General features: G+C 42.4%; 4 protein-coding genes across 5 annotated transcripts in view; 3 read left to right on the forward strand and 1 right to left on the reverse strand.

The window, feature by feature from the left end:
* The first annotated feature begins 5,559 nt into the window (after positions 1-5,559).
* LOC311113087 (uncharacterized protein) lies at positions 5,560-9,501 on the forward strand. The gene is made up of 2 exons (XM_084156220.1): positions 5,560-5,837; positions 8,182-9,501. The coding sequence occupies exons 1-2, from the start codon at positions 5,672-5,674 to the stop codon at positions 9,084-9,086; spliced, it is 1,071 nt and encodes a 356-aa protein (XP_084012346.1). The 5' UTR covers positions 5,560-5,671; the 3' UTR covers positions 9,087-9,501.
* Positions 9,502-22,895: 13,394 nt separating this feature from the next.
* LOC311112931 (uncharacterized protein) lies at positions 22,896-33,615 on the forward strand. Of its 2 annotated transcripts, none has more exons than XM_084156069.1 (4): positions 22,896-23,159; positions 26,130-27,099; positions 30,932-31,063; positions 31,592-33,615. In XM_084156069.1, exons 2-4 carry the CDS (start codon positions 26,566-26,568, stop codon positions 33,416-33,418), a joined length of 2,493 nt encoding a protein of 830 aa, XP_084012195.1. In that variant the 5' UTR covers positions 22,896-23,159; positions 26,130-26,565; the 3' UTR covers positions 33,419-33,615. The 2 variants fall into 2 exon arrangements, with proteins under 2 accessions (XP_084012195.1, XP_084012196.1); XM_084156070.1 differs by lacking the exon at positions 22,896-23,159 and adding an exon at positions 25,368-25,417 and having other exon boundaries at positions 26,549-27,099.
* An 18,135-nt stretch (positions 33,616-51,750) lies between these two features.
* LOC311113088 (uncharacterized protein) lies at positions 51,751-57,300 on the forward strand. Its single transcript, XM_084156221.1, has 2 exons — positions 51,751-52,046; positions 56,415-57,300. The coding sequence occupies exons 1-2, from the start codon at positions 51,875-51,877 to the stop codon at positions 57,224-57,226; spliced, it is 984 nt and encodes a 327-aa protein (XP_084012347.1). The 5' UTR covers positions 51,751-51,874; the 3' UTR covers positions 57,227-57,300.
* Positions 57,301-67,524: 10,224 nt separating this feature from the next.
* LOC311113086 (uncharacterized protein) overlaps positions 67,525-69,210 on the reverse strand; it is a 7,120-nt gene continuing 5,434 nt past the window's right edge. The window contains exon 2 of the mRNA XM_084156219.1: positions 67,525-68,940. Coding sequence (XP_084012345.1) covers positions 67,613-68,940 — 1,328 coding nt within the window. The 3' untranslated portion in view covers positions 67,525-67,612. The remainder of the gene's footprint in view (positions 68,941-69,210) is intronic.

A 69,210-nucleotide genomic window follows, 5' to 3' on the forward strand; every position in this document is an offset into this window, starting at 1 on the left:
GTTCAAATAAACCTACCATTAAAATTATAGACTGATAATTTCTTTGTCAGTGGGCAAACGTACAAAATCAGCAGGGGATCAAATACTTTTTTCCCTCACTGTACATACATTTTACATACACATTTGACATACATGGTACTTTTATATAAAGCAGTCACATAACAAAAATACATTACCAAACATAAACTCTTTAATCCCACCCCTCAGACACTCTCATCCCATCCCACCTATCACCATAGACCACCCTCATTTGGTTTCCATGTGCCAAATATTTTTCAATTGTGCTGTGATGTTTTACATACATTTCGAACCTTTCTAATCGAATAGTATCCACAGATTGTGAGCTAAAGATGAAAACCTTTCCTACGAGTATTATTATATTATTTAGTGAAGACACTTGCCAGTTGGTCCGCGCATGCTCTGAGTACACGTCCTGGTAATCCGTCTGGCCCCGCGGCCTTGTGAATGTTGACCTGTTTAAAGGTCTTGCTCACATCGGCTACGGAGAGCGTGATCACACAGTCGTCCGGAACAGCTGGTGCTCTCATGCATGCTTCAATGTTGCTTTCCTCGAAGCGAGCATAAAAGGCATTTAGCTCGTCTGGTAGGCTCTGGGCCGCTCGCGGCTGGGTTTCCCTTTGTAGTCCGTAATAGTTTGCCAGTTTGCATCCGACAAGCATCAGAGCCGGTGTAGTAGGATTCTGGTCAGATTTGCCAAATGGAGGGCGAGGGAGAGCTTGTGAGTTAATGTTGTAAAACATTGTATATAAATAAAGTTTGATTTGAATGATGAGGTAATGATCAAGCAGTATAGAGGATTGTAGGAAATTCACAGGTCTGTTGTACGAAGTCTGCTGAATGTTTCCCTTCATTAGAAACAGGAATATCTGGTTGTTTGATTTTGGTTGGGCTGATGTAATTGGTCCATGAAATGAAATAAAATTCCAGAAAAGGTCTCCTTGCATTTGTCCAAGAGTATTTCTCATCAATTCTGACTTAATACTGCTCATTCATGATATTGATTTAATCTTGTAATGATATACAGTCGACTCCTGAGGAAGAATAGATTATCTCAGATCATCCTATACTTATAAGCTCCATGCAATCCTGGATCCTTGGGAGGGCCCTACCCCATTGAAGTTGAAATTTAAAATGGTTAAAGGTTCGGTAAGGTTTATGGTTTTGAGTAGGGACGTCCCAAGGATTCAGAATAGCATATGATAACCATTGTTTTTATTCATTGTTTTCCTTTACTATTGGCCTGTAGGCTGCCTTGCACAGTACTAAACTGCCGTCCAGCAGGCGGCGATGTCGTATGTTTCTGGGCTCCCCACCCACTAGAACGAAGGATTTAACATAGTTTTTAGGTAGACTAGAACGAGTAGGATTGGAAACGAGTTTGTTTTGATTTTGCATTCCTTGTGTGGAGTAAAGAAAGACATACTGACTGTACTAAATAGGCTACCAAACTCTCATTCGACTGAAAATGTCTAAACTACAGTCGTTGCGTGTGTTTTTCAAATGAGCGCTTAACGGCGGCTGCTGTGGAGATTTTCGGGGCAGTGGAGAAAACGGTAGTGGAGTACCAGGAGGAGAATGATCGGCTACGGAGACTGCTGCGGATCACACCGGAGATACGACTATGTAAAATAGGTTCCATCCTCTTGTGAATGAAAGGAAAATTATTCAACACAGCGAGACGAAAGATACATGATTTCATATGTTGTTTTCTTGGTACATTTTCTTGGTACACATGTTTTCTCTCCTGTGTGTGTCTATATATGTTCAGTTAGGGTCTTCTTTTGTCGGAAGCTTTTATCGCAAACATGACAAGTAAATGCTTTGTCCTTTGTGTGAGTCAGTTTATGCATGGTTAGGTTATTCTTGAGACTGAAGCTTTTCCCACAGTCACCACAGCTAAATGGTTTCTCTCCTTTTTGAATACTGATGTGTCTGGACAGATCTCCTTTGTATTTGATGGTCTTGCCACAAATAGGGCAGGTGCAGGGTTTCCCACCGTGACAGAGTTGGACATGGGCCTTCAGTTTACAGATGGGAGTTGTAGCGTTTTTTGCAGAAGCTGCATTTGCTGAGTTTCTTCTGTGCGAGAGTCACATGTCTCTGCAGGTCAGCTTTCAGAGGAAACGTTTCACCACAGACACTGCAGCGGTGAGATTTTCTAGATGTGATGCTGGGTTCAGAACAGTTTTCGCCCATTGATGGGTTGAGATCTGATGTTGGGTTGGGATCCAATGGTGGTCTGTTGTCAAGTCCAACTGGGTTGCTGCTTACAGCAGAGCTGTGGCTGTAGGCATCATCTGGAGGGTCACAGGGAATGTCAAAATCCTTTAGGTGGGTCACAGTGCCAAAAGGTTTGAGATCCACTGGTTTTAAGTCACTCTCTCTGTGTTCCACAATCTGGGTTTGGGGAAGAGTCAAGGGCCAAAGTGGGTCCCGCTGATCACATTCACTTTTCACACAGGAAGGAACTCTATGATGTCAGGCTCCAGCCCTTGAAGCTGCTCTTCCTCCTGACTGGTCCTGAGTTCCTCCTGTTCCTCTTTAATCTGTGTGGGCTCTGGGTCCTCCTGCCCCAGACTGGGGCTCCACTCCTGCTCACAGTGCTGCTGCTCAGGGGGAACCTCCTCTTCAGAGACAGAGAGAGAGAGCTGCAGGGAGTCTGGAGGGAAGGAGAGGAGGAGCAGAGGTTACCTATACAGCAGTGGAGGCTGGTGGGAGGAGCTATAGGAGGACGGGATCATTGTAATGGCTGGCTGCTTATTCATTCTATTCATGATTGTTGATACATTCTGCAATACGTTAATCTGACTTTGAATCTGCAACAGAACATGTCAACAAGTTACTTCTGAATTGCTTTAATATAGCAGTGCATCCTGACACCATGAATTGGAATAGATTTCACCTCGTTCTTATAATTGGCAGAAATTGTAAGGGCTTAAATATAAGACCTGCACTGGCTGAGGGAGAAGAGGATCTGGTAAAATAACGGTACGTTGCTAATATCATCTAGGTAGCTAGCGTCTTTGCAGAAAACGAGCCTATTCATGGCACATTGTAAATAACTGACTGCTACCTGGAAAACATTATGTACAAGACACAAGACCAAATGCACAAATAAGACAGAAAATATTAATAAAATAAAATATGAAAAAATTCAATATATATTTCGTTTTGGATCAAGGTAGCTAGTAGCTAGCTGACAGCAAGGTGTTTGCTAGAGATTACATGCAGGAGTTTATCGGTATTTGTAGTCTTGCATGATGTTTACTTTGATGCTAATTAGCATGTTCGAATCTGAGAGTAAATCGAGACTAATATATTGATAAATGTCACCTTCTCCGAGAGAGATTTACACGGTTATCAAAACGTCACACAAGGGTAAGCCTACACGAAACACAGACCTTCTTTGAGTTGTTTGAAAAATCCTCTAAAATAGAATAGAATAAAATAAGAAGAGTATTGTAAGAAAATAATGGGTATCAGAATAAAAATGTCAATAGCAACAATAACAAAAAGTTCATTTGAGTATGAGTATGATTTGACCGCTTATGACAACATCACTGTGGTACGCTATTGTAGGAAGCTCACAGGTCTGCTGTTCAAAGTCTGTTGATGTTTTCACGTCATTATAAAGGGAGGAGGTCAGAGACCTGGCCAGGATAACAACCTCTCCCTCAACGTGACCAAGACAAAGGAGATGATTGTGGACTACAAGAAAAAAAAAAAGAGGACTGAGCACGCCCCCATTCTCATCGACGGGGCTGTAGTGGAACAGGTTGAGAGCTTCAAGTTCCTTGGTGTCCACATCACCAACGAACTATCATGGTCCAAACACACCAAGACAGTCGTGAAGAGGGCACGACAAAGCCTATTCCCCCTCAGGAGACTGAAAAGATTTGGCATGGGTCCTCAGATCCTCAAAAAATTCTACAGCTGCACCATCGAGAGCAACCTGACTGGTTGCATCACCGCCTGGTATGGCAACTGCTTGGCCTCTGACCGCAAGGCACTACAGAGGGTAGTGCGTACAGCCCAGTACATCACTGGGGCCAAGCTTCCTGCCATCCAGGACCTCTATACCAGGCGGTGTCAGAGGAAGGCCCTCAAAATTGTCAAAGACTCCAGCCACCCTAGTCATAGACTGTTCTCTCTCGGTAAGCAGTACCAGAGTGCCAAGTCTAGGTCCAAAAGACTTCTCAACAGCTTCTACCCCCAAGCCATAAGACTCCTGAACAGCTAATCATGGCTACCCGGACTATGTGCACTGACCCCCCACCCCCACCCCATCTTTTTACGCTGCTGCTACTCTGTTAATTATTTATGCATAGTCACTTTAACTCTACCCACATGTACATATTACTTCAACTACATCAACCAGCCCCCGCACATTGACTCTGCACCGGTACCCCCCGTGTATATATAGCCTCCCTACTGTTATTTTATTTTACTTCTGCTCTTTTTTTTTTCTCAACACTTTTTTGTTGTTGTTTTATTTTACTTTTTTATTAAAAATAAATGCACTGTTGGTTAAGGGCTGTAAGTAAGCATTTCACTGTAATGTCTGCACCTGTTGTATTCGGCGCATGTGGCCAATAACATTTGATTTGATTTTGATTTGATTTGAATATCTGGTCGTTTGTTTTGGAATGTCTCCCAGGGTGATGACAGAATGTTCTAACTGATGATACATACCTTTTTTTCTTCATTAAAAAAAAATAAAGTCCATCTGTCTTCTCATCAATTTTCACCTAATGCTTCTCATTCATGATATTGTTTGAATACTTTGGGAAGTAATGATATACATTTGAATCCTGATGAGTGCATTTCTATAAGTGCAAACTCTGTTTTAAGTGCAGGACAGTGTTTTTCCAGTCCCAATTCAAAAACATTATTTATAATTGCTCTTGATAACTGCATTCTCTGGTTTAGTGCATGCTGTCACATCAGTCCCAAGCTGTTGCAGTTGTCAGGAGTATGTGTTGTCTTTCAATTCAGAGGAAGGCCCTAAAAATGGTCAAAGACTCCAGCCACCCTAGTCATAGACTGTTCTCTCTGCTACCGCACGGCAAGCGGTACCGGAGTGCCAAATCTAGGTCCAAAAGGCTTCTTAACAGCTTCTACCCCCAAGCCATAAGACTACTGAATAGCTAATCAAATGGCTACCCGGACTATTTGCATTGGTTTTGTACATAAAAAATATTGATACATTTCAAATACACTTTCAAGAAAACATCTCCTTGCAGTTGTCCAATATTATTTCTCATCAGTTCTGACCTAATGGTGCTCATTCATGATTATTTATGTACTGCTGTATAGAGTAATGATATCCAGTCGACTCCTGATGATAAATTGATTCTCCTAGATCATCCTATACTTATGAACACTACTGTCTGTCCACATGTAATGATCGTTTCCCTTTACTACTGGTCTGTGGGCTGCCTTGCACGGTAGTAAACCCCCATCCAGCTGGCGGCGCTGTTGTGCGTTTCCGTGTATGCCACCCACCAGAGCCAAGGTGTTTTCAAAAAGTCTTTGACTAAAACACGGAAGTAGGATTGGAAACGAATTTACATTTTGCATTCCTTGTGTGGAGTATAGAAAGACATACTGACTGAACTGAATTGGCTACACAAAGCTAATTTGACTGAGAATGTCTAAACTACAATTGTTGCGTGTGTTTTTGAATGAGCGTTTAACGGCTGCTGCTGTGGAGATTTTCGGCGCAGTTGAGAAAACGGTAGTGGAGTACCAGGAGGAGAATGATCGGCTACGGAGAATGCTGCGGATCACACCGGAGATACAACTATGTAAAATAGGTAAGAGTCAGTTACGGTCGGTGCCATTTAAGATGAGGGAGAACGATTATTTGATTTATGCGCATTGGCTTATTTCTATTTATGCATATTGGATGACTGTCATTCATATTCAATTTTCCCAGTTCAATGTAACATCGATAGGTTCAGGCTACTACATAATAATAAAATGTCACCTATACCCATCATGAGGTTGCTACAACCTAGCCTATGAATGAATGAAAGTTGACAAAATAGGTACACACAGGTCGAGAGGAAAAAAAATGGTGGTGACACATTAAATACTGCCTTGCACACTCTTGCCTGCATCTAGCTGATCTAGGGTGTAATCATTTAGTCCAACAGTTGCAATCATTAGTCCAACAGTTGCAAACAAGAGTCTCTATTGCACAAATTCAGGTATGTTTATCCTCGTTTCGTTCCGTTTGCTTCCATTTAAGAAACGTTTTTCAACAGTATCGGCAGAATGAATACACAACCCTGATCACACGTAAACACAGTTTACTTTCATAGCCACATACAAACAGCTCGTTGTATTCCTTCTCGCATCTACGTGCTCTCCTCCTCTCTCCTCCTCTCAACTTTTTCCTTTGCTTGTGGACTTCAATGCATGACACATCAGCTGTCTGTGACCAGGTGAATAAAACCTTTCCAAGCCAAACCTTCATATCATAACCACTAAACACAGCCTACATCGTTGTCACCATATTATCACGTCATAGTCAACTTAGCTAATTGAACTAACACGTTAGTAAACCTGCTACACTCATGAAATACAGTGTACAGTCAGTAAGCAGTTTAGCAGTTACACCGACGGGCTCCGGTGGCAATAAATTAGTGTTGGATAGTCATAGCCAGCTAGCTAACATAACATCCCTCTGTTTGAGCCGGGTGTTTGAGTAGGCTAAACTAGCTTGGAGCATTAGCAAGCTAAGTAACTAAAAGTGAAAGTGGGAAAAAAATGACGAAATATAGCTAGCTCTCTCTCTCTTCCTTAATTTTTGAAGAAATTAATTTGTTCAAAACTGTTCAACTACTGTCTTTCTCTCTCTTTGAGTCAACTACTCACCACATTTTATGCATTGCAGTCCTAGCCATCTGTAGCTTATGCTTTCAGTACTAGATTCATTCTCTGATCCTTTGATTGGGTGGACAAAATTTAAATTCATGCCGCAAGAGCTCTGATAGGTTGGAGGACGTCCTCCGGAAGTTGTCATAATTACTGTGTAAGTCTATGAAATGGGGTGAGAACCATGAGCCTCCTAGGTTTTGTATCGAAGTCAATGTACCCAGAGGAGGACAGAATCTAGCTGTCCTCCGGCTACACCATGGACCTACCCTACAGAGTGCTGTTGAGGCTACTGTAGACCTTCATTACAAAACAGTGTGGTTTAATCAATTATTCGGTGACGTGAATATATTTAGTATAGTTTTATCTAAAAATTATAACTTTTTAAATGTTTCACTATTTTTATTTTTATGAAATTCACTGAGGAGGATGGTCCTCCCCTTCCTCCTCTGAGGAGCGTCTACAGGTACGTATGTAGATCTACTGGTAGTTAGCTATAATTCTACTATTAGTAAACTGGTTAGGCAAATAGAGATCACCATTTCAACCATTTTTAAGACATTGTTTTTAATGTAGCTAGCCGACTAATTGCTCTCTCCATTTATTTATCTTTATATATATATATAAGCCTTAAGCTGTGTAGCCTACAAGATGAAATGAACCAATGAACCAATAAACAATTCATATGTATGATTAAATTGGGGTCTGTGTCATGTGTTTTGAAATGGCTAGCTGAGAGAACACAACTCCACCATATATACATCTCAATGGAGTTGAGTTGTGATTAGTGTCAGCGGAGTGTACCTCCGATTACATCCAGTCACTTACTGTATCAGTCGATGCTTGTAAAAATGTCCATTCTTCAATGCCTACCTTGTACCTATGCTTGACCTGAGTAACTGCGTTATTTTCTTTGGGTGCTGTAATCCGTAGTTCAAACGTGAATAAATGTCTATAACTATAATAATAAAACCTGTAAAAGGGCCATTATGCGGTTTAAAAAACCTTGCCATGTATAATTTCAAAGAAGAAACATTTTTATATATAGTCCCACCAAAATGTCTGGATTCCATAGATTTTCTCTCTCATTATACAATTGTTTACGTGCAATAAAACAGTCAATATTTGATGGATTTTAAACATTTAAAAAATGGTGTCTTACTCCATCATGCAGCTGTTACATTTATTAAAACTGTATTTTTGACCTTTTACTTCATCAATTTTGACGACCGTTGCTACTGTATAGGTAACCTCTGCTCCTCCTCTCCTTCCCTCCAGACTCCCTGCAGCGCTCTCTCTCTGTCTCTGAAGAGGAGGTTTCCCCTGAGCAGCAGCACTGTGACCAGGAGTGGAGCCCCAGTCTGGGGCAGGAGGACCCAGAGCCCACACAGATTAAAGAGGAGCAGGAGGAACTCAGGGCCAGTCAGGAGGAAGAGCAGCTTCAAGGGCTCTTTGATACGAAATACTCCATATTCACTCCTTCCTGTTTGAAAGGTGAATGTGATCAGGAGGACCCACTTCAGTCCTTGACTCTTCCCCAAACCCAGACTGTGGAGAACAGAGAGAGTGACTCTAAACCAGTGGATCTGAAACCTTTTGGCACTGGGACCCACCTAAAGGGTCTCTACATTCCCTGTGACCCTCCAGATGCTTCCAGCCACAGCTCAGCCGTAAGTAGCGACCCAGTAGGACTTGACAGTCCACCATTGGATCCCAGCCCACCATTCGGGGAACACTCTTCCAAACCCAGCACCACGTCTAGAAAAACTCACCACTGCCATGACTGTGGTGAAACGTTTGCTCTGAAAGCTGACCTGCAGAGGCATGTGACTCTCCCCAAGAAGAGACCCAGTGAATGCAGCTTCTGCAAAATACGCTACAACTCTACTTGTAAACTGAACGCCCATGTCCAAGTCTGTCACAATGGGAAACACTGCAGCTGCCCCTTTTGTGGCAAGACCTTCAAACAAAAAGGACATCTGTCCACTCACATGAGGATCCACACAGGAGAGAAACCATTTACCTGTGGTTACTGTGGGAAGAGCTTTATTCAGAAGGGGGACCTAAGGAGGCATATACTGACTCACACAGGAAAGAAACCATTTAGCTGTGGTTACTGTGGTAAAGGCTTCATTCGCAAGGAGCACTTAACTGCACATATACGGACTCACACAGGAGAGTAATCACATGGTTACTCAGTCTGGGGTAAAATATTCATTCAGAAGGTGAAAAACATCCACAAAGTAACAAAAAAGAATGAAAACGCAGAAGAGAAAGAAAATGAGGATCTGCCAGCAGATGAATAATAATAATATGCCATTTAGCAGATGCTTTTATCCAAAGCGACTTACAGTCATGCGTGCATACATTTTTACGTATGGGTGGTCCCGGGGATCGAACCCACTACCCTGGCGTTACAAGCGCCGTGCTCTACCAATTGAGCTACAGAGGACCACAAATAAAATGGCAGGATGTGGACAACCCTTCAGAAAACTCCGGATCATTCATACTGTGGTTGTCAGATAAATATGGGATGGATTTACTTTTGTAAAATGTTCTATGTAAATAAAGTTTGACGTTAATTCAAACATTTTTTATAATGAACAAACAGTAGTGCATTTATTATGGGAATCTCACAGATCTGCTGTTCAAAGTCTTGATATGTTCACGTCATTAGAAAAACAGGAATATCTGGTTATGTGCTTTGAAATTTGCGCAACATTTGAAAACAGGTTTTGAAACCTACTGAAGGGAGGAGGGTCTTAGCTTTCTGTAGGTATTACATTTATTTCCCAACTCTAATTATTGACGGTTTTAGCACTGTTTGAACCGGAGTAGTCGTAGTATGTAGTTTATTCATTTTTTACTAGTACTCTGAGATAGACCCATAGCCTTGTCCACGGAGCACGGGATGCACCAGTAGCTCTATATAGAGGCAACATCATTGGGTAGTATGCTGCAATGTTTTTAAAGACATTATATTTACTGTTAGATTAATTAATTGCACTGATAACTAGCAGTACATGGGTTTTGAGTTTCCACTTGGTGATTAGCCTCAAGTGGTTGAGCCTATGTAATATGTGTACACAAAAATATGTAAGCCAATGAATCTCTATTGAACTAAATAAATATGCAATTCTGGAGCCCTATTTTGACAATAGCCTAATTGAACCCAACATTCATTCCGAACACTGGTTTATGTTACAAAATAAAAATATCTTTACCTTCCATTCCTGCTTGGACATGTTAGATGAAACAACATATTTCTTGAATCCTACCATCTCAATAACTCTGTTAATAACTTTATAACATACTTTTTTCTATTGCCTACCATTCTACGACAGCTAGCTCGGAACTGCAGAAAATTGATTTTAAAGAACTGATTCTAGCACTGAAAGATTCCAAAAAGCGTCCAATTATTTCAGGTCCAGTACCGTCACTATGCCGTGGCTCTGAAAGATTCTGCAGGCTACTGGCATTACACACCTGGCTAAAAGACCACTGTAGCTCTGTTGGCATAACTTTTTTATAGACAATTTTGACACCTTTTGGAAACCGAAGATGCTCTACAGGAATGACGGAGTCCATACAAATATTGGCTCCTGGACTCTGTATGAGCTTTCAAGGCTGCGTTGAGACAACGACTTATCAGTGACCCAAGCCCTGCTCAGATAATCCCTACCATTGTGTCGCTGAGCTGTCGTAGTGCTGCTTCAAATGTACACTGTCCCAGGGGCGTTGTCAGTCATAAGGTAAGTAACCTAATTTATGCCCCTCTAACTCCCTTAAATGTCTCTGTCGATCCTACAGCTGTTGTATGCAGTAATCATTGCACCTATGAACCAGAGTTATACTGTTAGCGCTGATGTGGTTTGCCCGAATAGGAAGTCCACTGTGTCCAGCTCACCTGCACTATCAGCTCAAACATAAATAACATCAGCATGTCTACCTCTGATATGCTTCCCAGTAAAGCAATAAAAACAATAAAGAATCCCAGAAAAGTGTTAAAAATAGCCCACGTTAACATGTGTAGACTAGGAAACAAGGTTCATGAAATCGATAACTTGCTAGTGACAGATAACATTCATGTACTGACTATCTCTGAAACTCACTTCGATAATAACTTTGATGATACAGTGAGAGCAATGCATGGTTTCAACATCTTCAGAAGAGACAGGAATGCCAATTGTGGAGGTGTTGCTGTTTATGTTCAGAGTCATATTCCTGTAATGCTTAGCTGTTGAAGTAATATGGCTACAGGTTCACCTGCCCCACCTAAAGCCAATTTATGTGGGAAGCTGCTATAGACCACCAAGTGCTAACAGTCAGTATCTGGATAATAAGTGTGAAAGGGCTTGATAATGTATGTGATCTCAACAGACAGGTATATTTTCTGGGTGACCTAAATATTGACAGATTTATGAAATGTATTATTCCAGTTACAAATAAGCATGCACCCATTAAGAAAATGACTGTTAAAACTATTAAATCCCCATGGATTGATGATGAATTTTAAATGTTTATGGTTGAGAGGGATGAAGCAAAAGGAATGGCAAATAAGTCTGGCTGCACAGCCGATTGGCAAACGTACTGTAAATTGAGAAAGCATGTGCCTAAACTGAACAAAAAGAAGAAGAAACTTTACTATGAAACAAATATAAATTATATAAAGAATGATATTAAAAAGCTTTGGAGCACCTTAAATGATTTGTTTTGCAAAAATGCAAACTCAGCTTTTTCATTCATTGAATCAGATGGCTAATTCATCACAAAACCCACTGATATTGCCAACTACTTTAATGATTTTTTCATTGGCAAGATTAGCAAACTTAGGCATGACATGCCAACAACAACATTCTGAACCTACACATCCATGCATAACTGACCAAATTATGAAAGACAAGCATTGTAATTTAGAATTTTGTAAAGTGAGTGCGGAGGAGGTAAAACAATTATTGTTGTCTATCAACAATGACAAGCCACCTGGATTTGACAACTTGGATGGATGATAGCGTACGATATTGCCACTCCTATTTGCCATCTCTTCAATCTAAGCCCACTGGAAAGTGTGTTCCCTCAGGCCTGAAGGGAAGCAAAAATTATTCCACTACCCAAGAATAGCACGTACCCTTTACAGGCTCAAACAGCCTACCAATCGGCCTGTTACCAACCCTGAGTAAACTTTAGGAAGAAAATGTGTTCAACCAGATACAATGCTATTTAACAGTAAGCAAATTAACAACAGATTTTCAGCAGACTTACAGTGCCTTCGGAAAGTATTCAGACCCCATGACCTTTTTCACATTTTGTTAGGTTACAGCCTTATTCAAAAATTTATAACATAGTTTTTTCCCCTCATCAATCTACACACAATACCCATAATGACAAAGCAAAAACAGGTTTTTAGAAATGTTTCCTAATTTATTAAAAATAAAAATTACAGCCTCGAGTCTTCTTGGGTATGAAACTACAAGCTTGGCACACCTGTATTTGGGGAGTTTCTTCCATTCTTCTCTGCAGATCCTCTCAAGCTCTGTAAGGTTGGATAGGGAGCGTTGCTGCACAGCTATTTTCAGGTCTCTCCAGAGATGTTCGATCGGGTTCAAGTCCGGGCTCTGACTGGGCCACTCAAGGACATTCAGAGACCCGAAGCCACTCCTGCGTTGTCTTGGCTGTGTGCTTAGGGTCGTTGTCCTGTTGGAAGGTGAACCTTAGCCCCAGTCTGAGGTCCTGAACGCTCTGGAGCAGGTTTTCATCAAGGATCTCTCTGCACTTTGCTCCGTTCATCTTTGCCTCTATCCAGACTAGTCTCCCAGTCCCTGCCGCTGAAAAACATCCCCACAGCATGATGCTGCCACCACCATGCTTCACCGTATAGATGGTGCCAGGTTTCCTCCAGACGTGATGCTTGGCATTCAGGCCAAAGAGTTCAATCTTGGTTTCATCGGACCAGAGAATCTTGTTTCTCATGGTCTGAGAGTCCTTTAGGTGCCTTTTGGCAAACTCCAAGCGGGATGTCATGTGCCTTTTACTGAGTAGTGGCTTCCTTCTGGCCACTTTACCATAAAGGCCTGATTGGTGTAGTGCTGCAGAGATGGTTTTCCTTCTGGAAGTTTATCCCATCTCCACAGAAGAACTCTAGAGCTCTGTCAGTGACCACTGGGTTCTTGGTCACCTCCCTGATCAAGGCCCTTCTCCCCCGATTGCTCAGTTTGGCCGGGCGGCCAGCTCTAGGAAGAGTCTTGGTGGTTCCAAACTTCTTCCATTTAAGAATGATGGAGGCCACTGTGTTTTTGGGGACCTTCAATGCTGCAGACATTTTTTGGTACCCTTCCCCAGATCTGTACCTCGACACAATCCTGTCTCGGAGCTCTACGGACAATTCCTTCGAACTCATGGCTTGGTTTTTGCTCTGACATGCACTGTCAACTGTGGGACCTTATATAGACAGGTGTGTGCCTTTCCAAATCATGTCCAATCAATTGAATTTACCACAGGTGGACTCCAATCAAGTTGTAGAAACATCTCAAGGATGATCAATGGAAACAGAATGCACCTGAGCTCAATTTCAAATCTCATAGCAAATGGTCTGAATACTTATGTAAATAAGGTATTTTTAATGTAATGTTTTTCTTAGCAAAAATTTAGAAGAACCTGTTTTCGCTTTGTCATTATGAGGTATTGTGAGTAGATTGCTGAGGAAATGTTTTTATTTAATCCACTTTAGAATAAGGCTGTAACGTAGCAAACTGTGGAAGTAGTCAAGGAGTCTGAATAGTTTCCGAAGGCACTGTATAAGGAAGGGCATTCAACATGTACAGCACTTTCACAAATGACTGATGATTGGCTGAGAGAAATTCATAATAAATAGATTGTGTGAGCTGTTTTGTTAGACTTCAGTGTAGCTTTTGACATTATCGATTATAATCTGCTGCTGGAAAAACGTATGTGTTATGGTTTTACATCCCCTGCTATATTGTGGATCGAGAGTTACCTAACAGAACACAGAGGGTGTTCTTTAATGGAAGCCTCTCCAACATAATCCAGGTAGAGTCAAGAATTCCCCAGGGCAGCTGTCTAGGCCCCTTACTTTTTTCAATCTTTACTAATGACCTGCCACTGGTTCTGAGTAAAGCCTGTGTGTCTATGTATGCTGATGACTCAACACTATACATGTCAGCTACCACAGCAATTGAAATCACTGCAACATTTAATGAGTTAGTCCTAAATATTTCAAAAACTAAAAGCATTTTTGGGACAAATTATTGACTAAACCCTAAACCTCAACTAAATCTTGTAATGAATAATGTGGAAATTGAGCAAGTTGAGGAGACTAAACTGCATGGAGTAACCTTGGATTGTAAACTGTCATGGTCAAAACATATTGATGCAACAGTAGCCCATAGGAGAAGCCTTTTTGGTTCCAGGTAGACTCCTTTTTGGTTCCAGGTAGACTCCTTTTTGGTTCCATGTAGACTCCTTTTTGGTTCCAGGTAGAACCATTTTGGGCTCCATGTAGAACCCTCTGTAGAAAGGGTTCTACATACAACCAAAAAAGGGTTCTACCTGCAACCAAAAAGGGGTTCTTCAAAGGATTCTCCTATGGGGACAGCCGAAGAACCCTTTAAGGTTCTAGATAGCACCTTTTTGCTAAGAGTGTATCGGTGGCATCGGCGAGAGTAACAAGAAGGATATACACTACCGTTCAAAAGTTTGGGGTCACTTAGATGAAATTAGTTTGAATAGGAAAATAGCAAAATGCATAGGAAATGTAGTCATTGACAAGGTTAGAAATAATGAAATAATGCCTTTAGCATTCTAGTTGTCAATTTGTTGAGGTAATCTGAAGAGATTTCACCCCATGCTTCCTGAAGCACCTCCAGTTGGATTGGCTTGATGGGCACTTCTTACGTACCATACGGTCAAGCTGCTCCCACAACAGCTCAATAGGGTTGAGATACAGTGACTGTGCTGGCCACTCCATTATAGACAGAATACCAGCTGACTGCTTCTTCCCTAAATAGTTATTGCATAGTTTGGAGCTGTGCTTTCGGTCATTGTCCTGTTGTAGGAGGTAATTTGCTCCAATCAAGCGCCGTCTACAGGGAATGGCATGGCATTGCAATGAGTCACATATTTAGGGCAGCAGAGCATTTTGAACCCACAACCCTACCCCTCCCCACAGATAGACGTAGGAGCCAGATGTTTCACTAGATGTATACATCTGAAACATCCCTTTAGAACTTCCACTCAGTAGCGGACTGACCATTTACATTTTAGTCATTTAGCAGACGCTCGTATCCAGAGTGACTTACAGGAGCAATTAGGGTTAAGTGCCTTGCTCAAGGGCACATCGACAGATTTTTCACCTAGTCAGCTCGGGGATTAGAACCAGTGACCTTTCGGTTACTGGCACAACGCTCTTAACCACTAAGCTACCTGCCGCCCCAGAAGAGGCAATTGCCTCAGGCCTCATATTATGAACACCAGAATGGTGCCGGAGGAGATGGCTGCCGTTTTACGGGCGCCTAACCAATTGTGCCATTTTGTGTTTTTTCACGTTGTTTGTAACTTATTTTGTACATAATGTTTCTGCCACCGTCTGTTATGACCGAAAATAGCTTCTGGATATCAGAACAGCGATTACTCACCTCGAATTGGACGAATAATTTTTATTTAACGAGTCGCACGTGAAGGATTTACTCCAGATATCCGACCAGGCCCAAATCCCCATCATTCGCATGACGAGAAGAAGCCGATACAGGGGACGAAGGTCCGGGTGCCTTGTGAGAATTCGTTGGCGAGTGGGTAACCCGCCTCCACTACCAGGTTCAAGAATAGCTTTTATCTGACTGCTGTTTTTAGCACTTCAGCAGAGTGGGTAACCCGCCTCTACCATCCGTCCTATTGGCCAACGTGCAATCATTGGCCAACGGGACATTTAAAAACTGTAATATCTTATGTTTCACCGAGTCGTGGCTGAAAGACGACATGGATAATATACAGTTGGCTGGTTTTTCTGTGCATCGGCAAGACATATCAGCTGCCTCCGGTAAGACAAGGGGTGGCGGTCTGTGTCTATTTGTCAATAACAGCTGGTGCGCAAAGTCAAATATTAAGGAAGTCTCGAGGTTTTGCTCGCCTGAGGTAGAGTATCTCATGATAAGCTGTAGACCACGCTATTTACCAAGAGAGTTTTCATCTATATTTTCATAGCTGTCTATTTACCACCACAAACCGATGCTTGCACTAAGACCGCACTCAACAAGCTGTATAAAGCCATAAGCAAACAAGACAATTTTCATCCAGAAGCGGCACTCCTAGTGGCCGGGGACTTTAATACAAGGAAACTTAAATTGGTTTTACCTAATTTCTACCAGTATGTTACATGTGCAACAAGAGAGAAAAAAACCCTAGACCACCTTTACTCCACACACAGACGCATACAAAGCTCTCCCTCGCCCTCGATTTGACAAATCTGACCATAATTATATCCTCCTGATTCCTGCTTAGAACCAAAAACTAAAGCAGGAAGTACCAGTGACTCGCTCAATACAGAAGTGGTCAGATGACGCAGATGCTAAGCTACAAGACCGTTTTGCTAGCACAGACTGGAATATGTTCCGGGACTCATCCGATGGCATTGAGGAGTATACCACATCAGTCACCGGCTTCATCAATAAGTGCATCGATGACGTTGACCCCACAGTGACTGTACATACCCCAACCAGAAGCCATGGTTTACAGGCAACGTCCGCACTGAGCTAAAGGGTAGAGCTGCCGCTTTCTGGGCGCTTATAAAAAATCCTGTTATGCCCTCAGACGAACCATAAAACAGGCAAAGCATAAATACAGGACTAAGATTGATTCCTACTACACCGGCTCCGACACTCGTTGGATGTGGCAGGGCTTGCAAACTATTACGGACTACAGAGGGAAGCCCAGCCGCGAGCTGCCCAGTGACACAAGCCTACCAGATGAGCTATATGACTTCTATGCGCACTTCGAGGCAAGCAACACTGAAGCATGCATGAGAGCACCAGCTGTTCCGGATGACTGTGTGATCACGCTCGCCGTAGCCGGTGTGAGAAAGACCTTTTAAACAAGTCGACATTCACAAGACGGATTACTAGGATGTGTACACCGAGCATGCGCTGATCAACTGGCAAGTGTCTTCACTGACATTTTCAACCTGTCCATGGCTGAGTCTGTAATACCGACATGTTTCAAGCTGACCACCATAGTCCCTGTGCCCAAGAACACTAAGATAACCTGCCTAAATGACTACCGACCCGTAGCACTCACGTCTGTAGCCATGAAGTGCTTTGAAAGGCTGGTCATGGCTCACATCAATACCATCATCGCAGAAACCCTAGACCCACTCCAATTTGCATACCGCCCCAACAGATCCACAGATGACGCAATCTCTATTGCACTTAACACTGCCCTTTCCCACCTTGACAAAAGGAACACCTACGTAAGAATGCTGTTCATTGACTACAGCTCAGCGTTCAACACCATAGTGCCCTCAAAGCTCATCACTAAGCTAAGGACCCTGGGACTAAACATCTCCCTCTGCAACTGGATCCTGGACTTCCTGACGGGCCGCCCCCAGGTGGTAAGTGTAGGCAACAACACATCTGCCACGCTGTTCCTCTACACAGGGGCCCTTCAGGGGTGCGTGCTCAGTCCCCTCCTGTACTCCCTGTTCACCCATGACTGCGTGGCCAGGCACGACTCCAACACCATCATTAAGTTTGCTGACGACACAACGGTGGTAGGCCTGATCACTGACAACGATGAGACAGCCTATAGGGAGGAGGTCAGAGACCTGGAAGTGTGGTGCCAGGTCAACAACCTCTCCCTCAACGTGATCAAGACAAAGGAGATGATCGTGGACTACAGGAAAAGGAGGGCCGAGCCCCCATTCTCATCGACAGGGATGTAGTGGAGCAGGTTGAGAGCTTAAAGTTCCTTTGTGTCCACATCACCAACAAACTATCATGGTCCAAACAAACCAAGACAGTCGTGAAGAGGGCACGACAACGCCTATTCCCCCTCAGGACACTGAAAAGATTTGGCATGGGTCCTCAGTTCTGCAGCTGCACCATCGAGAGCATCCTGCATCACCAGTCAGAATGGCAACTGCTCGGCCTCCGACCGCAAGGCGCTACAGAGGGTAGTGCGTACGGCCCAGTACATCACTGGAGCCAAGCTTCCTGCCATCCAGGACCTCTATGCCAAGCGGTGTCAGAGGAAGGCCCTAAAAATGGTAAAATACTCCAGCCACCCTAGTCATAGACTGTTCTCTCTGCTACCGCACGGCAAGCGGTACCGGAGCGCCAAGTCTAGGTCCAAAAGGTTTCTTAACAGCTTCTACCCACCTTTTTTTACGCTGTTGCTACTCGCTGTTTATTATCTATTATTTATGCATAATCACTTTTCCACTACCTACATGTACATATTACCTCAATTACCTCGACTAACCTGTACCCCTGGACATTGACTCGATACCGGTAACTCGTTATTGTTATTTTATTGTTGCTCTTTTATTTGTTACTTTAGTTTATTTAGGAAATATCTATTTTTTTCTTAAAACTGCATTGTTGGTTAAGGGCTTGTAAGTAAGCATTTCACGGTAAGGTCTACACCTGCTGTATTCGGCGCATGTGACATAACATTTGATTCGATTTTTGATTTGATGAAGGGAGCCTCGTGAGCTGGGCAAAATTTAACAAAATAATAACAATAATTGTATTATTATTATTTCTCCGCTCGAGGCCCACCCAACCATGTCAGAGTTCCCGTGCATTGTTTCACGCTATATGATTGCTGCAGCAATAAGGCACTTTCAGAACGTGGCCAGAGAAATTGTTTAAAAAACGTTTTAATTTTAAACAGAAAAATTACCCAAGTTGATGCATTTCTTTAGTAAAAAGACAGGCGCTGCTGATAATACTGGCAACGTCGTCGAGGCAGAGGACATGTATGTGTCAAAGAACGTTCTAAGAATGTAATTTAAAAACATACATTCCGTTTTCAGCGTCAACAAAACTCTCTGTATCCTCTGTCTTGTTAAGTGTGTTCATGTGTTTTGGCCGCGCCTACTAATTGGCCACACCTGATCTTAACGAGTGCTTGTTTCCTTTGTAATTAGGTCTGTTTGAATAGACAAAAAAAAATGTTTTAATGTTGTGCATTGTTATTTATACGTCATGGGGAAGTGCGATGACGCGAAAGCGTAAGAATGGCGCTGTTAACATTTACATTATTTAGCAGACGCTCTTATCCAGAGCGACTTACAGTTAGTTGGTGCATACATTATTTTTTTTCATACCCCCTGTGGGAATCGAACCCACAACCCTGGCGTTGCAAACGCCATGCTCTACCAACTGAGCTACATCCCTGCCGGCCATTCCCTCCCCTACCCTGGACGACGCTGGGCCAATTGCGCGCCGCCCCATGGATGCGATGCAGTGCCTTAGACCACTGCGCCACTCGGGAGACAATTAAGATCAGAGATTCATCTCCTGAGTATACACCTTCGTTTGAGGTGTACATACCTACGTCTCCTGATTACAAACCAAGTAATCTTACTTATAGGACTTCATGAACTCTTGAGAACCTTGATAATCTCGAAAATGGAGGCAGTAGTGAGCGCTCTGAAGTTGAGCCAGTCCAGGATGTAGTAATGTGCCTACCTGTGGCGACAGGTGTGGTAGAGTCTTCCAACGTTTATGCTGAGAATACTACCAGAGATGATTTTGGACCGGTAGGAGTGAGATTTTTGGAAAGAGTGGATTCTTGATTTTTGGCCGACCCGTAATGTCCTGCTGGGCAAATGACAAACTGGGAATGGTTACATCTGTGAAAGTTGAATTGTTTAAAATGTAAACAAATTTGTGGACAAAATTTGAGAGAAATAAGCTTTTTGTGCATATGAAAAATGTCTTGGAATCTTTTATTTCAGCTCCTGAAACATGGGACCAACACTTTACATGTTGTGTTTATATTTTTGTACAGTATGTAAATTATTGTACGCTTACTTTGTACCTGTGATTGTCCTGATTGTTATAGAGCTGTCAGTGTTGGAATCATCAAAAAAAGACATATTGCAACACCCAAAGAAAAGAACACAGTTACACAGGACAAACATAGGGACAAGGTAGGCATTAAAGAACTGACATTTTTACAAGTATCGACTGATAGTGACTCAATGTAGTCGGAGGTACACTCCACCGGCACTCATCACAACTCAATTCCATTGAGATGTATATATGGTGGAGTTGAGTTTACTCAGCTGAGAACCCTATAGCTAGCTAAAGTATGTGCACTCAGGTATGCTGGCCCATGTCGACTCCGACGCTTCCCACAGTTGTGTCAAGTTGGCTGGATGTTGGACCATCCTTGATACACACAGGAAACTGTTGAGCATGAAAAACCTTGCAGCGTTGAAGTTCTTGACACAAACCGGTGCACCTGGCACCTACTACCATTCCCCATTCAAAGGCACTTAAATATTTTGTCTTGCCCATTTACCCTCTGAATGGCACACATACACAATCCATGTCTCAATTGTCTAAAGGCTTAAAAATCCTTCTTTAACCTGTCTCTTCCCCTTCATCTACACTGATTAAAAGTGGACTTAACAAGTGACATCAATAAGGGATCATAGCGCTCACCTGGATTATTTCACCTGGATTCACCTGGTCAGTCTATGTCATGGAAAAAGCAGGTGTTCATAATTTATTGTACACTCCATGTATAATTCACGTGTATGATTCCAGTGTTCTATTTAATTATGTGGTATATAGATAACCTCTGCTCCTCCTCTCCTTCCCTCCAGACTCCCTGCAGCTCTCTGTCTCTGAAGAGGAGGTTCCCCCTGAGCAGCAGCACTGTGAGCAGGAGTGGAGCCCCAGTCTGGGGCAGGAGGACCCAGAGCCCACACAGATTAAAGAGGAACAGGAGGAACTCAGGACCAGTCAGGAGGAAGAGCAGCTTCAAAGGCTGGAGACTGATATCATAGAGTTTAAATTCACTCCCTGTGTGAAAAGTGAATGTGATCAGGAGGACCCACTTCAGTCCTTGACTCTTCCCCAAACCCAGACTGTGGAGAACAGAGAGAGTGACTCTAAACCAGTGGATCTCAATCCTTTTGGCACTGTGACCCACCTAAAGGGTTTCTACATTCCCTGTGACCCTCCAGATAATCAGAACAATGCCTCCAGCCACAGCTCAGCCGTAAGCAGCGACACAGTAGGACTTGACAGCAGCCCACCATTGGATCCCAACCCACTGTTGGATTTGAACGCACAGATAGGGGAACCTGGACCTGCCCCTTCTGTAACAAAAAGGAAATCTGTCCATGCATATGAGGATTCACATCATTTAGCTGTGGTGACTGTGGGAAGAGCTTCAATCGCAAGGAGCACCTAACTAAACATATACTGACTCAGCAGCCCACTATTGGATCCCAGCCCACCATTGGACAAACACTGTTCCAAACCCAGCACCACGTCTCGAAAAACTCACCACTGCCGTGACTGTGGCAAAACGTTTCCTCTGAAAGCTGACCTGCAGAGGCAAGTGACTCTAGCCAGGAAGAGACCTAGCGAATGACGCTTCTGCAAAAGACGCTACAACTGTAAACTGAAGGCCCATGTCCAACTCTGTCACGGTGGATAAACCCTGTGCCTGCCTTCTTTGTGGCAAGACCTTCAAACACAATGTAAATCTGTCCAGGCACATGAGGATTCACACAGGAGAGAAACCATGCAGCTGTGGTGACTGTGAGAAAAGCTTCAGTCAGAAAGGGCACCTAATCAATCATGTACGGACTCACACAGGAGAGAAACCATTTAGCTGTGTTGAATGCGGGAAAAGCTTGAAAGCTTGAAAAGCCACAGTGGAGTGGATTTACAGTGGTTTAAATGGACACGTAAAATCTGTTTGTTTTTTCAATAGCCAGTGAATCTGACTTTTCGTCCATTATTTTAAGGATTAGCGTTACTCCCCCCGTCCCCACTTACTAGCTCTGACTTTGCTGATAGATACTTTATTGAGGAAAAATGTAGTTACTATGCCTGTGATATGTGGTTGTCCCACCTAGCTATCTTAAGATGAATGCACTAACTGTAAATCGCTCTGGATTAGAGCGTCAGCTAAATGACTAAAATGTGAATGTAAATGACCCTAAAAGGTTTTCAAGTTGATAGGCCATTGTGAAGTGGATTTACAAAGGATTTTAAAAAGGACACGATAAAACCTGATTTCCTGATTTACCAATAACTCCGCCAGCTCTTAACCGATCCCTTAGCTTTTCTCAAACTAAGTTAAAAGATGTAGGCTACAATGGGCCTGTGGTTCATGAGAATACATTTTTTCAAAGGTTTTCCCCAACATTTACAAGATGGAGGAAAATCTATTCTGACGGACCTTATGGGTCCTTGAGGCACATTTGTTCAGCATGAGGAAAGACACCTACATACAAAGTTTAAAAAGTCTCTAGGTCAAACGAGGATATGAGGGTTTAAGTGAGACTGCTTTATAACAGCGCCCCCTATAGGCCAATCGGTGGCATTATTTTTGACCAAGTTACTCATGGCCTATATTTTCAATGTGCCAAATTATAAAAAAGTTAACAGTCTAAGCTTGAGTTAATTGACCATGTCAAGAAAAAAACATCTAAGAATAACAATAGCTTCGCTGTGAACCCATAATTAGGACAAATAGATCTTCTGTCAGCAGATGTGATTAAAAAGGCAGGATGTGGACAACACTCTTAGGAAAGGAGAGCAACTCTGGATCATTCATGTTCTGGGTTTCAGATAAATAGATGTGTGATTAATTTTTTTAATCTCCTTTTCCCATTTTCTATCACAAAGTATAATGGATTTATACTATAGTCCAGCTGGGGGCGGTATTGCAACATAATAGATGCCAACCGTCGTTAAACCCCACAAAAGAAGAAGAAGAAGAAGGAAAAATAAGAAGAATGCGGAAGTGAAACTGCGAGCGGGTTTCTTTTGTTTGTGACCACCATTCTGTCTTCGTGGACGAAGGCAGTACTAGCTGAATACCCTAAGCTCAGTCGACTGAAACATGTCTAAACTACAGTCACTGCGTGATATTTTTAACTAGCATTTAACAGCGGCTGCTGTTGAGGAAATGGTAGTGGAGTACAAGGTCTGAGGAAAATGGTCGGCTACGAAGACTGCTGCGGATTACACCGGATATAAAACTTTGTAGAATAGGTTCGTATGTAGCTAGGTAGATCTACTAATATCTAGCGATTAGCAACAGTTCTAACCAAATAATAAACTGGTTAGGCAAATAGGGATCACATTATAAACAATTTATCAAAAATGTTCCCGTCTTACACGCCTATTCATGAATTGCGCCTCCATCACGTCGTTGTCAACGTTACAGATGCAGCAGCATATTTGTGTCCGACTGATGTTTAAAGTGGAACTGACAGCGTTTTAACTACTTTGCAGATATGAAACAAACATACACTCATATCAGTCAAATATCAAATTCCCAGTTTATGCTACAAAACCAACTTTATGAGGATTAAAAAATAGGTTATATTTGACTCAACATTCCATGATGTACACTAAGGCATTGTTGGCAGAATAGATGGATGCAGTTCAATGCATGATTCATATAATTAACCAATACATTTCTTGGCAGTCCAAAAAATATTGCTTTCAGGTTGTAAATCACAGCTGGCCTGCCTGGTACATAGTTTGCTGCCTCGTTATACACTTAAAGTTTCAATGACTCAATATTTTGGACAAAAACAGACGAATGTCAATACAATCAAACTAGCAAGGTTCAATGATCACAAGTCACACCATGACTAATAGGCTAGCGTATCTATTTATGTAACACGCTTAAACACGGAGCCTAACGTTAGCTAGCTAGCTCTTCGGAGGATGTCATGTCATTGGAGGAGTGGGTGAGTGGCTGACTGTTTCCCCTCATATATTTTTTCGGTGGTAACACAGCAGGTGTCATTTGGTTAGCTAGCAAGAAATGTTAATAATTTTTCTAGCTAGCAATGCTGAACTTGAACAACTGTTATCCAGTTAGCATATCGCTTGCGTTCGCAAATTCACTCTGGCTATCTACTCCGACTTCAGAGCACTCTCGTCTGTAGTGTGCCAGAGCACACAATAACTGATGAATTTACGAATGCCCAACACCTCCTGATAACATGTAAACAGCCTAACCGGCTCTGCTACGGCGAGTAAAATGGTCAGAGTGAGGTGTTCTCTCATTTGTGTCTGCAAGTAGCTAGCAAGCTAGCCAACTTTAGCCAGTTGGCTTGGGTGCTTGGTTGGGACAAGCATGCATTGGCAGGCAAGCTGCAGAAGGACGAGCAGGCTACTTACTATTCCCCATCGTTTGTCAGTGCAATTCTGACGGCCAACTAGCTGAAAAAGTGTGGCAAATGGCTTGTTTGCACGAAGGCCTACTGTAGCTCTGATTGGCTATGGCGCACCGGTCTGTGTAGATTTTAGTCCTGGACGAATTCTTGGAGTATCCCCAACCGGGACTCTTACCCTTGTCCAGCAACTGTCAAACCTACCAACACCTTAACAGTTAAGCCAAGAGGTCCAAACTAGGGCTGTGAATGTTTAAACGTTAAAACGTTTAAAGCTGCAAAATTGAACTTTTTGGGTGACCTGACCAAATTAACATTGAAAGCAAGTCTAAGAAGCGGTAGATCTGTTCTATGTCTGCTATTTCTACGCTTCCCGCACTTAATTTTCGTCTTCACATCTTTTACTTTAGGATTTGTACTCCAGCTTCAAACAGCTAAAAATACAATATTTTTGGTCATGGAAAATATATTTCACAGCGGTTTAGATAGGTACAATGATTCTCTACACTATACTTTTTTATTTTGTCACATAAACTGAAATTAGGCGAACTATTAGAATTTTAGCAACCAGGAAATGGCGGAGCGATTTCTGCATAGTGCATCTTTAAATGAAATTGGGATCTTTAACGTTAGATGCAATATGCAGAAATCACTCCGCCATTTCCTAGTTGCTAAATTTCTAATAGTTTGCCTAATTCCAGTTTGTGACAAAACAAGCAATTCATAGTGTAGAGGGTCATTGTACCATGTAACCAAAAATGTATTTTCAGCTGTTTTGAAGCTGGTGTGCAAAAACTTAAACGTAAGAACAGGAAGCATAGAAATGGCACTCATAGAACTGATCTACAGCTTCTTAGACTTGCTTTCAATGAGAATTACAGATCTATAACTCACATTTCTATGTGAATTTGGTTGGGTTGCCCAAAAAAGTTACATATTGCATCTTTTAAGAAACAATCCCTAACCAAAAAACAATGTCTATTATTTAGCTGTTGGTCTCCGTCTGTCCCATGTGCCATCCCTGTGCTGCGTGTCAGCTCCACGACTCTCTGGGTGTGATTATCCATAGCAACTGCTCAGTGCTCACGAGACGTGAGAAAGAAAGAAACAGAGAGAAGTTAAGTAGGTACTTTTTTGTCACTGAACTCCAACAAAATTCATAGAATATTTTGTATTTTCTGTCAAATAATCTCTCCAGTCGACTCGGACAGTGTTCTAGTGTTGTATTTTATTATTTGACAACCATTGAAACACTTCTGACACCACGTTATGATCGTAAGATATGACTGTACAGACTGTACACAGCGCAGGAAGGAGCAAATGGCACTATATTCTGCATTGTGAATTCACACTGAATTTTTATGACATTTTCTTAACAGAAAAAAAGTCAGTTTTAAGCGGTTATTTATTTATTTGTCACATCCCCGGTCCAAACCTCTTGACTAGGTTGCTAGGTGTTGGATTAAGGTTGCTACGTTACCCCCTTCCATCGAGAGAGAGAGAGTGTCCCCACGCTTCTCTATAACAAGTCCCTCTTGTGTACACGTCTCTCTGATGGCCTCACGGGCATCGTTGCACTTCTGACGCAATGTAGCGAAGTCAGAGCATAGCCCCGACCTGGTCTCGAACAAAGGTCCAGCGACTGTCAAGCCAACACCTTAACCGTTACACCAAGAGGTCCGAACCTCTCGACAAGGTCGCTAGGTGTTGGGTTAAGGTCAAGGTCGCTACTATATGATTAAATGGTTGTCTGTGTCACTGAAAGCTTTTTGAAATGGGATTGTGCACTCTGGCATGTCTAAAGGCTGTATATGTAACCTATCCTCCCCTGCAGCTCTCTCTCTCTGAAGAGGAGGTTCCCCCTGAGCAGCAGCACTGTGAGCAGGAGTGGAGCCCCAGTCTGGGGCAGGAGGACCCAGAGCCCACACAGATTAAAGAGGAACAGGAGGAACTCAGGGCCAGTCAGGAGGAAGAGCAGCTCCAAGTGCTTGTGGACAGATGCATGTAACGTAAATGGTAGTAGCATCTGTCGACCGACTGGGATGTGATCGATAAACAAGGAGCTTTGTTCTGCTCTGCAGGTTTTTCCATCACTGATCGTTTGGACAAATCAGGATTTGACAGAGTTTCTGTTTTATAGGGTTGGAGACTTCACTAGTCTCGTTAGTACATTTTCTAACACGTCTCCCCCAGAACATAATCAAGCATCTGATGCAGTTACGCTAGATTTTATTTCTGTGTGTCTGAGATTAGGGTGCAGGAGGATAAACATGGAGCAGCCACAGTCTCCTGGAGAAAAAACGTATTTGCCAACGACCCCGGCATCCAAAGGGCTGGAAGAACAAGTGTGTCGAATGTGTGGATGTACTTTTGATGCAATAAGGAAGAAAAACAATTTACTTTTAGGAAAATATTATTCAATGAAACCTGACTACACCTTTACCTTAGAGGAGCTGATGGGACCTGTAACCATTGGCGATAACCTGATGTCTGTCTGTAGCAACTGCAAAGGTCTGCTCTCCCAATATCGCCGCTGCAATGCAGATGCTCAGAGAATCGCTGGTCTGGTGAAAAACATGACAAGGGAAAATACAGTTGGATGTAAAAGGTGCACCACATCAACTGAGAAATCACCGGAGAGAAAAAAGCCCCACTCTGTCACTTCTGTCGTTCCAAGACAAATTGGCTCCGCGGGAAGAAATCTGTTTCAATCGGATTCTGTATCCGTCCCATCATCAACACCAACCACTGTGACTGCACCGACAACACCAACTCCTTTAATGTGGTCTCCAGAAACCGTAAAGGTTAGTATCAACGTTCTGTCAATCAAATTAGTCTGTAGCATAAAGCCCTTTCCCAAAATAACTAACCAGAGCCTGTATCCAAAAAGCATGTCAGAGTAGGAGTGCTGATCTCTAGGATCAGTTTGGCCTTTTTTAGATTATAATGAATAAGATTATATGGACAGGTTGGGACCTGATCCCAGATCAGCACACCTACTCTGAGGCTCTTTGTGGAAATGGGTCCAGACCTGAAGATCACCTGACGTCATGATTTGACCTCGTATTTTTCAGAGTTCCCAGTTGTCTTGAAAGCACCACGACGCTGCAGCAGATTTGACTCTCAACGCCTCTATCTTTACGCTGTACATGTGATAAATAAAATGGCCTACGTAAAGAATACACTGTACAGACGCGCAAATGTAATGCCACTAAATTATTCAAATTAACCTATAGACCGATAAGCATTACCAAAGGCATTACTTTCCCGACCTGTAAAACGGAACGTTCGGTAAACGTTCTGAGAACAGAAGTGAACATTTTGCCTCTTCTGGGAAGGTAAATGTTTAGGTTGCAGGGAGGTTCTGAGAACCTTTTGACTCTGGTTTTATTAACGCTCTGAGAATGGAAATAATAGGTTATTTGAAAGTAATTAAATAACATTTGATCTCAATTCCATTGAGCACGTCTGGGACCTGTTGGATTGGAGGGTGAGGGCTAGGGCCATTCCCCACAGAAATGTCCGGGAACTTGCAGGTGGAAGAGTGGGGTAACGTCTCACAGCAAGAACTGGCAAATCTGGTGCAGTCCATGAGGAGGAGATGCACTGCAGTACTTAATGCAGCTGGTGGCCACACCAGATACTGACTGTTACTTTTGATTTTGACCCACCCTTTGTTCAGGGACACATTATTCCATTTCTGTTAGTCACATGTCTTTTGGAACTTGTTCAGTTTATGTCTGTTGTTGAATCTTATGTTCATACAAATATTTACACATGTTAAGTTTGCTGAAAATAAACGCAGTTGACAGTGAGAGGACGTATCTTTTTTTGCTGAGTTTAGTAGGACACATATAAATTAATTTGCTTAGACATTAATCATGCAAACAGTTTGTTTTATTGTGACACGGCATCAGCGAGATTTGAACCTATGATCTTCTGTTCTCTATCCCTGGAATTAGTCCACTGCGCCACCAGGATGGAGCATGCCATGGGTTTTTTTACGCATACAAAGCTGTTCATTTTTAGTCTATTCAAACAGACCCCATTTGAAAGGAAACAAGCACTTATTAAGATAGAGGTTAGAGTTTTGTTGACGCTGAGAACGGAATGTACACTGAGTGTACAAAACATTAAGAACACCTGCTTTTTACATTTAGCAGACACTCTTATCCAGAGCGACTTGCAGTTAGTGGCATAGACTGACCAGGTGAATCCAGGTGAAAGCTGTGATCCCTAATTGATGTCACATGTTAAATCCACATCAATCGGTGTAGATTTAAGCCTTAAGACAATTGACTTGGATTGTGTATGTGTGCCATTCAGAGGGTGAATGGGCAAGACAAAATATTTAAGTGCCTTTGAACGGGGTTATGGTAGTAGGTGCCAGGCGCACCGGTTTTGTGTTAAGAACTGCAACGCTGCTGGTTTATTCACGCTCAACAGTTTTCCCTTGTGTATCAAGAATGGTCCACCACCCAAAGGACATCCAGCCAACTTGACACAACTGTAGGAAGCATCGGTGTCAACATGGGCCAGCATCCCTGTGGAACACATTCAACGCCTTGTAGAGTCCATGACCTGACAAACTGAGGCTGTTCTGAGGGCAAAAGGAGGGGGGTGCAACGCAAAATTAGGAAGGTGTTCTTAATGTTCTTTAAACTGTGTATATTCTTGGAACATTTCTGAACATGACTAAAGTTTTCATGTGTTTTTTTGTGGAAAGTTTTCTTCATGTTCTGAGAATGGAATTTAGAACTAATTGGTGTTAATATGTAGAAGAAAAATGGTATATAAAATGTATGTTCCCAGAAAATTGCCAAGAACTGACATAAAGGAGAACCATACATTCATTATCTGAATGTTCTGAGAACATCGCTTGAGAACAATTGCAGAATGTAGTAAAAATATGACATTGAATAGAACCACATGGGAACTTGTGTGGAATGTTCTGTGGAAGTACTGAAATTCCTACAGAAGAACGTTGTTTCTTAACGTTCTCAGAACAATTTGAAAACATGACTTTAAAGGGATACTTTGGGAATTTGAGGCCCTTTATGGCTTGCGAAATTATTCCCCCCCCCCCCCCCCAGGCATTTTTGCTATTTTGTTGCCTTTCAACCTGGAATTAAAATTGATTTTTGGGGGGTTTGTATCATTTGATTTACACAACATGTCTACCACTTTGAAGATGCAAAATATTTTTTGTGTGTGAAACAAACAAGAAATAAGAAAAAAAAACAGAACTTAAGCGTGCATAACTCTTCACCCCCCCCCCCCCTTGATGGCCAAAAAGCTCAGTTTTAGTCTCATCTGACCAGAGTACCTTCTTCCATATGTTTGGGGAGTCTCCCACATGCCTTTTGGCGAACACCAAACATGTTTGCTTATTTTTTTCTTTAAGCGATGGCTTTTTTTCTGGCCACTCTTCCGTAAAGCCCAGCTCTGTGGAGTGTACAGCTTAAAGTGGTCCTATGGACAGAAACTCCAATCTCCGCTGTGGAGCTTTGCAGCTCCTTCAGGGTTATCTTTTGTCTCTTTGTTGCCTCTCTGATGAATGCCCTCCTTGCCTGGTCCGTGAGTTATGGTGAGCGGCCCTCTCTTGGCAAGTTTGTGGTGCCATATTCTTTCCATTTTTTAATAATGGATTTAATGGTGCTCCGTGGGATGTTCAAAGTTTCTGATATTTTTTTATAAAGCCACCCTGATCTGTTTGGAGAGCTCCTTGGTTTTCATGGTGCCGCTTGCTTGGTGGTGCCCCTTGCTTAGTGGTGTTGCAGACTCTGGGGGTTTTCATAACTGGTGTATATATACTGAGATCATGTGACAGGTCATGTGACACTTAGATTGCACACAGGTGGACTTTATTTCACTAATTGTGACTTCTGAAGGTAATTGGTTGCACCAGATCTTATTTAGGGGCTTCATAGCAAAGGGGGTGAATACATATGCACGCACCACTTTTGCGTTATTTATTTTTTAGAATTTTTTGAAACAAGGACTTTTTTTCATTTCACTTCACCAATTTGCACTATTTTGTGTATGTCCATTACATGAAATCCAAATAAAAATCAATTTAAATTACAGGTTGTAATGCAACAAAATAGGAAAAAAACGCCAAGGGGGATGAATACTTTTGCAAGGCACTGTACTTCCCTAGAGACAGATGAACTTGTGGATACCATTTCTATCTCTCTGTGTCCAGTATGACAGAATTCAGAGGTAGTTTTGCGAGCCAGTGCTAACAAGTGTTACCCGTAGACTTCCAGTCATCTGTTAGCACGATCTCAGAACGTTATGTGCTAGCTGGGAAAGCACAGATTTTGTTTTGTGATTAATCAATATAACCCTAGTTAATCCTGTCCAATCCTGTCCATGTGTCCTGTTGGCTGAAATTAACCCCATAACTTGTATACATATTGGTTAAATTCTCCTGTCCAATATAACCCTGGTTATAGACCATAACCCTAGTTAATCCTGTCCAATCCTGTCCATGTGTCCTGTTGGCTGAAATTAACCCCATAACTTGTATACATATTGGTTAAATTCTCCTGTCCGATATAACCCTGGTTATAGACCATAACCCTAGTTAATCCATGTCTACTGATGACAAAGCCTTTTACACCATCTGTCCAGGGAGAAGTGGGCAGACTGACACTGTCCAACCCCGAGTCACAGACACAACCATCAACCAACCTTGCAGCGACAAGGTCAACGTGTCCAGCTACTCGACGATATGGAATAAACACGTTTAAAAAAGAAACAAAGGTTTGTTTAGAATGACACCTGACCCCACACACACACACAACCCAGTTAATACTATCAGTATATCAGTATGTCCAGTTACTAATATAAATGTTACTTAATGGTATTATGGGTGTTAACCCCGATGACATGGCCGAATTCACAACCTGGCCCCATTCCATCATGGCCACCTAATCATCCCCCCCAATTCCCAATTGGCATATCACTCCTCACCTCTCCACCATGATAGCTGATATGTGGTGAGTGTTCTGGCACAAATTGGTCTCTGTGCTTCACTCTAGGGTGCTAGATCACTCTAGGGTGCTAGATCACTCTAGGGTGCTAGATCACTCTAGGGTGCTAGATCACTCTAGGGTGCTAGATCACTCTAGGGTGCTAGATCACTCTAGGGTGCTAGATCACTCTAGGGTGCTAGATCACTCTAGGGTGCTAGACATTGATGAAGTGAGTTTCCCCCATACGACGTAAAGAGCTTTGAGATCTTGCTCTATGAATCCAATCAATTAATCAATTCATTCATTTTTTTTTCAGGTCGTTGTGAGGACGGCCAAATCAATGAAGAGTAGGATCCTTAAAGGCCCCTTTGAGAAAATCGGAACTAACCTGGCCCAGGGACGTTACCGCGCGCTACCAAGGTGTGTCATGTCCGTACCTGGCCTACGTGACGTAACGGTCGACGAGGTGCTCAGCGTTGTGGAGAAGGAATGTAGAAATCTAACCAGCCTGAGGTTCAATTCCATCCTTCAACGGATCGACCCGGATGACCTGAAGAGCTTCAGGTGGGAGAAGGTTCTGGCTGAGTGGAGGGAGAACGCTCCCACCTTCCTCAAGTTCCTGGAATGTGTCAGTACATTTTCTGAATTAAACACATCTCAGATGGCGACACAACGAGGTAAAGGACAGATGTGTGCGGTGGCAATGGCAGGTGTCACACTACTCAGAGCACGTTCAAATAAAATGTCTGCACCCATGGACTTCCCTCCAGACTCCCTGCAGCTCTCTCTCGCTGTCCCTGAAGTGGAGGTTCCCCCTGAGCAGCAGCACTGTGAGCAGGAGTGGAGCCCCAGTCTGGGGCAGGAGGACCCAGAGCCCACACAGATTAAAGAGGAGCAGGAGGAACTCAGGACCAGTCAGGAGGAAGAGCAGCTTCAAGGGCTGGATGCTGATATCATAGAGTTCATATTCACTCCTTCCTGTGTGAAAAGTGAATGTGATCAGGAGGACCCACTTCAGTCCTTGACTCTTCCCCAAACCCAGACTGTTGAGAACAGAGAGAGTGACTCTAAACCAGTGGATCTGAAACCTTTTGGCACTGTGACCTTCTCCAAGAAGAGACTCAGCGAATGCCGCTTCTGCAAAAAATGCTACAACTCCACCTATAAACTGAAGACCCATGTTCGACTCTGTCACGGTGGGAAACCCTGCACCTGCCCTGTTTGTGGCAAGACCTTCAAACTCAAAAAAGATCTGTCCAGGCACATGAGTATTCACACAGGAGAGAAACGATTTAGCTGTGGTGACTGTGGGAAATGTTTCAGTCAGAAGGGAGTCCTAGAGAAGCATATACTGACTCACACAGGAGAGAAACCATTTAGCTGTGGTGACTGTGGGAAAAGCTTCAATCGCAAGGAGCACCTAACCAGGCATGTATTGACTCACACAAGAGAGAAACCTTTTAGATGTGACTGTGGGAAAAGCTTCAGTCTCAAGAATAACCTAACCATGCATAAACTGACTCACACAGGGGAGAAACCATTTAGCTGTGGGGACTGTGGGAAATGTTTCACTCGCAAGCACACTCTAACATATCATAAACAGACTCATACAGGAGAGAAACCATTTAGCTGTGGTGACTGCGGGAAAGGCTTCAGTCTCAAGAACAACCTAACCAATCATATACGGACTCACACAGGAGAGAAACCATTTAGCTGTGGTGACTGTGGGAAGAGCTTCAATCACAAGGCGCACCTAACCAGGCATACACTGACTCACACAGGAGAGAAACCATTTAGCTGTGGTGACTGTGGGAAATGTTTCAGTCGCAAGCAGAGACTAACTGAACATATACGGACTCACACAGGAGAGAAACCATTTCGCTGTGGTGACTGTTGCAAGAGCTTCAGTCTCAAGCAGAGCCTAACTGAACATATACGGACTCACACAGGAGAGAAACCTTTTAGCTGTTGTGACTGTGGGAAGAGCTTCCGTCTCAAGAAGAGCCTAACTGAACATATACGGACTCACACAGGAGAGAACCCGTTTAGCTGTGGTGACTGTGGGAAGAGCTTCACTCAGAAAACTAACCTGCTGACCCATGTGAAAAACGTCCACAAAGGAAGAAAACAGGATGAAAACTGAAAGAAAGTAGGATTAAGATGTTCTGTCAGGAGATGGGAATAACAAGGCAGGATGTGAACAACACTCTTAGGAAAGTCTTTAGTGCATGCTGTCACATCTGTCCCAAGCTGTTGCAGTTGTCAGGAGTCGCCTGTGTGACAATGTGTTCTTAACTGACCTGCTTGGTAATATATAAAATAAAATCTGTGTTCTTTCAATTCAGTTCCTTCAAGAAATCCTACATCACTCTATTACTTATATTAACTGTTTCCCGACGTTGTTTATTTTTTCCATTACCACTGGTCTGTAGTGTGTAGTGGAACTCCATCCACCAGGGGGCGCTGTGTTGTGTTATGCAAATAACACCCGCCAATACAAAGAAGAAAATTAGGACGTGAAACTAAGCGGGTTCGATTTGTTTGTGGCCACCCATAGAGATAGTGTTGTGTCGAGAAAACGTTGCTAATTATGCTGTGAGAACAAGGAGATCCGCTGACGCTGTACTTCGATCATAAAGGTTTATTTATATCAGAGTATTCCAGCTTCAATTTATGGATGTCTGCAGACACCCAAATTCAAATATGCTATTCTCACCGTCCTTTGTCCCAAACCATAGTATATATCCTATGTAATCTGATATGGGTGTTTTCCCCTACAGACCAATCCCAGGAGGTCACCTAACAGACTTCCTCTGCTTTAGGGTGCCCCTCTAAAACTGCTCTCCAGATGTCTCCCTGGGCCAAATCAACATTCTCTAAGCTACCATTTGCAAACATTCACAAAGTCATAATTCCTCAGGTACTACAATAGCTAGAGGACAAATCTTTGTATCTGTGCCATTATAGCGTCTGTATAATAATAATAATAATTTTGGGGATGTTTATATTTGTCCTGTTACACAAAAGTGTGTAATGGAATTATTATTATTTTTTTATTTTTTTTATTTTGCATATCCCAACCCCCTGAGACACCCCCAGGGAGTGGGGTCACGGCCAGAGCAGCCATTACAGATATACAATTGAGAGCATCCTGTTGGCCTGTATCACCGCCTGGTACGGCAACTGCACCCCCCGCAACCGCAGGGCTCTCCAGAGGGTGGTGCGGTCTGTACAACGCATCACCGGGGGGCAAACTACCCGCCCTCCAGGACACCTACAGCACCCGATGTCACAGGAAGGCCAAAATGGATCATCAAGGACAACAACCACCCGAGCCACTGCCTGTTCACCCGCTATCATCCAGAAGGCGAGGTCAGTACAGGTGCATCAAAAACTGGACCGAGAGACTGAAAAACAGCTTCTATCTCGAGGCCATCAGAATGTTAAATAGCCTTCACAAGCACATTAGAGGCTGCTGCTGCCTATTGAAATCACTGGCCACTTTAATAAATGGAACACTAGTCACTTTAATAATGTTTACATATCTTGCATTACTCATCTCATATGTACAGTTGAAGTCGGAAGTTTACATACACTTAGGTTGGAGTCATTAAAACTTGTTTTTCAACCACTCCACAAATTTCTTGTTAACAAACTATAGTTTTATCAAGTCGGTTAGGACATCTACTTTGTGCATGACACAAGTAATTTTTCCAACAATTGTTTACAGATAGATTATTTCACTGTATCACAATTCCAGTGGGTCAGAAGTTTACATACACTAAGTTGACTGTGCCTTTAAACAGCTTGGAAAATTCCAGAAAATGATGTCATGGCTTTAGAAGCTTCTGATAGGCTAATTGATATAATTTGAGTCAACTGGAGGTGTACCCGTGGATGTATTTCAAGGCCTACCTTCAAACTCAGTGCCTCTTTGCTTGACATCATGGGAAAATCAAAAGAAATCAGCCAAGTCTGGTTCATCCTTGGGAGCAATTTCCAAACGCCTGACGGTACCACATTCATCTGTACAAACAATAGTATGCAAGTATAAACACCATGGGACCACGCAGCCGTCATACCGCTCAGGAAGGAGAGGCGTTCTGTCTCCTAGAGATGAACGTACTTTGGTGCGAAAGTGCAATCCCAGAACAACAGCAAAGGACCTTGTGAAGATGCTGGAGGAAACGGGTACAAAATTATCTATATCCACAGTAAAAGGAGTCCTATATTGACATAACCTGAAAGGCCGCTCAGCAAGGAAGAAGCCACTGCTCCAAAACCGCCATACAAAAGCCAGACTACGGTTTGCAACTGCACATCGGGACAAAGATCGTACTTTTTGGAGAAATTAGTTTAAATGTATTTGGCTAAGGTGTATGTAAACTTCCGACTTCAACTGTATATACTGTATTCTATACTATTCTACTGTATCTTAGTCCATGCCGCTCTGACATTGCTCGTCCATATATTTATTTATATATTCTTAATTCGATTGCTTTACTTAGATTTGTGTGTATTGGATATATGTTGTGAAATTGTTAGATGTTACCTGTTAGTTATTACTACACTGTCGGAGCTAGAAACACAAGCATTTCGCTACACCCGCAATAACATCAGCTAAATACGTGTATGTGACCAATAACATTTGATTTGATTTGTACAGAGCCCCTGGATCAATTAGAGGTCAAGGGAAATTTCACCGCTGCTCTATTTCACTATATATGTCCATTAATATGTTATAAACATGTGTTATAAACATTTAGAATTTCCTCATTACACGCAAATACGAGCGTTTCTGCATATCACAGGTAGAAATACCACAATATCCAGAATTCATAGTGATTTCAGGACGTGGAGGACTGGCTAATGGAGGTGTAGCCAATTGATGTGAGAAATATCAAAATGTCTTATGTTTGTAGCCAGCACTTTCAGCCAGAGGATTTCGAAACGTAACTTAAGTCTCAACTGATGGGGTTGCCATGTCGTCGAACGTTGAAAAGTGATGCTATTCCATCGATTTTCCCCTTCACTTCAAAGAAGAAAGCATCCGATCAGCCAACATCAGCGCAGCAGAAAATAGGACAAGCTGAGGTAAGGTACAGTGGGGGAAAAAAGTATTTAGTCAGCCACCAATTGTGCAAGTTCTCCCACTTAAAAAGATGAGAGAGGCCTGTAATTTTCATCATAGGTACACGTCAACTATGACAGACAAAATGAGAAAAAAAAATCCTGAAAATCACATTGTAGGATTTTTAATGAATTTATTTGCAAATTATGGTGGAAAATAAGTATTTGGTCAATAACAAAAGTTTCTCAATACTTTGTTATATACCCTTTGTTGGCAATGACACAGGCCAAACGTTTTCTGTAAGTCTTCACAAGGTTTTCACACACTGTTGCTGGTATTTTGGCCCATTCCTCCATGCAGATCTCCTCTAGAGCAGTGATGTTTTGGGGCTGTCGCTGGGCAACACAGACTTTCAACTCCCTCCAAAGATTTTCTATGGGGTTGAGATCCGGAGACTGGCTAGGCCACTCCAGGACCTCGAAATGCTTCTTACGAAGCCACTCCTTCATTACCCGGGCGGTGTGTTTGGGATCATTGTCATGCTGAAAGACCCAGCCACGTTTCATCTTCAATGCCCTTGCTGATGGAAGGAGGTTGTCACTCAAAATCTCACGATACATGGCCCCATTCATTCTTTCCTTTACACGGATCAGTCATCCTGGTCCCTTTGCAGAAAAACAGCCCCAAAGCATGATGTTTCCACCCCCATGCTTCACAGTAGGTATGGTGTTCTTTGGATGCAACTCGGCATTCTTTGCCCTCCAAACACGACGAGTTGAGTTTTTACCAAAAAGTTATATTTTGGTTTCATCTGACCATATGACATTCTCCCAATCCTCTTCTGGATCATCCAAATGCACTCTAGCAAACTTCAGACGGGCCTGGACATGTACTGGTTTAAGCAGGGGGACACGTCTGCCACTGCAGGATTTGAGTCCCTGGCGGCGTAGTGTGTTACTGATGGTAGGCTTTGTTACTTTGGTCCCAGCTCTCAGCAGGTCATTCACTAGGTCCCCCCGTGTGGTTCTGGGATTTTTGCTCACCGTTCTTGTGATCATTTTGACCCCACGGGGTGAGATCTTGCGTGGAGCCCCAGATCGAGGGAGATTATCAGTGGTCTTGTATGTCTTCCATTTCCTAATAATTGCTCCCACAGTTGATTTATTCAAACCAACCTTACCTATTGCAGATTCAGTCTTCCCAGCCTGGTGCAGGTCTACAATTTTGTTTCTGGTGTCCTTTGACAGCTCTTTGGTCTTGGCCATAGTGGAGTTTGGAGTGTGACTGTTTGAGGTTGTGGACAGGTGTCTTTTATACTGATAACAAGTTCAAACAGGTGCCATTAATACAGGTAACGAGTGGAGGACAGAGGAGCCTCTTAAAGAAGAAGTTACAGGTCTGTGAGAGCCAGAAAGCTTGTTTGTAGGTGACCAAATACTTATTTTCCACCATAATTTGCAAATACATTCATTAAAAATCCTACAATGTGATTTTCTGGATTTTTTTTCCTCAATTTGTCTGTCATAGTTGACGTGTACCTATGATGAAAATTACAGGCCTCTCTCATCTTTTTAAGTGGGAGAACTTGCACAATTGGTGGCTGACTAAATACTTTTTTCCCCCACTGTAGCTGACGTTACCTAGCTAACTAGCAAACACATTTGTTTATCTAAACCAAAATCTAGTTTGCTAGCTTTCATAATACGCTGGCTAAACCTTCCAAAACAATGTAATTAGCCTACTGCTATTTGGCGATGGAATTTGTAACTTTGCAAGCTAACATTTAGCTTCGTTAGGGTACTTAAGTTAACCGTTAGCCAGCTAACTACCGCAGAGGCTAATCTGATTTATATTTATAGAGTCCGATCTCATCATCATCTGCAGCAGAGGCGTTAACATCAAGCTCCGCACCAGGAACTAGTTTAAATCACCTTCTAAAATCTACTAAATCTTTCCATATACTGGAGCGAGGCATAAACATGGTCCGTGTCTTTTCATAGTTTGTGTGTTTACAAGTAGGCTACAACTTCTACTGTAGTTTTCTCTGTATTATGGAGGCTTAGTTGATTGTTCAGGCAAGGCTTGAAGTGTACATTTGAGAAAAGGGGGTATTATTAAGGAGGGGATGGTGTGGGTGACTGACTGGTGCCTGTTGGGTGGGTATTCTGTGTGAAGGTTAGTATGCATAATCTATTGGCATGAAATAAATAACAAATCACCAATACACTAAACTGTCTACAAAACAAGTGCTCCTCAAACTTTTCACACCCTTGCAGTCAGTTCTTTGGCATGTTAGTATACGCTTCTAGCCTATGCACTCAATTGTTGGCAGTGCTCGTCTACTCAACAGCACATCTGTAGGTGCTCGTACACAACAATACACGACTAGACTGTTTACATGTCAAGCCCTCCTCAAACTTTTCACATCTTTGCTTTAAGCCCCATTTTTGACTCAGAGTGTAACAAAACACATACCAGTTTACTGAACCCTTTTTTTTATTTAGATTAACATGGTTTATTGTATGGTTACACATCTTCATGATCAGTATTCATGTCTTTCCAGGAGACTTGCAGTACAAACACATCTTCTGCAAGAGGTCGAAGCGGTGGGTGGTGAAGAAAGTGTATGAGAGGCTTGTCCAACTGGCTGCGGAGTGCAGAAGAACCAGATGGTTGTTTACAAGGAGCTAGACTCACAGCCCCACAAACCCCAAATCCCTGCCGACGTTTCCACAGCGCCAAAGCCTGCTAAACCAGCTGCCAATACCCAACACAAGAAGAGGTTCACCAACTGATGAACATTCTGGAATCCTGCCTGGAACATTCAACCGACACAACATCCATAATCAGTTAGACTGTAGTATAATATAGAATACCTAGTATGCTCACAACTGGATTGTGGTCTAGAGATTGCTAGCTGTTGTGCATATAATGGTGTTTTATATAATATTTTTTACAAGTGTACTGACAAGTGACTAAATGTAACTGCTAAAACAAAGGATGGAGGGAGTTCGTTTCTCATATCAACTTTAATTTGTTGGCAAGTAAACATGTTTCAATAAAACAGTAGATTAGTCTGTCAATATAGCAAAAAAAGTAGACATGGCTTGTATTCAAGACAGTTTATTTGCTCTGGAGACCGAAGTGAGTATACGCAGCAGTATGCAGGAACAGTTATGGCAATGTATGACATTTACTGAACAAAAATATATACGCAACATGTAAAGTTTAGGTCCCATGTTTCATGAGCCTAAATAAAACATCTCAAACTTTTTCCATATGCACAAAAAGCTTATTTCTCTCAAATGTTGTGGACAAATTTGTTTACATCCCAGTTAGTGAGCGTTTCTCCTTTGCCAAGATAATCCATCCATCTGACAGGTGTGGCATATCAAGAAGCTGATTAAACAGTATGATCATTACACAGGTGCACCTTGTGCTGGGAACAATAAAAGACCACTCTAAAATGTGCAGTTCTGTCACACAACACAATGCTACAGATGTCTCAAGTTTTGAGGGAGCGTGCAAATGGCATGCTAACTGCAGGAATGTCCACCAGAGCTGTTGCCAGATAATTGAATGTTAATTTCTCTACCATAAGCCGCCTCCAATGTCGTTTTAGAGAATTTGGCAGTACGTCCAACCGGCCTCACAACCGCAGACCACGTGTATGGCGTTGTGTGGGTTTGCTGATGTCAACGTTGTGAACAGAGTGCCACATGGTGGCGGTAGGGTTATGGTATGGGCAGGCATAAACTACGGACAACGAACACAATTGCATTTTATCAATGGCAATTTGAATGCACAGAGATACCATGATGAGATCCTGAGGCCCATTGTCGTGCCATTCATCCGCCACCATCACCTCATGTTTCAGCATGATAATGCACAGCCCCATGTCGCAAGGATCTGTACACAATTCCTGGAAGCTGAACATGTCCTAGTTCTTCCATGGCCTGCATACTCACCAGACATGTCACCCATTGAGCATGTTTGGGATGCTCTGGATCGACGTGTGCAAGAGCGTGTTCCAGTTCCCGACAATATCCAGCAACTAAGCACAGCGATTGTAGAGGAGTGGGACAACATTCCACAGGCCACAATCAACAGCCTTATCAACTCTATGCGAAGGTGACCACCATCTGCGAAGGAGGCAAATGGTGGTCACCACATACTGACTAGTTTTCTGATCCACACCCCTACTTTTTTTTAAAAAGGTATCTGTGACCAACAGATGCATATCTGTATTCCCAGTCATGTGAAATCCATAGATTAGGGCCTAATGACTGTATTTCAATTGACTGATTTACTAATATGAACTGTAACGAGTCGGACGCGAAGGATATCCTACAGACACCCGACAAGGCCCAAATCCCCGTCATTCGCAGGAGAAAGAGACAGAGATATCGTGGACGTAGGTCGGGGTGCCTTGTAAGGATCAGATGGCGAGCGAGTAAACTGCCTCTTCCATCAATCCTATTAGCCAATGTTCAATCATTTGAAAATAAATTAGATGACCTAAGATTACGGTTATCCTACCAACGGGACATTAAAAAAACTGTAATATCTTATGTTTCACCGAGTCGTGGCTGAACGACGACATGGACAACATACAGCTGACGGGATATAAACTACATCGGCAGGATAGAACGGCTGACTCCGGTAAGACAAGGGGTGGCGGTCTGTGTATATTTGTAAACAACAGCTGGTGCACAAAATCAAATACTAAGGAAGTCTTGAGGTTTTGCTCGCCTGAGGTAGAGTATCTTATGAAAAGCTGTAGACCACACTATTTACCAAGAGAGTTTTCATCTATATTTTTCATAGCTGTCTATTTACCACCACAAACCAATGCTGGCATTAAGATTGCACTCAAGGAGCTGTATAAGGCCATAAGTAAACAGGAAAACGCTCATCCAGAGGCAGCGCACCTAGTGGCCGGGGACTTGAATGCAGGGAAACTTAAATCCGTTCTACCTAAATTTCTACCAGCATGTTAAATGTGCAACCAGAGGAAAATAAACTCTAGACCACCTTTACTCCACACACAGAGACGCGTACAAAGCTCTCCCTCGCCCTCCATTTGGCAAATCTGACCATAACTCTATCCTCCTGATTCCTGCTTATAAGCAAAAACTAAAGCAGGAAGCACCAGTGACTCGGTTAATAAAAAAGTGGTCAGATGACGCAGATGCTAAGCTACAGGACTGTTATGCTAGCACAGACTGGAACATGTTCCGGGATTCTTCAGATAGAATTGAGGAGTACACCACATCAGTCACTGGCTTCATCAATAAGTGCATCGATGACGTCGTCCCCACAGTGACCGTACGTACATACCCCAACCAGAAGCCATGGATTACAGGCAACATCCGCACTGAGCTAAAGGGTAGAGCTGCCGCTTTCAAGGAGTGGGACTCTAACCCGGACGCTTATAAGAAATCCCGCTATGCCCTCCGACTAACCATCAAACAGGCAAAGAGTCAATACCAAGTCTGTAATACCAACATGTTTCAAGCAGACCACCATAGTCCCCGTGCCCAAGGACACTAAGATAACCTTCCTAAATGACTACCGACCCGTAGCACTGACATCTGTAGCCATGAAGTGCTTTGAAAGGCTGGTCATGGCTCACATCAACACCATTATCCCAGAAACCCTAGACCCACTCCAATTTGCATACCGCCCCAACAGATCCACAGATGATGCAATCTCTATTGCACTCCACACTGCCCTTTCCCACCTGGACAAGAGGAACACCTACGTGAGAATGCTATTCATTGACTACAGCTCAGCGTTCAACACCATAGTGCCCTCAAAGCTCATCACTAAGCTAAGGATCCTGGGACTAAACACCTCCTTCTGCAACTGGATCCTGGACTTCCTGAAGGGCCGCCCCCAGGTGGTAAGGGTAGGTAACAACACATCTGCCACGCTGATCCTCAACACGGGGGCCCCTCAGGGGTGCGTGCTCAGTCCCCTCCTGTACTCCCTGTTCACCCATGACTGCATGGCCAGGCACGACTCCAACACCATCATTAAGTTTGCCGACGACACAACAGTTGTAGGCCTGATCACTGACAACGATGAGACAGCCTATAGGGAGGAGGTCAGAGACCTGGCCGTGTGGTGCCAGGATAACAACCTCTCCCTCAGCGTGGCCAAGACAAAGGAGATGATTGTGGACTACAGGAAAAAAAAGAGGACTGAGCACGCCCCCATTCTCATCGACGGGGCTGTAGTGGAACAGGTTGAGAGCTTCAAGTTCCTTGGTGTCCACATCACCAACAAACTATCATGGTCCAAACACACCAAGACAGTCGTGAAGAGGGCACGACAAAGCCTATTCCCCTTCAGGAGACTGAAAAGATTTGGCATGGGTCCTCAGATCCTCAAAAAGTTATACAGCTGCACCATCGAGATTATCCTGACTGGTTGCATCACCGCCTGGTGTGGCAACTGCTTGGCCTCCGACCGCAAGGCACTACAGAGGGTAGTGCATACAGCCCAGTACATCACTGGGGCCAAGCTTCCTGCCATCCAGGACCTCTATACCAGGCGGTGTCAGAGGAAGGCCCTCAAAATTGTCAAAGACTCCAGCCACCCTAGTCATAGACTGTTCTCTCTGCTACCACACGGCAAGTGGTACCGGAGTGCCAAGTCTAGGTCCAAAAGGCTTCTCAACAGCTTCTACCCCCAAGCCATAAGACTCCTGAACAGCTAATCATAGCTACCCAGACTATTTGCACTGGCCCCCCACCCCCACCCCATATTTTTACGCTGCTGTTACTCTGTTTATTATTTATGCATAGTCACTTTAACTCTACCCACATATACATATTACCTCAACTACCTCAACTAGCCGGTGCCCCCGCACATTGACTCTGCACCGGTATCCCCCTGTATATAGGCTCCCTACTGTTATTTTATTTTACTTCTGCTCTTTTTTTCTCAACACTTTTTTGTTGTTGTTTTATTTTACTTGTTTATAAAAAAATTAATGCATTGTTGGTTAAGGGCTTGTAAGTAAGCATTTCACGGTAATGTCTACACCTGATTTATTCGGCGCATTGTGGCAAATTTATTTATTTTATTTGAACTCAGTAAAATCTTTCAAATTGTTGCGTGTTGCGTTTATATTTTTGTTCAGTGTAGAATTTAGTCGACAGACTCACTAGAATACATGGAGAGCACAGGTTCAGAAAACAGTGGGGAGAACAAGTATTTGATACACTGCCGATTTTGCAGGTTTTCCTACTTACAAAGCATGTAGAGGTCTGTAATTTTTATCATAGGTACACTTCAACTGTGAGAGACGGAATCTAAAACAAAAATCCAGAAAATCACATTGTACACTGCTCAAAAAAATAAAGGGAACACTTAAACAACACAATGTAACTCCAAGTCAATCACACTTCTGTGAAATCAAACTGTCCACTTGGGAAGCAACACTGATTGACAATAAATGTCAAATGCTGTTGTGCAAATGGAATAGACAACAGGTGGAAATTATAGGCAATTAGCAAGACACCCCCAATAACGGACTGGTTTTGCAGGTGGTGACCACAGACCACTTCTCAGTTCCTATGCTTCCTGGCTGATGTTTTGGTCACTTTTGAATGCTGACGGTGCTTTCACTCTAGTGGTAGCATGAGACGGAGTCTACAACCCACACAAGTGGCTCAGGTAGTGCAGCTCATCCAGGATGGCACATCAATGCGAGCTGTGGCAAGAAGGTTTGCTGTGTCTGTCAGCGTAGTGTCCAGAGCATGGAGGTGCTACCAGAAGACAGGCCAGTACATCAGGAGACGTGGAGGAGGCCGTAGGAGGGCAACAACCCAGCAGCAGGACTGCTACCTCCACCTTTGTGCAAGGAGGAGCAGGATGAGCACTGCCAGAGCCCTGCAAAATGACCTCCAGCAGGCCACAAATGTGCATGTGTCTGCTCAAATGGTCAGAAACAGACTCCATGAGGGTGGTATGAGGGCCCGACGTCCACAGGTGGGGGTTGTGCTTACAGCCCAACACCGTGCAGGACGTTTGGCATTTGCCAGAGAACACCAAGATTGGCAAATTCGCCACTGGCGCCCTGTGCTCTTCACAGATGAAAGCAGGTTCACACTGAGCACGTGACAGATGTGACAGAGTCTGGAGACGCCGTGGAGAACGTTCTGCTGCCTGCAACATCCTCCAGCATGACTGGTTTGGCGGTGGGTCAGTCATGGTGTGGGGTGGCATTTCTTTGGGGGGCCGCACAGCCCTCCATGTGCTCGCCAGAGGTAGCCTGACTGCCATTAGGTACCGAGATGAGATCCTCAGACCCCTTGTGAGACCATATGCTGGTGCGGTTGGCCCTGAGTTCCTCCTAATGCAAGACAATGCTAGACCTCATGTGGCTGGAGTGTGTCAGCAGTTCCTGCAAGAGGAAGGCATTGATGCTATGGACTGGCCCGCCCGTTCCCCAGACATGAATCCAATTGAGCACAATTTTGAGGGTGACTCCAATTCCAGACCTCCATGGGTTGATCAATTTGATTTCCATTTATAATTTTTGTGTGATTTTGTTGTCCGCACATTCAACTATGTAAAGAAAAAAGTATTTAATAAGATTATTTCATTCATTCAGATCTAGGATGTGTTGTTTTAGTGTTCCCTTTATTTTTTTGAGCAGTGCATTTTATTTCATGACATAAGTATTTGATACATCAGAAAAGCAGAACTTAATATTTGGTACAGAAACCTTTGTTTGCAATTACAGAGATCATACATTTCCTGTAGGTCTTGACCAGGTTTGCACACACTGCAGCAGGGATTTTGGCCCACTCCTCCATACAGACCTTCTCCAGATCCTTCAGGTTTCGGGGCTGTCGCTGGGCAATACGGACTTTCAGCTCCCTCCAAAGATTTTCTATTGGGTTCAGGTCTGGAGACTGGCTAGGCCACTCCAGGACCTTGAGATGCTTCTTACGGAGCCACTCCTTAGTTGCCCTGGCTGTGTGTTTCGGGTCGTTGTCATGCTGGAAGACCCAGCCACGACCCATCTTCAATGCTCTTACTGAGGGAAGGAGGTTGTTGGCCAAGATCTTGCGATACATGGCCCCATCCATCCTCCCTTCAATACGGTGCAGTCGTCCTGTCCCCTTTGCAGAAAAGCATCCCCAAAGAATGATGTTTCCACCTCCATGCTTCACGGTTGGGATGGTGTTCTTGGCGTTGTACTCATCCTTCTTCTTCCTCCAAACACGGCGAGTGGAGTTTAGACCAAAAAGCTATATTTTTGTCTCATCAGACCACATGACCTTCTCCCATTCCTCCTCTGGGTCATCCAGATGGTCATTGGCAAACTTCAGACGGGCCTGGACATGCGCTGGCTTGAGCAGGGGGACCTTGCGTGCGCTGCAGGATTTGAATCCATGACGGCGTAGTGTGTTACTAATGGTTTTCTTTGAGACTGTGGTCCCAGCTCTCTTCAGGTCATTGACCAGTTCCTGCCGTGTAGTTCTAGGCTGATCCCTCACCTTCCTCATGATCATTGATGCCCCACGAGGTTAGATCTTGCATGGAGCCCCAGACCGAGGGTGATTGACCGTCATCTTGAACATCTTCCATTTTCTAATAATTGCGCCAACAGTTGTTGCCTTCTCACCAAGCTGCTTGCCTATTGTCCTGTAGCCCATCCCAGCCTTGTGCAGGTCTACAATTTTATCCCTGATGTCCTTACACAGCTCTCTGGTCTTGGCCATTGTGGAGAGGTTGGAGTCTGTTTGATTGAGTGTGTGGACAGGTGTCTTTTACACAGGTAACAACAGGTTCAAACAGGTGCAGTTACTACAGGTAATGAGTGGAGAACAGGAGGGCTACTTAAAGAAAAACTAACAGGTCTGTGAGAGCCGGAATTCTTACTGGTTGGTAGGTGATCAAATACTTATGTCATGTAATAAAATGCAAATTAATTACTTAAAAATCATACAATGTGATTTTCTGGATTTTCAGATTCCGTCTCTCACAGTTGAAGTGTAGATTACAGACCTCTACATGCTTTGTAAGTAGGAAAACCTGCAAAATCGGCAGTGTATCAAATATTTGTTCTCCCCACTGTATATGGATCAATGAAGAAAGCCATCTATGCATCCTCATCTCCGTTTCAGCGCCAACCGGTAGATTTAAAAATACTCTGATCTTGTAGATTATTTAGGCACATTTTAGGGTTAGGAAAGTATGTGTAAATGATTATAAAATAAAAAAAATCAGGTTTAGGAGAGCCTTTACGCACAAAATATATTGATTAATAAAAAATACAGTGGTGTGAACAGTTTTCAATTTCAAGTTCAATCCATGAAATATTGGAAGGTGAGAGAAGTGCTATAAATCTACCCGTCTTCTCACTAATCATGGAACTGTATGACAACGGTCCAATTGTCGTGAACCTTGCACCAGGCTCCAGGTTTAACCTGCTACACGTGGGCTGAGTTCTATACACACACACACACACACACACTCACTCCATCATTTCTCACACACACATAAAAATACACATACATTTATACTGACTCTACACACACACACCCACTCATATACAATGATCATATTGATCATTATATACGCTGCTGCTACTCTGTTAATCATATATCCTGATGCCTAGTCACCTTAGCCCTATACATATCTACCTCTATCACTCCAGTATCCCTGCACATTGTAAATATGGTACTGGAACTGACTGACCCTGTATATAGTATGCTTACTTACTTTATCGTGTTCTTCTTATTTTTATTTATTGTGTGTTTTTGTTCTACCTTGTGTTATTTTTAGTATTACATTGTCATTGATTACTGCATTGTTGGGTTTAGAGCTCGCAAGAAAGGCATTTCACTGTACTTGTGCATGTGACATTAAAACTTGAAACTACAGAAGCCTATAAGCTTGGGTGTTCAAATTTCATCCGTGCAAATTGAGGAAGCACAATTCTGAATAATGGCATAGCCATAGCCGTGGGAAGTAGTGGTGCTGAGGGTGCTTTAAAAAAAAGGATATTACTCCTGTGTGAACTAGTGCTTTATTACTCCTGTATGAGCGGACAAAAATAGTCCTCAGTATCCTAGGAATCGGGGTCTTTGAGAAGTGCGCTCCTCCCTCACCGCTTTTGCCTGTTCACGTCACGGGCCATAGACCGGTGCACCGCGGTTCAGCTTAATCGAAACACTGGCAGTTTCCAACTCGTGTAAAAACAAAAAAATGTAAGTACGGTTGTTGCGTGTGTTTTTTAAATGATCGCTTAACTGTGGCAGCATATACGGAATCACACGGGAGAGAAACAAAATGGCTGCTCAGTCTGTGGTAAAAGATTCACTCAGAAAACTATTCTGCTGAAGCATATGGATAATATCCACAAAGAGAGGAAAGAAGAAAGAACATCTTCAGTCAGGAAATGGGAATAACAAGGCAGGATGTGGACAACACTCTTAGGAAAGGAGAGCAACTCCAGACCATTCATACTGTGGGTCTCAGATAAATAGATCTCTGATGGATTTAATGTTGTAAAACATTCTATGTAAATAAAGTTTGATTTGATTTGAATGAGGTAATGATCAAACAGTATTGTAGGAAGCTCACAGTTCTGCTGTAAAAAAACAAACATATTATTTAGATAATTAGAAACATAAATATCTAGTTGGTTTGATTCGGAATTCCTGTCAGGGCGATGAGAGAATGGTCGGACTGATGTTATCGATACATAAAGTTTTTTTTTAATCCAGAAAAAATTCCACACCAACCCAAGTACTCTGTTCTGCCACCTCTGGTCTCTTGGCCCTCCCACCCCTTTGGGAGGGCAGCTCCTGCTCAGCCCAGTCAAAGCTCTTTTCTGTCCTGGCACCCCAATGGTGGAACCAACTTCTCCCTGGCCTGAAGCTAGGACAGCAGAGTCCCTGCCCATCTTCCGAAAACGTCTGAAACCCTACCTCTTCAAAGAGTATCTTAAATAATCCCACAGCACCTTGTGTTTAACTTTGTGAACTAACACTCGCACTTCAAAATGTACTATGACTGAGAAATGTGGTTGCCCCACCTAGCTATCCTAAGATGAATGCACTAACTGTAAGTCACTCTGGATAGGAGTGTCTGCTAAATTAATAAAATGTCAAACGTAATGGTAAGAAAAAGTCACATAAATTCTGACCTAATGGTGCTCATTCATGACATTGATTTGATCTTGTATAGAGTAATGATGTACAGTCGACCCCTGATGAAGAATTTATTATTATTATTATTATTGTGGTCCTCTGTAGCTCAGCTGGTAGAGCATGGCGCTTGTAACGCCAAGGTAGTGGGTTCGATCCCCGGGACCACCCATACACCAAAAAAATGTATGCACGCATGACTGTAAGTCGCTTTGGATAAAAGCGTCTGCTAAATGGCATATTATTATTATCCCAGATCATCCTATACTTATGATAACCACTGTTTGTCTACTTGTAGTAACAGTTGCATGCATTCATGGATGCCAAGGGAAGCCAGGCTTCCCCAAAAAATGTATCAAGAAAAAACTACAAAATAATTTTATTATTTCGTCTCTCTGTGTCTAATACATTTCCTTCAATTCGCAAGAGGCTGAATGTGTCTCAGCGGAGAAAGCATCCGAGCTAACGAAACAGCGCCCCCTCTGTCTCTGTATATGTAGCCCATCTATCTGATGCTGTCTGGTCAAAAAGAGTATGACACTGTTGCTGCCCGTAGCAATTAATGCAAGGGAAGCAAGGGAGCATTTGGCCTCCCTTCATAAAAAGAAAATAATAATAATAGCCAATCAGCGTTGAGCTAAACTGAGTGAGCTCAACTGTGAATGGTCCTGGCGCACCAAAAAAAAGTGTCAAGGGAGGCCAGTTTGGATTTTGGCTTCAGACCAATCACATCACATCAGAAGCCAAACGTCATTATTGACAGAAAAAAACTTGAATTGTTGCATCTCCTTGTGTTGTTGTCCTCCTGTGTCTAGCTAGCTAGCTAAAATTGGCCCTTTCCTAAATTAGCCATGGATGGAGATAGGGATTTGGACTTGTTGTTTTACTTAATTATTTGTACTGGCCAATGATTCTGATCCAACCATAAATTCATACAGTGCCTTGCAAAAGTATTCATCCCCCTTGGCGTTTTTCCTATTTTGTTGCATTACAACCTGTAATTTAAATGGATTTTTATTTGGATTTCATGTAAAGGAAATACACAAAATAGTCCAAATTGGTGAAGTGAAATGAAAAAAAAAATGTGTTTCAAAAAATTCTACAAAATAAATAACGGAAAAGTGGTGCATGCATATGTATTCACCCCCTTTGCTATGAAGCCCCTAAATAAGATCTGGTGCAACCAATTACCTTCAGAAGTCACATAATTAGTTAAATAAAGTCCACCTGTGTGCAATCTAAGTGTCACATGATCTCAGTATATATACACCTGTTCTGAAAGGCCCCAGAGTCTGCAACACCACTAAGCAAGGGGCACCACCAAGCAAGCGGCACTATGAAGACCAAGGAGCTCTCCAAACAGGTCAGGGACAAAGTTGTGGAGAAGTACAGATCAGGGTTGGGTTATAAAAAAATATCAGAAACTTTGAACATCCCACGGAGCACCATTAAATCCATTATTAAAAAATGGAAAGACTATGGCACTACAACAAACCTGCCAAGAGAGGGCCGCCCACCAAAACTCACGGACCAGGCAAGGAGGGCATTAATCAGAGAGGCAACAAAGAGACCAAAGATAACCCTGAAGGAGCTGCAAAGCTCCACAGTGGAGATTGGAGTATCTGTCCATAGGACCACTTTTAGCCGTACACTCCACAGAGCTGGGCTTTACAGAAGAGTGGCCAGAAAAAAGCCATTGCTTAAAGAAAAAAATAAGCAAACACGTTTGGTGGAATGATGGATGGCGCTAAATACAGGGAAATTCTTGAGGGAAACCTGTTTCAGTCTTCCAGAGATTTGAGACTGGGACGGAGGTTCACCTTCCAGCAGGACAATGACCCTAAGCATACTGCTAAAGCAACACTCGAGTGGTTTAAGGGGAAACATTGAAATGTCTTGGAATGGCCTAGTTAAAGCCCAGACCTCAATCCAATTGAGAATCTGTGGTATGATTTTAAGATTGCTGTACACCAGCGGAACCCATCCAACTTGAAGGAGCTGGAGCAGTTTTGCCATGAAGAATGGGCAAAAGTCCCAGTGGCTAGATGTGCCAAGCTTATAGAGACATACCCCAAGAGAATTGCAGCTGTAATTGCTGGAAAAGGTGGCTCTACAAAGTATTGACTTCCGTTTTTTTGTCTTATTTCTTGTTTGTTTCACAACAAAAAATATTTTGCATCTTCAAAGTGGTAGGCATGTTGTGTAAATCAAATGATACAAACCCCCCAAAAATCCATTTTAATTCCAGGTTGTAAGGCAACAAAATAGAAAAAATGCCAAGGGGGGTGAATACTTTCGCAAGCGACCAAAGATTGTGCCCCTGGCCTGAAAGGATGGAAGTTCAACATGTATCTAGATGTAGTATGCTAATGTTAACTAGCTGGCTAATCATTGCCCATGAAAGGAAGTCAGGCTAGCGAGCGAGTATTTTAGTCAGGTATCCTAGGACAACAAAACCTAAAAGTGTGTACTGTATGTCAGAGTGGTAGACCATTAGGCAACATGAAAGAGGAGGATGACATTGGCGTTTTTCAGCACGTAGGGTGAGTTTACATGTTTTTTCTACTTGCACACACACAGAAATCGATATCATGGACAGCCACATCATATTTAGCCTACGTTGGTTGGACTAAATCGTTTTTGGTATCTTTTAGTTGTCTCTGTATTAGTATAAGCATAAGTGATTAGATGATGTTGAAATGGTGCTGGAATAGTGGAGGCAGCTCCTGTTTTCTTTGCGACTTGCAGTAACGCTCCGTGGTTCTAAATAAATAGTTGTTTAGTGGTCCGAAAATGTCGGAAACATTAACTTGCTTGACAATGCTGAAGGTCAGGTAACTGTTTGTTACATTCTTTGTGGACTTCGCCAGACAGAGGTTGCTCTTCGGTTTTGTGATTAAACAAAGATGTGGTTGAATTTATTCTGCCACTGTGTCTTCTTACTGTCTGGGCCTTTAGGCCTATATATGACGGTCGCAAGGCATATGAATTAACAGGTTATAGAGCAAACAACTCAATTATCACAACACATAGGCTGTATTATGGCTTTTTTTCCCTGGATTGGCTTCCCCGGTGATTTTACCCACGCACCGCTACTGTGTAGTTATCGTTTTCATTTACTACTGACCTGTAAACTTCCTTGCATAGTAGTAAACTCCCATCCAGTTGGCGGCGCTGTTGTGTGTTTCTGGGATCGCCAGCCATTAGAAAAAATGATTTTATAAAATTCCTTGACTAGAACACGGAAGTAGGATTAGAAACGAGTTTGTTTTGTTTTGGCAATCATTTAGTGGAGTAAAGAAAGAAATACTGACTGAACTAAATAGGCTACCCAAGTCTCATTCGACTGAAAATGTCTAAACTACAGTTGTTGCGTGTGTTTTTAAATGATCGTTTAATGGCGGCTGCTGTGGAGATTTTCGGGGCAGTTGAGAAAACGATAGTGGAGTACCAGGAGGAGAATGATCGGCTACGGAGACTGCTGCGGAATCGAATCACACCGGAGATAAAACTATGTAGAATAGGTTAGTATGTAGATCTACTGATAGCTAGCTGTAGCTGTAGGCCCGGTTTCTCAATAGCGATGGAACTTAACCTTGCGATTGTTTTTACGATGCATCGTTCCTGTAAGGTTTCCACTAGTTAACACAGACACAAAGTCAAAATTGGCTATATTATATAAATTCATAAAAACAAAAATGTGCTTTTTGGTCTTCATTTAAGGTTAGGCTTAAGGTTAACACTGGTTATGGTTAGATTTTAAATAACATTTTAAGAAGAGGAATTGAAGAAATGTGCGGGGTTTATGACTTTTTGACTGTGGTAACTTGTGACGACCTTCCTATAACGGCCGAAGATGTCACATACGTTTCCCAAAACACCACGCAGAGAGAACAGCCAGTAGTGCGTCGATAGGCCTACATATAGGATCGAAAGAAAGGCAGCCCTGCTCCCGGATCAGTTTTCTCTATTCAAATATTATCTTAACATTTACATTGTTTCACAATACTGACGACGGATCAGCTTCTAGAGAGATATTACCACCTAGGGCAGAGTGGGGTAAATTGACCCGCCCTTGTTTAGAGGTTTCATGACGCTTGTATCTAAACCGAAGTTGATCATTGTAAGATTGTTCATTACATCAGTTGGCGTGTTTATGAGCTTCAATATGAGGTCCTAAACCTAGCATGAAAGTGCGTCCTTGTAGCTGTGTGGGCTAATATAGAGGGGGTTCGATTAATCTGGCCTGGGGTACACCGGGCTATGGCCTGTCACTTCATCGGGCGAAAGCGGGGAGGGAGGAGCGCCCTTCTCAAATCGAACAGTAACCTGTGCAGCTCAGACATGTTGTCAACAAGGCAGCATGATAGGGTACTAGGGGGTAACTAGCCCCCCCCCTAAGAACAATGTCTAATTGCTGACACACAAAAAAAGCAACGTTTGGGGAAAAAATTGTATGTGGATGAAGGAAATAAATAGCTACAGTTTACATTTTTTTTGTTATTTCATGAAATTTTGTTTTTAGGAAAGGAGCATTTTATTAAAGTACCGGGGTAACTGCCCCCCCCCAACCCGGTAGACTATTATGGCACACAAGTGTGTTCAAATACATTTCATCCCTTTTATTTAGAAATTCTTAAAGGGAGTGCTCCTAATCTCAGCTTGTTACCTGTATAAAAGACACCTGTCCACAGAAGCAATCAATCAATCAGATTCCAAATACAGGCCCGTCTGTAGTTTGCCAATGAACATCTGAATGATTCAGAGGAGAACTGGGTGAAAGTGTTGTGGTCAGATGAGACCAAAATGGAGCTCTTTGGCATCAACTCAACTCGCCGTGTTTGGAGGAGGAGGAATGCTGCCTATGACCCCAAGAACACCATCCCCACTGTCAAACATGGAGGTGGAAACATTATGCTTTGGGGGTGTTTTTCTGCTAAGGGGACAGGACAACTTCACCGCATCAAAGGGACGATGGACGGCGCCATGTACTGTCAAATCTTGGGTGAGAACCTCCTTCCCTCAGCCAGGGCATTGAAAATGGGTTGTGGATGGGTATTCCGGCATGACAATGACCCAAAACATACGGCCAAGGCAACAAAGGAGTGGCTCAAGAAGAAGCACATTAAGGTCCTGGAGTGGCCTAGCCAGTCGCCAGACCTTAATCCCATAGAGAATCTGTGGAGGGAGCTGAAGGTTCGAGTTGCCAAACGAAAACTTAATGACTTGGAGAAGATCTGCAAAGAGGAGTGGGACAAAATCCCTCCTGAGATGTGTGCAAACCTGGTAGCCAACTACATGTACATTTTACGTCATTTAACTACAAGAAACGTCTGACCTCTGTGATTGCCAACAAGGGTTTTGCCACCAAGTACTAAGTCATATTTTGCAGAGGGGTCAAATACTTATTTCCCTCATTAAAATGCAAATCAATTTATAAAATTTTTGACATGCGTTTTTCTGGATTTATTTTTTGTTATTCTGTCTCTCACTGTTCAAATAAACCTACCATTAAAATTATAGACTGATCATGTCTTTGTCAGTGGGCAAACGTACAAAATCAGCAGGGGATCAAATACTTTTTTTCCCCCCTCACTGTAGGTCACAAATAAAGCTATCCTCAGTCAAACTGGAGCACAACTCATGAGCCCACCTCCTGCACTGCTCACACCTAATCCAGTCCCCACCTGTGACTGAAAACGGGGGGAGAGATGCCAGTCGAAAAGCTCTCTCTAAAAAACGTAGCTAGCTATCCAGCAATATGACATAAAGTGCTGTGTAAAATAGCTAAAAGGCTATGAAGTACCATTGTAAAGCTATCAGTCACTAGTGGAAACAGTTACAACTGCAAATAAGTTACGTTATCTTTTTAATGTATTTTACCTCAAGACGATCTGGTAGTAAGGTTGTCTTGCAATGATCAACAACCAGCTTGACAGAGCTTGAAGAATTAAAAAAATAAAATAATGTGCAAATATTGTACAATCCAGGTGTGCAAAGCTCTTAGAGACTTACCCAGAAAGACTCACAGCTGTAATCGACACCAAAGGTGATTCTAACATGTATTGACTCAGGGGTGTGAATACTTATGGAAATTAGATAGATTTCTGTATTTAATTTTCAATACATTTGCTAAAACTTCTAAAAGCATGTTTTCACATTGTCGTTATGGGGTATTGTGTATTCACATACTGTCTCTACACACCACCATATACATACTGTATATAGTTACACTCTTAGTGTACAAAACATTAGGAACACCTTCCCAATATTGAGTTGCACCCTCTTTTGCCCTCAGAACAGCCTCTTCGTCGGGACATGGGCTCTACAAGGTGCTGAAAGCGTTCCACAGGGATTGCTGGCCCATGTTGACTCCAATGCTTCCCACAGTTGTGTCAAGTTGGCTGGATGTCCTTTGGGTGGTGGACCATTCTTGATACACAAGGGAAACTGTTGAGTGTGAAAAAAACAGCAGCGTTGTAGTTCTTAACACAAACCGGTGCGCCTGGCACCTACTACCATACCCTGTTCAAAGGCACTTAAATATTTTGTCTTGCCCATTCACCCTCTGAATGGCACACATACACAATCCATGTCTCAATTGTCTCAAGGCTTAAAAAAACCTTGTGGTATGGATAACCTTCTGGTGGTATGGATAACCTTGTTATTATGTCTCCAGAGAAATCTGGAGTCAAATAAAGGTCCTGTTGATCAAATTACTGTAGGCGGAGATAGATGTTTTGTCTGGGGTCTTGAATTTGAACAAAGTCCATATTGATTCAGAAACACTAAACAATAATTAAGATTTATCAAGAACAAGTTGATTGACAAAGTCATGAAACATTTGTAAAATTGAATAACCCACTTTGGGCTATGATAAAAAAAATGTGCCTCAGCTTGAGGATTAAAAGAACAGCTATCTACTGTAACTGACTGTGCATGATTAGAAAGTTGTCTTTGTCACGAAAAGCTGATTGAAATGGGATATAGGCAGGGGCATAACTTAGCCCAGCTTCTAGACAGACATTGTATTTGCTTCAGACAGGAAGTAGAACATGTTTGGTTTTGAATTGGAGGGGGGGTGTTGGCATCTAATAATTTGATTTAATTGAAACATGTTGGTATTACAGACTCAGTCAGGGACATGTTGAAAATGTCAGTGAAGACACTTGCCAGTTGGTCAGCGCATGCTCGGAGTACACGTCCTGGTAATCCGTCTGGCCCTGCGGCCTTGTGAATGTTGACCTGCTTAAAAGTCTTACTCACATCGGCTACGGAGAGCGTGATCTCATAGTCATCCAGAACAGCTGATGCTCTCATGCATGCTTCAGGGTTGCTTGCCTCGAAGCGAGCATGTGTAATTAATAACTTCACCATGCTCAAAGGGATATTCAATGTCTGCTTTTTAAAATGTTTTACCCATCTACCAATAGGTGCCCTTCTTTGTGAGGCATTGGAAAACCTCCCTGGTCTTTGTGGTTGAATCTGTGTTTGACATTCATTGCTCGACTGAGGGACCTTACAAATCATTGTATGCGTGGGGTACAGAGATGAGTTAGTCATTCAAGAATGCACATTATTGCACAAAGGGAGTCCATGCAACTTATGTGACTTGTTAAGCACATTTTTACTCCTGAACTTATTTAGGTTTGCCATAACAAGGGGTTGAATACTTATTGACTCAAGACATTTCAGCTTTTCATTTCTAATTAATTTGTTTTTAAAAATCCACTTTGACATTATGGGGTATTGTGTGTAGGCCATACAAAATCTAAATTTAATCCATTTTAAATTCAGGCTGTAACACAACAAAATGTGGGGAAAATGAAGGGGTGTGAATACTTTCTGAAGGCACTTTAGTTGACTTCTGCTCCTCCTCTCCTTCCCTCCAGACTCCCTGCAGCTCTCTGTCTCTGAAGAGGAGGTTCCACCTGAGCAGCAGCACTGTGAGCAGGAGTGGAGCCCCAGTCTGGGGCAGGAGGACCCAGAGCCCACACAGATTATAGAGGAACAGGAGGAACTCAGGACCAGTCAGGAGGAAGAGCAGATTGAAGGTCTGGAGGCTGATATAATAGAGTTCAATTTCACTCCTTCCTGTGTGAAAAGTGAATGTGATCAGGAGGACTCACTTTGGTCCTTGACTCTTCCCCAAACCCACACTGTGGAGAACAGAGAGAGTGACCCTACACCAGTGGATCTCAAACCTTTTGACACTGTGACCCACCTAAAGGGTCTCTACATTCCCTGTGACCCTCCAGATGCCTACAGCCACAGCTCAGCCGTAAGTAGCGACCCAGTAGGACTTGACAGCAGCCCACCATTGGATCCCAACGCACCAATGGGGGAACCATGCACCTGCCCCTTTTGTGGCAAGACCTTCAAACAAAAAGGAAATCTCTCCATGCACATGAAGATTCACACTGGAGAGAAACCATTTAGCTGTGGTGACTGTGGGAAGCGCTTCAATCGCAAGGAGCACTTAACCAGACATATACGCATTCACAGAGGAGAGAAACCATTCAGCTGTAATTTTTGCTGTAAAAGCTTCAATCAGAAGGGGGATCTAAGGAGACATATACTTACTCACACAGGAGAGAAACCATTTAGCTGTGGTGACTGCGGTAAAGGCTTCATTCGCAAGGAGCACCTAACTGCACATATACGGACTCACACAGGAGAAGTTTCTGTCTCAAGCAGAACCTAACCATGCAGAAACTGATAAACAGATCTATGATGGATTTAATGTCGTAAAACATTGCTATTATAAACTGGTTACCAATGTAATTAGAACAGTAAAATGTATATATTTTTGTCATACCCGTGGTATACGGTCTAATATAAACTGGGTGGTTCGAGCCCTGAATGCTGATTGGCTGACAGCTGTGGTATATCAGACCGTATACCACGGGTATGACAAAACATTTCTTTTTACTGCTCTAATTACGTTGGTAACCAGTTTATAATAGCAGTAAGGCACCTCGGGGGTTTGTGGTATATGGCCAATATATCACGGCTAAGGGCTGTATCCAGGCACTCCGCGTTGCGTCGTGCTTATGAACAGCCCTTAACCGTGGTATATTGGCCATATACCACACCCCCTCAGGCTTTATTGCTTAAATGTACCATGGCTTTCAGCCAATCAGCATTCAGGGCTTGAAGCAGGTTTACAATTGTAAAAAAAAATCCTCTTTGCGCATGTGCATAACTACAGCTAAATCCGACAGGAGCGTTTGAGTGATGAAACTGTCAGGCTATTTTCTGGCAATTGTGCTGTTATTATGTGCCAGATGTTAAGACTACAAAATGTTATAAATGGCCCATTTACGAGATTGACTTGTAATTTCAATAGGCGTAGGCTACAGACTAAAATCTGGGTTTATGAATGTAATTCAACTTTTGCCATGGTTTGCTTAGCTAAAGGCAGGTAGCCAATAGCCCCTGATAGGCCTACATCTAATTCCAGATAGTCTACAGTAGCCTAGACAAGATGTAAACTGAACGATTTAGCAGCTTGCTTAGTTCAAATAAACAGACACATTTATTCAACATGAGTAGCGAGGTGATTTCGAGGTAAGAAGTGCTTGTATTTCCCAATAACCTGCTGGAACAGGCTACTGAGGAGGGGGTCATCATTTCAATCACTGAATTAAATATACAGCCTGTGTTTATTTTTTATTTTTTTATTTTTTACCTGTAGCCTAATCTGACTACTGTTACCATCAATCTAATGCGTTCTAACAACTGATCAGCAATTGCAATAGATATTTGATTACTTCCAATTTAATTAACTAAACATGTCCATTAATAACTGCATAATAACACAAGGCTACAATAACAATAAACAGGAAGTTGTACGTTATTTATTCAGTTGGTTTGCCAGCTTCAGGTGTCACAAATTGATTTTGCAATGACTCCAGTGATATCGTCATTTCAACATATTTATTGTATCAAATGGTAGCCTAAAATGGCATATAAATTAATAGGCTACTTGATGGCCAACAGAGGCAAATGTATCATTCTCCTTATTTAATGTCAGTTTCGTTGAGGCTCTATAGCTGCAGGAAGTAGGGGTGCCGAGGGTGCTGCAACACCCCCTGAAAAATCGGAAATAAAAAATATACAAATAAATGTAAAAAAAAAAAGATATATATATATTAGGGCACTGGGCCTTTATTAGTGCTGTATTAGTGGACTGATATAGCCGTCTGTAGAGCGGCCCCCAAAAAATTCAGTGCAGACAAAAAATTCTCAGCAAAAAGGGAAAAATCTCCTACACGTTACATTTTGAATGCTTAACAGGACAGGAAAATGGTCCAATTCACACACTTATCAACATAACATCCATGGTCATCCCTAATGCCTCTGATCTGTAAGTCGCTAAATGACGTAAATGTAATGTAAATCTGGCGGACTCACTAAACACAGATGCTTTGTTTCTAAATAATGTCTGAGTGTTGGAGTGTGCCCTGGCTATCCGTAAAATAAAAATAATAAAATAATAAATGGTGCTGTCTGGTTTGCTTAATATAAGGAAATATAAATGATATATACAATTTTTTTGTTTGTTTATTTATTATTATATTTGTATAATTTTTTTGTTTGTTTTTTATATATATATATATATATATATATATATATATATATATATATATATATTTGTATGTCTTTTTTGGGGGGGTTAGATCAGCTTTAATATTGCAGATAGATTGTAACTTCCATCAATGATTTATACTTTTACTTTTGATACTTAAGTATATTTTAAACCAAATACTTTTAGTCTTTTACTCAAGTAGAAGTTTACTGGGTGACTTTTACTTTTACTTGAGTCATTTTCTATTAAGGTACTTTACTTTTAATGAAGGATGAGAATTGGGTCCTTTTTCCACCACTGATCAAACACATGGAAAACATTTGTTTGATGTATTTGATACCATTCCACTAATTCCGCTCCAGCCATCACCACGAGCCCGGCCTCCCCAATTAAGGTGCCACCAACCTCCTGTGGGATAAGGTCGTTAATAGTTTCCATTATGCACAGTTTTTTGCAAGGTGTTCGAACGCCTAGGCTTCGCAGCAGAAGGTTGTAAGTTCTCTTTGCGTTAAGTGACAGACAGGGACTCAACCCCAGTTCTCTTTGCGTTTAGGGACTCAACCCCAGTTCTCTTTGCGTTTAGGGACTCAACCCCAGTTGTCTTTGCGTTTAGGGACTCAACCCCAGTTGTCTTTGCGTTTAGGGACTCAACCCCAGTTCTCTTTGCGTTTAGGGACTCAACCCCAGTTGTCTTTGCGTTTAGGGACTCAACCCCAGTTCATTTTGCGTTCAGTGACAGTGCAGATAAAGTTTTTTGTTTGTGCTCATAACGCACGATGGCCGTTAGAGCGCATGCATACAGTCTGAAATTGCAAGGGGGAAACTTGGTGTGCGTGTCTGTGTGTGTGTGTGTGTGTGTGTGCGTGTGTGTGTGCGTGTGTGTGTGCGTGTGTGTGTGCGTTCGCGTTATTAGATCATTAGATTGATAAGCTGTGAGTGCACAGTGATGCCTGTTTGAACGAGTGTATTAGATCATTAGATTGATACTATTGCTACTCTATACCGCCCACACACCCAACCCACTCGTCTCTCTGTACGTTACCACAGTTCCTGCTGAAAATAATATGTGGCACATTTTCCAGGTCCTAATAATTATAATAATATGGTTATTATGTGCTAAAAGAGCAAGGATTTCCTTCTTACTAAAGCCAATTCTGAAGTATAATCCAAGTACCACCACCCCTTGCAGTTTTGTCTTTTTTTTTCTTCACTTGGCCCTAATACTCTTCCGTAAAAAATATATCAAAGTCCTCTTCAAATCCTACTTCCATGTTCTGGTCAAATAATTTTTGAAAACTCCTTGGTTCTAGATGGTGACGAACCCCGGAAACGCACAACAGCGCCGCCAGCTGGATGGGGGTTTATTAATCTACAAAGCAGCCTACAGACCAGTAGTAAAGGGAAACGATAACTATGTGTCGAGAAAACAGTGGCAGGGTTGAGCGGATTACTTTAACACTGTAATCTGTTGCTGATTACAATTATATGAAAAATAAAGTAATCAATAACAATCCTTTGGCTTTACTCAAAATGAACAACGTAATCCGATTACTTTTGGAATACTTTCACTTCTAAACACCCAGGCATAAAAACATGCAACTCATTATTTCATTTAGTAACATGACTATTTCCAATTTGGGGACTAGTGTAAAAACATACAGATCCTATAATTTACATGTTCTACATTCTATGAGTGATAGCATTCACAGGCTACATAGTAACTTTTTCGGTTTTAGCTGGTAGCTTAAGCCTATGATTTGGTCACACCCAAATGTTGTTGCGGGGGTCAGGCGATATATATATATATTTTTTGTAATCAACAGTGCCTTCAGAAAGTATTCACACCCCTTGACTTTTTTGTAACCTTTAGTTGTGTTACAGCCTGAATTTAAATGGATTCAATGTCTTCAGTTTAATAAGTATTCAAAAAAATGTTTTATGGCAAGCCTAAATACTGTAAGACCAGGAGTAGAAATGTGCTTAACGAGTTACATAAGAAGTTGCATGGACTTGCACTCTGTGTGCAATAATAGTGTTTAACATGATTTTTGAATGACTACCTCATCGCTGTACCCCACACATACAATTATCTGTAAGGTCCCTCAGTCGAGCAGTGAATTTCAAACACAGATTCAACCACAAAGACCAGGGAGGTTTTCCAATGCCTCGCAAAGAAGTGCATCCATTGGTAGATGGTTAAAAATAAATAAAAAAACAGACAATGAAAGTCCCTTTGAGTATAGCGAAGTTATTACACTTTGGATGGTGTATCAATACGCCCAGTCACTACAAAGATACAGGTGTCCTTCCTAACTCAGTGGCCGTAGAGGAAGGAAACCGCTCAGGGATTTCACCATGAGGCCAATGGTGACTTTAAAACAGTTACAGAGTTTAATGGCTGTGATGGGAGAAAACTGAGGATGGATCAACAACATTGTAGTTACTCCCACAATACTAACCTAATTGACAGAGTGAAAAGAAGGACGCCTGTACAGAATCAAAATATTCCAGAACATGCATCCTGTTTGCAATAAGGCACTAAAGTAATACTGCAAAAAATGTGGCAAAGAAATTAACTTTATGGCCTGAATACAAAGTGTTATGTTTGGGGCCCAATCCAACACAACACATCACTGAGTACCACTCTTTATATTTTAAAGCATAGTGGCGGCTGCATCATGTAATGGGTATGCTTGTCATCGGCAAGGACTAGGGAGTTTTTTGATAAAAAGAAACGGAATAGAGCTAAGCACAGGAAAAATCCTAGAGGAAAACCTGGTTCAGTCTGCTTTCCAACAGACACTGGGAGACAAATTCACCTTTCAGTAGGACAATAACCTAAAACACAAAGCCAAATATACACTGGAGTTGCTTACCAAGACAACACTGAATGTTCCTGAGTGGCCTAGTTACAGTTTTGACTTAAATTGGCTTGAAAATCTACGGCAAGACTTGAAAATGGCTGTCTAGCAATGAACAACGAACTTGACAGAGCTTGAATCGTTTTTTTAAGAGTAATGTGCAAATACTGTACAATCCAGGTGTGCAAAGCTCTTAGAGGCTTACCCAGAAAGACTCACAGCTGTAATTAGTGTTTTATTTTAAATAATTTTTTTACACAAACTTTGACATTAGAGTATTTTGTGTAGATCGATGACAAAAAAATGACAATTCAATCCATTTTAATCCCACTCTGTAACACAACAAAATGTGGAAAAAGTAAAGGGGTGTGAATACTTTCTGAAGGCACTTTAATGATCTTATCTAAACCCATTCAATGGGCTTCATTCTACGTGTAATAAACTACTAAAATTATTAAAGAACTACATGTTTAAGCTAACATGTTCAAGCAGAAATGCATGACTCAAGATACTTTGATGTGCAACCTTAACCAGTGATTGTCATGAATTTTGAATTTTAGGCCTACAATACAAAGTAGGGTTCCAGAATTTACAGATTATTTTTCTTTAATAGATTCATTTGCCTACATCTTTTTGGGCACTAGTATCACATAAGCTCATTCATGTCGGACTAATTCACCACCTGAGGAAGTGGTTAGTTCACCCACTCTAAATGTAGTCTAATGAGGCTATTGCTGATAGTTTGCAGTGTAATTGAAAGGTCTAACAGTAAGCCTAAATGTACTGTATAGGCCTATGAACTCACTGTGAATGCCTTTTGCTCAATATAAGAGTTGAAAAAATTAAATGTTGACTTAAAGAAAGCTTGGGAACCTCTTCTGGCATTTGCGGTTTGAAATGTGCAATCAGAAAGCATATTCTCTACCGCTAATCGAGAGTGAAAGGGCACTGTAAATAGGCTACAAAGCAGGAACGATTAATCAAATGGCCACCCGGACTACTTACATTGACACTGACAGTGCATAGTCACTTTACCCCTACCTACATGTACATATTACCTCGACTAACCTGTTCCCCCGCACATTTACTCGGTACCGGTACCCCCTGTATATAGCTTCGTTATTTTATTGTGTTACTTTTATTTTTTACTTTAGTTTATTTAGTAAATATTTTCTTAACTCTATTTCTTGAACTGCATTGTTGTATAAGTAAGCAAGTCATTTAGCAGACGCTCTTATCCAGAGCGACTTACAGTTAGTGAGTGCATACATAATTTTTTTATTTTTCATACTAACCAAATAACATGGAAAACAGTCAGTATGAAAGTATGTATGGGAATCGAATCGAATCCGCTCTACCAACTGAGCTACATCCCTGCCGGCCATTCCCTCCCCTACCCTGGACGACGCTGGGCCAATTGTGCGCCGCCCCATGAGTCTCCCCGGACAGAGCCTGGATTCGAACCAGGATCTCTAGTGGCACAGCTAGCACTGCGATGCAGTGCCTTAGACCACTGCGCCACTCGGGTGGCTGTTGTATTTGGCGCATGTGACAAATACATTTTGATTTGATTTGATATGGAGTTCAGACGACTGTCTGGGCAAGGTGTAAATGTTTTGAAAGCCTTACCTATTCATCCAATCAATAGGAATACAAAAGAAGCCAGCCATCCTTAATGGGCGATCAGCTGGACTATAGAATCTTGTCAAGTGTGCAAAGCTGTCATCAAGGCAAAGGGTGGCTATTTGAAGAATCTCACATATAAAATATATTTTGATTTGTTTAACACCTTTTTGGTTACTACATGATTCCATGTGTTATTTCATAGTTCTGATGTCTTAACTATTATCCTACAATGTAAAAAATATTAAAAATAAAGAAAAACCCTTGAATGAGTAGGTGTGTCCAAACTTTTGACTGGTAGTGTACTTAAAACCGTACTATAATCTCCCACAATAATAATATATTAATTTGTTGCTTGTGAGCTCAATAGATTATTATATATTTTTTTGAAGAAGTGTGGATCATCATTATTTGGCCCATATAGATTAATTAGCCAGATCTGTTTTTGGTCCAATAGCATATTTAAAAGAATCCATCTTCCTTGAGGATCTGTTTGCACAGTTTGGATCAAAATGTGTTTTAATTAGTATAATCCCCCCTTTTGAGTTTTTTGCCCATGACAAAAATATATTTTCCACCCAACCTCATCTATATTTGTAGAGTGAGTTTCCTGTAAACAATAGATATTATATTATTTCTCTTTTAGCCAGGTAAAAATATATCTTTTTTTATGATCTGCTAAGCCATTACAATTGTAACTGGCTATACTTATTTCCCCATTTACCATAATGATACCCAAGTTTCAATTATATTTACCACAACCAATGTTTGTAAACTTACCATTAAAAAGCACCAGGATGATTAAGTGTCCATATAGCTGGACCATAATATTTGCACTGTTAAGCATACTGTAGCTGTAACTATGTAAACCTCCAATTGTCCTAATAATCCACCCACTAAATCCTCCCTCCATATCTAGGTCTATTGTCACTAAGACCATCAGACCATCTCCCTGACACATGACGCACCTTTGCATCCTGAGGCAAACCCTTGACCGCCAATTGGCGTAGGCCAGCGGGAGATATGAGCGGTCACATGATAACATATTTCAATACTGCCACCCTTCACTCACACATTCAAACCCCCGTAGGTCTATTGCATATCTATGAGGGTGCTTTTTAAGCGAACTAACCAAATAACATGGAAAACAGTCAGGAAAAAAAATTAAAAAATAACAATAATAGATCATATTAATAGAAATAATAACAGCACAATCTTATAAATGCATGCTCATATTTAGAAAGTCCTAGCAAGGCTATCAGCATGTCAGCCCAGCCTGCTCCGTTCATTGGATCCAATTGTTCGATTTTTTTTGTTGAAAAAATGAAGAGAAAACGACCTACTGCTCAAAAAAATAAAGGGAACACTAAAATAACACATCCTAGATCTGAATGAATGAAATAATCTTATTAAATACTTTTTTCTTTACATAGTTGAATGTGCTGACAACAAAATCACACAAAAATTATCAATGGAAATCAAATGTATCAACCCATGGAGGTCTGGATTTGGAGTCACCCTCAAAATTAAAGTGGAAAACCACACTACAGGCTGATCCAACTTTGATGTAATGTCCTTAAAACAAGTCAAAATGAGGCTCAGTAGTGTGTGTGGCCTCCACGTGCCTGTATGACCTCCCTACAACGCCTGGGCATGCTCCTGATAGGGTGGCGGATGGTCTCCTGAGGGATCTCCTCCCAGACCTGGACTAAAGCATCCGCCAACTCCTGGACGGTCTGTGGTGCAACGTGGCGTTGGTGGATGGAGCGAGACATGATGTCCCAGATGTGCTCAATTGGATTCATGTCTGGGGAACGGGCGGGCCAGTCCATAGCATTAATGCCTTCCTCTTGCAGGAACTGCTGACACACTCCAGCCACATGAGGTCTAGCATTGTCTTGCATTAGGAGGAACCCAGGGCCAACCACACCAGCATATGGTCTCACAAGGGGTCTGAGGATCTCATCTCGGTACCTAATGAGTGGCGCAGTGGTCTAAGGCACGCGACCGGGAGACTCATGGGCGGCGCACAATTGGCCCAGCGTCGTCCAGGGTAGGGGAGGGAATGGCCGGCAGGGATGTAGCTCAGTTGATAGAGCATGGTGTTTGCAACGCCAGGGTTGTGGGTTCGATTCCCACGGGGGGCCAGTATAAAAAAAAAAATGTGTTCACTAACTGTAAGTCGCTCTGGATAAGAGCGTCTGCTAAATGACAAAAAATGTAAAAATGTAAATCTAATGGCAGTCAGGCTACCTCTGGCGAGCACATGGAGGGCTGTGCGGCCCCCCAAAGAAATGCCACCCCACACCATGACTGACCCACCGCCAAACCGGTCATGCTGGAGGATGTTGCAGGCAGCAGAACGTTCTCCACGGCGTCTCCAGACTCTGTCATGTCTGTCACGTGCTCAGTGTGAACCTGCTTTCAACTGTGAAGAGCACAGGGCGCCAGTGGCGAATTTGCCAATCTTGGTGTTCTCTGGCAAATGCCAAACGTCCTGCACGGTGTTGAGCTGTAAGCACAACCCCCACCTGTGGACGTCGGGCCCTCATACCACCTGTAGAGGTTTGTAATTTTTATCATAGGTACACTTCAACTGTGAGAGACGGAATCTAAAACAAAAATCCAGAAAATCACATTGTATGATTTTTAAGTAATTCATTTGCATTTTATTGCATGACATAAGTATTTGATACATCAGAAAAGCATAACTTAATATTGTGTTACTAATGGTTTTCTTTGAGACTGTGGTCCCTGCTCTCTTCAGATCATTGACCAGGTCCTGCCGTGTAGTTCTGGGCTGATCCCTCACCTTCCTCATGATCATTGATGCCCCACGAGGTGAGATCTTGCATGGAGCCCCAGACCGAGGGTGATTGACCGTCATCTTGAACTTCTTCAATTTTCTAATAATTGCGCCAACAGTTGTTGCCTTCTCACCAAGCTGCTTGCCTATTGTCCTGTAGCCCATCCCAGCCTTGTGCAGGTCTACAATTTTATCCCTGATGTCCTTACACAGCTCTTTGGTCTTGGCCATTGTGGAGAGGTTGGAGTCTGTTTGATTGAGTGTGTGGACAGGTGTCTTTTATACAGGTAACGAGTTCTTACTGGTTGGTAGGTGATCAAATACTTATGTCATGCAATAAAATGCAAATTAATTACTAAAAATCATACAATGTGATTTTCTGGATTTTTGTTTTAGATTCCGTCTCTCACAGTTGAAGTGTACCTATGATAAGAATTACAGACCTCTACATGCTTTTTAAGTAGGGAAAACCTGCAAAATCGGCAGTGTATCAAATACTTGTTCTCCCCACTGTAGATATATATATATTTTTTATGATGTGAAAACATAAACAGACTTCAGACAGGATCGGCAGGTAGCCTAGCTGTTAAGGGTCGCTGGTTCAAATCCCCGAGCCGACTAGGTGAAGAATCTGTGGATGTGCCCTTGAGCAAGGTACGTAACTCTAATTGCTCCTGTAAGTCGCTCTGGATAAGAGCGTCTGCTAAATGACTAACATGTAAATGTAATAGCAGAGGGTTCTACTACAATGCATAATCAAGGATTTAGCTAGCAACCAGAAATAACTATTGCTTTTCTGGTTCATTATTCTTTTTTTTAAAGCTAAACTTTTATGTATTTTTCGTTTATTGAATCAATTATACCCATTTCAAGATAATCTCTCTAAAAAATATAAAAAGTTATATCAGAATATTTTGACCAGTTAGCGGCGAACTCCTGCTTTGTTGTACATCCCTCAGATCTGTGAGGTTCCCGTAATACTGGGTGCTACTGTTTGAGCATTACCTCATCATTCAAATCAAAACTTTATTAGTATAAAACGTTTCACAAAAGTAAATCCATCACACATCCATTTATTTGAAACCCACAGTATGAATGGTCTGGAGTTGCTCTCCTTTCCTAAGAGTGTTGTCCACATCCTGCCTTGTTATTCCCATCTCCTGACTGAAGATCCTCTTTGTCCTAACTGTAGATTTTTTTGTCCTAATTTTAATTGTTCTTGTTTTCATCCCGTTTCCTCTCTTTGTGGACGTTATTCACATGCTTCAGCAGATGAGACTTACGAATGAATCTTTTACCACAGACAGAGCAGCCATGTTGTTTCTCTCCTGTGTGAGTCAGTATATGCCTCCTTAGGTCTCCCTTCTGATTGAAACTTTTCCCACAATCACAACAGCTAAATGGTTTCTCTCCTGTGTGAGTCAGTATGTGTCTCCTTAGGTCTCCATTCTGTCTGAAGTTTTTCCCACAGTCACCACAGCTAAATGGTTTTTCTTCTGTGTGAGTCAGTTTGTGCCTCCCTAAGTCTCCTTTCTGACTAAAGCTTTTTCCACAGTCACCACAGCTAAATGGTTTCTCTCCTGTGTGAATCAGTTTATGCCTGGTAAGGTTATTCCTGAGACTGAAGCTTTTTCCACAGTCACCACAGCTAAATGGTTTCTCTCCTGTGTGAATCAGTTTATGCCTGGTAAGGTTATTCTTGAGACTGAAGCTTTTCTTACAGTCACCACGGCTTAAAAATGTATCTCCTGTGTGAATCCTCATGTGCCTGGGCAGAACTCCTTTGTATTTGAAGGTCTTGCCACAAACAGGGCAGGTGCAGGTTTTCCCACTGTGACAGAGTCGGACATGGACCTTCTGTTTACAGGTGGAGTTGTAGCGTTTTTCGCAGAAGTTGCATTCGCTGAGTCTCTTCTTGGTGAGAGTCACATGCCTCTGCAGGTCAGCTTTCAGAGCAAACGTTTTACCACAGTCACGGCAGTGGTGAGTTTTTCTAGATGTGGTGCTTGGTTTGGAACAGTGGTCCTCCAATGGTGGGTTGAGATCCAATGGTGGGTTGGGATCCAATGGTGGGTTGAGATCCAATGGTGGGTTGGGATCCAATGGTGGGCTGCTGTCAAGTCCTACTGGGTCGCTGCTTACGGCTGAGCTGTGGCTGTAGGCATTGTTTTGATTATCTGGAGGGTCACAGGGAATGTCAAGACCCTTTAGGTGGGTCACAGTACCAAAAGGATCCACTGGTTTAGAGTCACTCTCTCTGTTCTCCACAATCTGGGGTTGGGGAAGAATCAAGGACCAAAGTGGGTCCTTCTGATCACATTCACTTTTCACACCTGAAGGAATGAAATGTATGACATCAGCCTCCAGCCCTTGAAGCTGCTCTTCCTCCTGACTGGTCCTGAGTTCCTCCTGTTCCTCTTTAATCTGTGTGGGCTCTGGGTCCTCCTGCCCCAGACTGGGGCTCCACTCCTGCTCACAGTGCTGCTGCTCAGGGGGAACCTCCTCTTCAGAGAGAGAGAGAGAGAGCTGCAGGGAGTCTGGAGGGAAGGAGAGGAGGAGCATAGGTTACCTATACCAGAGAGGAAGAAGCGAAGCGAGAAGGTTTACTCCGCCCCAAAATCTTTCCACGTTAAGCAGATCATTAACTATTACCGAGTGGCTGCAGGATCTTTTCGGTATTTTTAGTCCGCTGCACTAAAAGATGTGGAGCTTCCCGAAGCTTCTTCGCATGTACGGATCACTGTGTGTCTATTCTACACGCTGGTCTGGTGCCCGTTTAATAAAGCTGAATCAGTGTCAACAAGATC

This window comes from Coregonus lavaretus, assembly GCF_964263955.1.
Source record: "Coregonus lavaretus genome assembly, chromosome: 39".
NCBI lineage: Eukaryota > Metazoa > Chordata > Actinopteri > Salmoniformes > Salmonidae > Coregonus > Coregonus lavaretus.

Coding starts and splice junctions, on each gene's coding strand:
- LOC311113087 (XM_084156220.1), top strand. CDS start 5,672: ATGTCTAAACTACAATTGTTGCGTGTGTTTTTGAATGAGCGTTTAACG. Junction 5,838..8,181: donor GATACAACTATGTAAAATAG/GTAAGAGTCAGT, acceptor CCTTCCCTCCAG/ACTCCCTGCAGCGCTCTCTC.
- LOC311113088 (XM_084156221.1), top strand. CDS start 51,875: ATGTCTAAACTACAGTTGTTGCGTGTGTTTTTAAATGATCGTTTAATG. Junction 52,047..56,414: donor GATAAAACTATGTAGAATAG/GTTAGTATGTAG, acceptor CCTTCCCTCCAG/ACTCCCTGCAGCTCTCTGTC.
- LOC311112931 (XM_084156069.1), top strand. CDS start 26,566: ATGGAGCAGCCACAGTCTCCTGGAGAAAAAACGTATTTGCCAACGACC. Junction 27,100..30,931: donor GGTCTCCAGAAACCGTAAAG/GTTAGTATCAAC, acceptor CCATCTGTCCAG/GGAGAAGTGGGCAGACTGAC. Junction 31,064..31,591: donor CGTTTAAAAAAGAAACAAAG/GTTTGTTTAGAA, acceptor TTTTTTTTTCAG/GTCGTTGTGAGGACGGCCAA.